Below are 71,941 nucleotides of genomic sequence, written 5' to 3'. Positions count from 1 at the left end.
AGGCACTCAAGAGGTTTTGCTGGTTTGGTTAGGGTAACGTTAGTCTCCACCATTAATTTCCTTTTTTTATTTTTCTATTTATGATTTTTGGAGTGTGTTTGAACTACAACAGTGATTTAAATTTTTCCAAAAATTCTGTAAAAATTACAGTGGGTTACTATTGGTCACTGTAGTTTGTCCTATAAATTTGGGATTCAGAATAATTAAAATAATCCCTCGACAAAAATACAAAAGTTAGGGCAAAAGGGGTCACTTTGTACTACAACTCTTATCTAGGGGTGGGTTCTGTTCTAAAAGTCATTTTTACTGGTATTTATAGGTAATAACATGCTTCTGTGCCAAAAATCATAGAGGGCTACTTAGTGGTTATTTAGTTATGATTTTCTAAAGTTTAATGCTAAAAAGACACTTACAACTAACTTGTTATTTGAATAATATCAAACAACAAAACTCATAATTTTTCTATGTTCACCATAACAAAACATTAGTTATCCCAAGGTTTGGGGGTGATGTCTTCTCAGGGTTATTTTTCTAGGGTTTTTCTAAGTTTCCCTTATTTTCCTAAAATAAAAGGTAGCTCTTTATTTTTATACTAAACAAAGGTCAAACAAAATTTTCTAGTGAACCATACTAAATAAGTAAGTAAACAAAAATGTGGGTGCTCCCTGGTTTTCATTTTACACTACCTATTATATTTTCTTTAACTTTAAGCTGAAAATGATTTAAATAGCAAACTCTACCTTAAATGGGTGTACAAAAAGGTTTAGTATTTTTAAACAGGTTAGGAAGTGATTAAGTACTTATCTGAATTTTCTTAACCCCAGTCTAATAGTGTAGCTATTTTTCCCTATTTCATTTAGCTTTTGACCAGATAATCAATTAAATCATAACTGTGAAGTCTTCTGCAATACTTGGGGGTTTTATATTTTTCCAAAGTAGTTTACATTATTTAGGATCTGGCAAAATTGGTTTGACCCGATTTGGGTAAACAAAGCTGAAGTTATGAATTTTTCAAGTTATGTTTGGATTTAAATCAGAATATTTAAAAAGGTTTCCTGGAAAACCACTTTGCATCGAAGGCGATGGGTTCTTTCTAAATCAATCCCTTTAGTTATACCCCTGCACCACTATTCTCTTGAGTCGCTGATAGCGCACAAAACCCCCTGGCCTTTTCTCCTTCTTCCCCGAGGTCCCTCCCCTAACTTAAATAGTACCCGCGGGAGTAAAAAGGGCGGCGCGGCTTACCGGCGGCGAGAGAGGTCCGGTGAGGGGTGGGGTTGGCTTCGGGAGGTCCTAGCGGTCACAGCGAGGTACGGCTCGATGGCGGTGGTGGCCGGAATCGGCCGATCCACGTGTGCAGGCGGGTGAACTCGTCGACGGCGAGAGCTTCGGCCTAACCACGGCAACATAGGTCAATCCAAGGGCACGGGGAGCTTCACGAGGTGTTGATGAGTCGACACGTGCAAGGAATTGGAGAACAACTCACCGTGGAGCTCGGTCTACGTTCACCGACGGTCGTGTGAAGTCTGGCGACCGTGGACTGGCTTCTCCGGCGAGGCAATGTTCGATTCCTTGCTCAGGGAGCTTCATTGAGGCATGCATGGTCTACTCCGAGGGTCGGATGCGGCTGGGAGAGGCTCTGCTGGCCGGTCTACGGTGGCGGGTGCTCGGATGGCCGCGGGCACGCCGTGCGTGGGGCAATGCCGGTGAGCTGGTGCTCCGGTGAGGTTGAGCGCGCGCGAGTGAGTACGGTTGAAGTCCCTGGTGGCTTTTATAGGCACAGGCACGGGCAACGGCGCTGGCCTGGCTTGGCGCGACACGGGGGCACGCGGGGGCGGGTGTCGGGCGTGCTCTGGCGAGCTCAGAGCGCGTCGAACACGTGGCTCTTTGCTTCTTCCCTTGTTCTTCCCTCTGATGAGTGGCCAAAACGTGCGTATCTTGCCCTAAGACCTGTGAGAGATCTCTTCCCTGCACCTAGAGCTATCTAGTTCATGTGAGTTCCGAGGGTAGATATGGTCGGGTTTGAGAGATATGGGGGTGGGAAGTTGTCTCTGTCCTAGCTGTCCTAACCGAGACAAAACTTGTGCCAAGTCATGTCAAACTACTTAGGGTTGGGTTCAAACTTTTCCAGGGTGTTCTAGAGGTATTTTGGCGCCACTTTGTCAATTGGGCCAAGTGGTTTTGAGTTTGGGATCAAGGTGAACATGTTTGATCTTTGTAAGAGGGTTGGTTTTGGACTTAGAAAAATTTTGATTTTCCTTTTATGCTCAACCCTTTGGTGAACCTTTTGGGGTTTTTCTGAAACCTTTTTGGGGTCACTTTCTTACTATTATTTGTAGGGTATCAAGTGTATTACAACTTTTATAATTGGCCCAAGTCATGATCATGTGGTTTTCATAACCTTTTGGTCATACTTACTTCTAGGGCTCCAATTGTCCAAAGGGGTTTCAATTAGGGTTTGGGCAAATCTCCCCCTTATATGTGCATGATAAGTCAAGGCATGACATCTAAGATGGGTTGCACTTATTTAGGACCTTGATTTCTAAGTTTGAAGTCCTTCACTCAAGTTAAGTCACATGTGATGATGGGCTTTCCTTGTGTAGTCTTTAGTGAAAATCCTAAGTAACACCTAGGGTGTTACAACCATAGGGCATTCCGGCTACTGGGGGAGACCCTGATCGAGACGACGACAATGCCGGTGGTAGTTTGAGCCACAACATAGAGCTCTCAAAAGAGCAGGAGCCAGAAAGATGGATCGCTAGACCCATCACTCGTGACGCCGCACGCGAGTGTCACTTTCACGACGCTCTCGACACCTTGCTGCGTCGGCCCTTTGATCAACACACTTGGTCTATTGAGTACTGTTGTGTAGTCTACCAGCATTGTCGCGGGTTATACGCGAACCAGTGGGAGGCTACTTGCTTGGTGCGCCGTCCGGATGATGATCTCCGGGGGTACAGAGGCCTTCTCAGAGCATTATTCTATCACTGAGAGGGATACTGTCGAGGCAGCCATGCAAGATGCAGCACGACATGCACTTTCACATTATTGCTCGTTGTTTAGCGGGGTAGTTGATGGCCTCGACCTAAAGTACTACCCTCGCCATTCGACCGACAGTGATGGAGGTGTGATTGTCTCTCCCATTGGTGAGGGCAATCCAAGGCTGAACAGCATGGTTAACCTGGTCGCTATGCTCAACACCGAGCTAGACCAATCCCTTGACAAGTTGGGTAAGGTTTGGGCAGAGGTTGTGGAATTGCGTGCTGAGCGCACAGCGCGCCACTATCAGGATGGTGGTTCTCCCGCTCCTATTGGGATTCAGCACCCTTACCGCTCGTCGCCCCGCGGTCGCTTTGATTACGGCACCCCTGACTACAGGACCCAGATAGATTTGGAGCCATAGATCGACAAAGTCAGAGTTTGTAATAATGCTTAATTCAGTGTCTTAGTCTTAGTCAGTCTTAGTTAGAGTTAGTTTGCTTATCATATGTTTTGATGCTTGTCATGATGAACTTGTAATGAAGTTGGATCTTTGTAATGATTGTCATCAAGGTGTGGGCATCCCCTGCAACTTGGTGTAGTTATTAATAAAGTCAGTTGTTTAGTTGGGCAACCTATTTATTCCCACTTTCCTCTTTATTTGAGAAGTTGTGTTGGTTGTGTTGAGAGTCAGTGAAGATGATCAATTATTCAGTACTATGAAGATTTCCATCTATCTTTTCTTATGCTGAAAGACTGCGGAGTCAGATTTGATATGTGTGTGCTTTCTACAGATGTCTAAGAATAGGCGCAGAGGTGGAGGGCATGCTCAGCAAGAGTAGCAGGCACCCCAAGAGGAGGCAGCTCAGCAGCAGTTGCCACCCCACCCCCGATGACTATTGAGCAGATGTTCTTGATGCAAACTCAAGCAGTCCAAGCGATTGGTCAGACTTAGAATTGAGTTAATTAGGTGATGGATTAATTATTTATTTTGTCAAAACAATATGAGTCATAGAATGTTGCATCATGCTGAGCTTAAAATATTCTTTGAATTGTTGTGCATGTTTGATTTAGTTTGAATTTGAAACTTGGTTTGAATTTGAATTGAAAACCCTAGGGAAAATAAAATAGAAAAGCCATTAGAAATTCTAGAGAAAAAGAAAAGGTCAATTCAGCCCAGCCAGGCCGCGCGCGCCCCCGTCGCCTGACAGGTGGACCCCACCTACCAACGAGCGCCCGCGTCCGTGGACGCGCGCCCTTTCTCCTTCTCTCCCTCCCACTGCCTGGTGGGCCAGGCCTGTCGACGTCAAACTCATCCACACGCACGTTCTTTCTCTCGCTGTCCCGTGGGACCTCCCTGTCAGCCGTTGACCGCCCGTTGTTGTGCGCCCTCGCTGGTCCGCGGACCCCGCCTGTAAGCCACACCCCTCGTCCCTAACCTCCCGCCCACGCACTCCGCCATGGACGTGCCCACGTCGCACGTTTCCCGGCCACCTCCGCACGCACCCGACCTTCTTTTAGTGCCCGCACCCCACTCACTCACTCCCCTCGCTCAGTTGCGCCCTCAGTCGAACACTCTCGCCTCCTCTCTCGCTCTGCACGCGCCTAGAGAAGTCCGCCGCCGCCCAGAGAGGTCTGCCGCCCGTTCTATGGTCGTCGTCGAGCCTTCGCCGCGCCCGTTGCCTTGGTGAGTTCCGCCTTACCGTCAGCAACTCAGGACACCCCTCAGTTCTCCCCTAGCCCCTCTGGTTCGCCCGATCCACGCTCATCGGAGTCTTCCCCGTGCAGCCTAAGTCTGCCACCGTCGACCCAAGGCTTCCCCGTGTCCCACCGTCGCCCAGGCACCCCTAAGTCTGCACTCGAGGTGAGCAACCTTCCCATGCCCTTATTTTGCCTGTTACTGCCCTAGTGTCCATGCAATTCCTCACCGGAGTTGATCCACGCCGCCGTTAGGCCACCTCGTCGCGTTCTGCACCCTCTGGTGCCCCCACGCCGGCATTGCGCCCATGGCTGAGTTCGCCATGTTGCCTTGAACGCGCCCGAGCCTTTCCCCAAACCCCTAGAGCCCTGCCCTGGCTGTTCCCCTTGTCTCCGATGACCTTGCCGCCCTGGAGGAGGTAACGCTGGTCACCGAGTTGTAAAGCTCAGCGCGCCCCATCGCGACCGTCCGTCCGCAATCCAATGGCTCAGATTTGTGGATAACGGTTACCGCCCACACGCTCTGCCCTGGGCCTTGCCAGTTAGCGCCTGCGCCCCCTGGCGTTGGGCCCAATTGGTCAGCCCGCCTTCCCCTCAAGTCGCTGACACCCACCCGGATTTTAGGGGTCCAAAACCCGGGCGCGAAGTAGTCACCAGGTGTGCTGGGACCAAGTCTCACACATATGATGAATCATGGCACAGGATCGAATGTCACATCTTTACTATGTAATAGGAGTTCTGTACAAAATAAATAAATAATTACATTATAAGGAGACAATGGTCCAGCAATCCAAAGTTGACTAGGAGACGACGGCCTAGACCTCTCACGCACACATCACAGCATCCTCCATGCGCCTCATCCTGTGGTACCTGCTCTTGACCTATGGGGGGTGTGAGATAGCAAGAGTGAGCTCACATACGTTCATAGCTCAACAAGTTGTGGGGAATAATGTGTATGAACTTGCCAATGTTGGGAGCTCATGTGTAGTGTAAGGCTTACCAAAGAGGATGGTTGAAGCTGAGCATTGCTTTTAAAGTTGGTCAAAATTTTATTAGCAGTTACTAAATATAAGTAAATACTAACCCATTTAAGTAGTAGAACAAAAGTAATAACAACACCCTCAATGCAATGCTTATGACAAATTGAATTTAGTTTCATAAATTAATCATGTGAGGGTCCGAGCTGCTCATGACCGTGAGCACGACCAGTATACCAGTTTTACACTCTACAGAGGTTGCACATCTTTACCCACAAGCCATGTTACCCATTTGCCAAGGGATCGTGACTTCCCATACACCTCTACCGAGGAGGCGAGGCAGGGTAACACTACGAGGCCTTTACAAAGTTCCACTAGCTTCAGAAAACCCGCTACAGTTTATAGGAAGCTCCAATGCAGGGATCCCTTGCCTGACCGCCATCACAGCAAAATCAACCCAAGGACCTCCCTACACTGACCACTCCCCTACTGCCTTTGCCCCTTTCGGGTAAGGTAGTCATCCACTAGCTTTCCTAATTAATCAGCCAAGAGGTCCCACTCCTCCCTTGTGGTAGCACTGTTTTCCCGGGTGGGCGCTCCATGTTCCAATTAACATAATGATCTTAACATGAACAGTAAATAACAACTGATAATAAAAGTATGATCATGAAAAATGTGTATCTCTATACCCAAAACCACATAAAAGCAATAGCAGGTACTACCCAAAATTCAGGTGAACAAGGTATAAAGATAGTCAAACTAGGGTAACCTATTGGGTCCCATCAAAATTAACCTATGCAGATCATTATGATTAATTAGAACGTGACTGGGTAAAAAGAAGTGATCAAGGGCACAACTTGCCTGGGACTTGAGATTCCAGGTACCAACTTGCTCTTCAGATGACACGTGTCCTCACTGCTAAACGTAGCAATACAGACAAACATGAATAGGCAAAATTAACATCACACCAAACATAAGGACAAAATACATATTAATAATCTACATGTTGTAACGAGATCGTGGGAACAAGAATCACTAAATTTGGAGCTACGATTATTAAATTATGGATTTCCGAAGTTATTAAGCACCTAGAATAGATTAATTCAAATGAACAATTTTAATTCAAGTTTCATGGTTAAACAATGTTACTAGTTGATAGATAATATTAAAACAAAATTATTGCAACTGGAATGAATCCATTTGGAGCCAAAATGAATTAAATATGGATTTCACAAATTTCTAGTATTGTTTTTGTATTAAAAATCATTTTCTAAAATAAATTATGAATTTCCTCAGGCTTCTGGACTGCGGACACTATTTTCCAGAAGCCCAGGGGGCTCTGCATAAATTCTAGGACTAAACGGTAATGGTCTTAACACTGACTTGGACGGCGGGTTAGTTTAGGAAAAGTCGAGGGGCCTTTTTGCAACATCGCACGGCCGAAAGGGTACGGGCCAACTGGGGCCGCCCGATGAAGGATCAAGGGCTCGGATTAGATTCTGAACTTTAAGCGAACCGGTAAGCGCTGGTGGCCGCCCGATCCGAGATCTATGGATCGGATTTAAAATACCCAAGGTGGCTTCGAATGCGCCCGATCCCCATCCAACGGTCTGGATCTTGTTGAAGAGCGCTCTAACCCTAACCACTAGATCCTGATCGGAGGGCATATATTACACGAGAGGGCGCTGCACTCAGGGTCTAATCTGGCCGTCCACTAGCCGATCAATGGCCCACACAATTCTCCCCTATCCCTTCCTAGCTAGACAGCGGCGCCACCAACCTCCGTGGAGCTCGTCGGCAAAAATGTCAAGGCGCCCAGGCCGGCAATCCCCAAATCGAGTAGGTGCCACGCAACGCCGAGTGATTCCAAGAATAGGGACGGGCATCATACCAGTGGTTCGACCACACAGAAGCCTGCTTCCAATGGCGCGACGGATCTCGTTAGACAGGGAGAAGACGCGCAGTCTGGAGCTCGGTGGTGCTACACAACTTGCGGGGAGGGTCCATGGTGATGCGATTCAGGTTATATAGCCCACCATGGGCAAGGTCCGAGTGAAAGAAGCGACGCAGGGTAGTTGGAGATCCATCCGCGCGATTTGTTGTGATACGGCGCGGAGCGAGATGGTGAGCATGCGGGATCCACAGCGGAAGCGATCCGTGATTCTTGGCGCTAACCGGTGAGGCTCTCGCGGCGAGCCGCACGGTGCAGGACTCAATTCCTTGAATCAGGTGACAACAACCCACCCAAAACACCGAGCCGGCATCATCGTAGTTTTTGTTGGCGCAGGCTTCAGCGGGTTCGTTGCGAGGCTCTCCAATTCAACACGGCCGTGGTGAAGGACCTTGGATGTCCGGTGAGCTCTGCTAAATCGGGGCCAGGAAAACCGCTATACGTTAGCGCTAGAAACGGAGAAGAGATAGGTTGAGAGAATCGCGAGGTTGCGGTGGTCACTGGCATGGAGTCCGCAGCGTTCGCTGCTTCGGTCGGGGAAAGAGATGTAGCTTCCTGCACGAAGGGGATGGTGCTGCCATGGGTGGTCCACGAGTCAGCGGCTTCATGTGTATAAGCGTGGGCGGCGGGAGGCCCGCCCAGGGGGACCCACGCGTAAATGTCACCGGTAAAAGGAAAAGAAAGAAGACCGCGTGGGCCGAGCAGGGTGTGTATTTGGCCCAACAAGCCAGGGCAAAGGGCAAGGTTGGGCCGAGAAGCTTGGGAATCGGCCTAGGGAAGTTTTCCTTTATTTTTATTTTCCCTCTTTCAATTCCTTTTTCAATCCTAAGTTTGATTCTGAATTTTAAGCATATATTAGATGCATCAAACAGAAATCTCAACATGACAATGTAGGTATAATTTATATATTTATTTATATTGATTCCTTTGTCCATGCCACAAAACTTATAATTCAATAAAGTATGAGTTATGTAAAATATCTCACCATATATATGCTTTAATGAAATAACTTCTATTGCATAAATTTATTAATAGTTAATTTAACCTAATCATTTTTAGATAATATCTCTAAACATTTTATCCAAAACAATCATTAAATCTTTTATTATTAACTATATTTATTTTAGAAGATGTGACTTAAAAGGTGAAATGGTTCATATTATTTTATTAGAATTCCATAATAATATTTTCGGGTGCTATAAATTCTTCTTTTCAAACTTAAACTTGTCTCCTATATTTGAATGCAACATACAAGAAAACTTTGGCATGAGATGCATATTTCTATATTTATTTATTTGTTATTTGACTGCTTTATTTCTCTTAAGTGAGTATGCACAAAGAAAAGGGAAAACACATAATTCCCAAAACGCTTTTATGTAAAACCATGTATTTATTGATTTTATTATTTTTTACCTTATACAAATTTTAGGGCTTTACACCGTCCCCGCTTGTCAGCCGCGCTCGCCCGTCCGCGCCAGCACACTCGTCCACGGGATCTGATCTCAACCGTTCGTTTGAGATCGTGCAGTCGAGGTTGCCCGATACCCCTTCGCATGTAAATTTGCTTAAGAGACCCTTGGGTTTCCAGAATCAACCCGCCGTCCTGTAGTTTGGCGCGCAGTCCCCTGAACTCTTATAAACAGACCCCTGGCCTTTTAAATAATCACAAAATTGGACCTAGTTTTGTATTTCAAACTTCAAAACTTGTTTATTTCATATCTTTTTCATATGAACTCCAAATTTAGTGGTTTAAATTGCAAAATGCTCATAGGAATATTCTCTGTTCAAATAAATTATGTTCATCCACAGTCTGTGTGCTTTAATTTCATGTCTAAGCTATAGGTTAGTGTATGTAATAATTAATTTATGAAATAAGAAAATAAAAAGGAAAACCCTAATGATACTTAGGTGTTTAATTTTGTGAGATTAGTATTATGTCATGTATGAAGTTATCCATGTTATAATTTTGTCTCACTAAAATTAGTAGAACTAAACTATGTAATTCTTAGTGTCTAGGGAATCACTAATCTCCAAACAAATTAGTCTCTAGCATTTAAGTCTATCTCTTATATTCATAATGTCCTGTCAAACTTGTGTTCACTTGATTGTACATGTTTGGTGTGCTGTTCATTTGTACTTTTCCAAATGTATTGAATGTATGATCGCTTTATCTAGACAACGAGTGGCCCGTGGTTCCTGAGTGTGTTGCCAAAGATCCCCCTGAGCAACAACCTGGTGAAGGCAAGTGTCCTCTGACCCATTATGTCCTACATACTTTTTAATTCACTGTCCCGCATTACATTATTGAAACCTAAGGATTGTCTAGTCTATATTTACTTATCCTTGTTTACCTTTTGGGTTATCATGGTTAACTTTATGCTATTGGTTTAATTTAATCAATGAACATGATGTGAATATTTATGATACAATAATGTTATCTCGATGTTGATCTTGTGATACTTTAGGGGGTTCAGGCCATTTTCCTGAGTACCTCTCCGTAAGGACCTATTTGGGGAGTGACAACCCGGGATAACAGTGCAACCATGAGGGTGGAATGGGACACCCTTAGCTGATTAATTAGAGGAACCAGAGGTGTAGTTGGCTTCAACGTAGGGCCGTCAATGGGGTCCAGGCACAGTACTTGCTCTGCCAAGGCTAGTTGCAGGGGTTCTTGATTTGGTTTTGTTAGTCACCCTTCCTTTAGGGAGAGGTACTGTATTTATCAAACTGGAGAAACCTAACGGGCGGCTATGACCTCTGGGAAATCTTTGTAGAGGCTACGTAGTGATACCCTGCCAGGCCACCTAGGTAGTGGTCAATGGAGATTGGCTCTCTCCGGGCAGAATGGGAATCACGACTTGTGGGTAAAGTGTGCGACCTCTGCAAAGTGTTAGAAACTGGTATAGCAGTCGTGCTCACAGTTAAGAGCGGCTTTGGGATCCTCTTTGATTAGAAGAACTTTGGTTACTTTTATGATGATGATTAATAATGATGGTTATAATTATGATCTCTGGTACTTCCTCTTGGAGGGAGTACATTTGGGTAATAACTGAGTTTATTACTAAAACTTGGCTCTACTAATGGTAATAAATACTTGACCAACTAAAAGCAACTACTTAACCTTAACTCCACATACAACTAGTCCACTTTAGCCAAACGGGACATTTGCTGAGTACGTTGATGTGTACTCACCCTTGCTTTACAAACCACCCCACCCTAGGTTGTCCCCATTATACTCAGTGCTTAGGAGGAGATGATGGCAACATGGAGGACTTTGAGGAGTTTCAGGATTACGACGAGTTCTAGTTTTTCTTAGTGGCAAACCCCCAGTCAGCTGCCTGTGAAGGTCCTATCTTCTATGTTTCGTATTCCGCACTTTGATAATGTTAACGACTATGTTATAGACTCTATGGATGTCTTGGACATCTTGATGTAATAAAGTACTTTTCCTATTTACTTTGAGCAATGTGTGATGATGTCCAATTATGTAATCGTTGTGTACGTAAGTTTTTTATCCTGGCATGTACATGGTTCGCATTTGGTTTACCTTCCAAAACCGGGTGTGACATAAGTGGTATCAAAGCCTTGCTGATTGTAGGACCGCTAACCTAGACTAGAATGGTCGTCCTAAGGACTATAGACCTCTACCCTTACCTTGACCTTTAATGTCATTTCAAAAGTTGGTCATCTTGACCAATTCTATGTTATTACTCATCCTACAAAATTTTGTCTCACTTTTCTTTCTGTTTACTTGCTGGTCTTATAGTTCTACTCTCACTCTTGTGCTTACGATGTCTTTTGTAGATGGCTCGTATTAGATGCACTGCATGTAAGTCAGTTATCCCCTTTTTGCCCTCTCTCCTGGCGGAGCGCCCACTGTGCTGCACGGTGACAGGTCAGTCTAGCCACTTGGAGAGACTACATCATCGCCTGCATGAGAAGCAAGAGCGCCGACGCTAGGAGTAGGAGCAGGAGCAGCAGGACTCTTCCCCCTCGCCTCGGCAGGAGGTGGAGTTTGGGAGGCAGCCTTCCCCTGCACCTCAGCCAAAGTTGCCCCCTGCACCACCACAGGGCATCCCGGCTGCTAGAGGAGACCCTGACGGAGACGACGACGACGACACTGGTGGCAGTTCGAGCCACAACATGGAGCTCTCGGAGGAGCAGGAGCCGAAGGGATGGATCGCTAGGCCCATCACACGCGACGTCGCTCGCGGGTGTCACTTCCACGACGCTCTCGACACCTTGCTGTGTTGGGCCTTCGACCGACACACTTGGTCTATCGAGTACTGTTGTGTAGTCTACCAGCATCATCGCGGGTTATACCCGGACCAGTGGGAGGCTACTTGCTTGGTGCGCCGTCCGGACGATGATCTCTAGGGTGTAGAGGCCTTCTTAGAGCATTATTCTATTACTGAGAGGGATACTGTCGAGGCAGCCATGCAAGATGCAGCACGACGTACACTTTCGTAGTGTTGCTCATTGAGCGGGGTAGTTGATGGCCTTGACCTGAAGTACTACCCTCGCTGTTCGACCGACAGTGCTGGAGGTGTGATTGTCTCGCCCATTGGTGAGGGCAATCCCAAGCTGAACAACATTGTCAACTTGGTCGCCGTGCTCAATTGCGTGTTGAGCGCACAGCGTGTCACCATTTGGATGGTGGTTCTCCCGCCCCTGTCGGGATTCAGCACCCTTACCGTTTACCTCCCCATGGTCGCTTTGATTATGGTACCCCTGACTATAGGACCCAGATAGATTTGGAGCCATAGATTGACATAGTCGGAGTCTGTAATAATGCTTAATTCAGTGTCTTAGTCTTAGTCAGTTTTAGTTAGAGTTAGTTTGCTTATCATATGGTTTAATGCTTGTCGTGATGAACTTGTAATCAAGTTGGATCTTTGTAATGATTGTCATCAAGGTGTGGGCATCCCCTGCAACTTGGTGTAGTTATTAATAAAGTCAGTTGTTTAGTGGGACAACCTATTTATTCCCACTTTCCTCTTTATCTAAGAAGCTGTGTTGGCTATGTTGAGAGTCAGTGAAGGTGATCAATTGTTCAGTGCTATGAAGATTTCCATATATCTTTTCTTATGCTGAAAGACTGCAGAGTCAGATCTGATATGTGTGTGCTTTCTATAGATGTCTGAGAACAGATGCCGAGGTACAAGGTGTGCTCAGCAGGAGCAGCAGGCACCCCAGGAGGAGGCAGCTCAGCAGCAGTTGCCACCGCCACCCCCGATGACCATTGAGCAGATGTTCCTAATGCAGACCCAAGCAGTCCAAGCGATTGGTCAGACCTTAGCAGCAATGCAGCAGGTGTAACAGCAGTCACCCCCACCTCAACCCCAAGTGCAAGTTCATATGCCACAGGTGCCCAGAGACAAGCAGGCAGAATTCATGAGGGGCCACCCCCTGTCTTTGCCCATTCTGTTGATCCCATGGACGCCGAAGATTGGCTGCGTACCGTGGAGCGTGAGTTGCACACTGCTCAGTGCAACGATCGTGAGAAGGTTCTGTATGGTCCTCGTCTGCTAAGGGGAGCAACACAATCTTGGTGGGAGTCTTACCTCGCCACCCATGCCGACCCTGAAGCCATCACCTGGGAGGAGTTCAGGGACAACTTCTGTCGTTACCATGTGTCCGAAGGACTGATGATAGTAAGGAAAGAGAAGTTTCTAGCTTTGAAGCAAGGCCCCCTGTCTATAAGTGATTACAGGGACAAGTTCCTACAACTGTCACGTTATGCACCAGAAGATGTTAATACAGATGCTAAAAGGCAGTATCATTTTCTGAGAGGTTTTGACCCCCTTCACTACCAGCTAATGAACCACACTTTCCCTACCTTCTAGCATTTGATCGACAGAGAAATCATGACTGAAAGGAAGCACCGGGAAATGGAGGATAGGAAACACAAGATTGGTGGATCTCAGGCCAGGAGTAGCAGTCGTTCCCGCTACTCAGATAACTCACCCCAGTAATTCAAGGAAGGATACCCTCAAAGCCACCAACATCAGTGTCAGCACCACCAGCAGTACTAGAGGTAGTTTCCTCAGCAGCAGCAGCAGTACTGTCAGAGCAACCAGCAGGGAGGAAATCAGTACTAGCGTCAGAACAACTAGGCAGCTCGCCTTCCTGCCCCAGCAACTAACCAGAACAACCAAGCAGCTCCAGCACAAGTAAGAGGCCGCACATGCTTCTATTGTGGGGAACAAAACCACTGGGCGAAGCACTGCCCAAAGAAGGAAACTCAGCAGTCGCTAGCAGTCAACCCTTCAGCAAGACAAGGAGCACCACAACATCCACTAGGAGGCCATGGTCAGGCCTACAACCGTGGAAAGGTGAACCACCTGGAGGCCGAAGCAATTCAGGATGCTCAGGATGTGGCAGTAGGTATGTTTCTAGTCGAATCCCATCCAGCGAAAGTATTATTTGATACTGGTGCCACACATTCTTTTGTTTCTACATCATGGGTAGAAGCACATAACATCCCCATAGAACCAATGATTCCACCTTTAAGAGTTAATTCAATTGAGGGAAAAGTTCAGTCCGATAGGATGTGTCTGAATCTAAGGATTGAAATAAGGGGGATAGACTTCCCCGCTAACCTAGTAGTAATGGGTACTCAAGGGTTAGATGTCATCCTAGGGATGAATTGGCTACATAGAAACAAAGCCACCATCAGTTGTGATAAGAGGACAGTCAAGTTGGTGTCCCCATCCAGAAAGGAAGTAGTAACTGAACTGTACTTGCCTGAACTAGAAGAAGGAGCATGTCACTATTTGTTGATAGATGACAAGGAGGCCACCCTAATTGAGGATATTAGAACTGTGTCGGAATTCCTCGACGTGTTTGCTGAGGAGTTCCCAGGCATGCCACCTGAAAGGATAGTTGAATTTGTCATAGAGCTTATCCTAGGCACTGCCCCTATTTTCAAGAGGGCCTATCGAGTGTCCAGACAAGAATTGGTGGAACTCAAGAGGTAGATTGATGAGTTGTTAGAGAAAGGCTACATCAGACCAAGTACCTTGCCTTGGGCAGCCCTAGTGTTATTTGTGGAGAAGAAGGATGGTTCAAAGAGGATGTGCATTGATTACAGATCCTTGAATGAAGTCACTGTTAAGAACAAGTACCCCCTGCCAAGAATTGAAGATCTATTCGATCAGTTGAGAGTAGCCAGTGTGTTCTCGAAGATAGATTTGAGGTTAGGTTACCATCAACTCAAAATCCGACTTTCGGATATACCGAAGACAACATTTATCACCAAGTATGGGTTGTATGAGTTCACTGTCATGTCATTCGGTCTGACGAATGCGCCAACTTATTTCATGTACTTGATGAACAGTGTGTTCTTGGATTACCTCGACCAGTTCGTAGTGGTGTTCATTGATGATATCCTTGTATATTCCCAGAATGAGCAAGAGCATGAAGAGCACTTGAGGAAAGTACTACAAAGGCTATGAGATTGTCAGTTGTATGCCAAGCTTAGCAAGTGCGAGTTCTGGATCAGCGAATTTCTGTTCTTCGGTCATATTATAAACCGAGATGGACTAGCTGTGGATCCAAAGAAGGTAGCAGCGATTCTGGACTGGAAAGCACCGAAAGATGTCCGAGGAATCAAGAGTTTCAATGGAATGGCCGGTTACTATTGACGTTTCATTAAGGGTTTCTCCAAGATTGCTAGGCCAATGACAGCCTTGCTGGCAAAGAAGGTTGAGTTCAAGTGGACCCCAGTGTGCCAAGAATCCTTTGAGATGTTGAAGAAGAAGTTGACAACAGCGCCGGTATTGATTCTGCCAGATGTTCACAAGCCATTCTCAATATATTGTGATGCTTCGTACATCGGTCTGGGATGTGTATTGATGGAGGAAGGGCAAGTAGTGGCATACTCGTCTCGCTAGTTCATCAGGTTAGTTTATTGGTAATAATTAATTACAACGAAGCCCTAGACTTTGCAGAACCAACCTTATGTTATCCGAAAATAGTGTCCGCGGTCCATCAGGTTAGTTTATTGGTATTAATTAATTCAAAAATGATTTCTTATATAATAATAATAATTCTAAAACCTTGTTTAATTCATAAGTAATTCATTTTAATTCCTTTTTGATCCATTCTAGTTGCATTAATTTTGTATTAATATTGTTTATCACTTGGTAACTCTGTTTTATCATGAAACCTAGACTAAAATTATACAGTTAGTTTATTCTATATCAAACCCATAGAAACTTCGAAAAATCAGAACTCACTAACCATAACTCCGAATTTAGTGGTTCTCGAGCCTACGGTCTCATTGCGATGTGTAAAATATTATTATGCAGTATGTTCTCATGTTTGGTGTCATGTTGATTTCTCCTGTACCATGTTTGTTTGTATTATTGCGAGTAAACGGGCAAGTGACTGAGGACCCAGAGGCTCAGCAGGTGGAAAATACTGAGCAGGAGCTCATTGAAGGCAAGTTGTGCCCTTGATCACTTCTATTTACCTAACAATGTTCATGTTAATCATTATGATCTGCATAGGTTAATTTTGATGGGACCCAATAGGTCACCCCAGTTTGGCTATCTTTATACCTTGTTTACCATTGAACTTTTGGGTAGTATTTGCTATTACTTTACGTGGTTTTGGTTGTTAAGATACACATTATTCATGATCATGCTTTTATTATCAATTTGTTATTTACTGTCCATGACAAGATCATTATGTTAATTGGAACATGGAGTGACCACCCAGGAAAACAGCGCTACCACAAGGGTGGTATGTGATGCCCTTGGCTGACTAATTAGAAAAGCTAGTGGAGGACTACCTTACCCGAAAGGGGCAATGGCAGTAGGAGAGTGGTCGGTATAGGGAGGTTCTCGGATTGATTTTGTTGCAATGGCTTTTTAGACGGGGGATTCCTATGTTGCGCTCCTTAGAAACTGTAGCAGGTTTTCTGAAGCTAGTGGAACTTTGTAAATGCCTCGTAGTGTTACCCTGTCTCGCTTCCTTGGTAGAGGTGTATGGGATTCATGACCCCGTGGCAGATGTGTAACATGACTTGTGGGTAAAGATGCGCAACATCTGCAGAGTGTAAAACTGGTATATCAGCCGTGCTCACGGTCATGAGCGGCTCGGACCCTCACATGAGTAACTTATGGAATTAAATTTAACTGATCATTTGTATCGCATTGTGGTTTATTATTAATTTTGATATATTATTACTCTGGTTTGGTGTATACTTACATTTAGTAACTGCTAATAAAATTTGACCAACTTATTAAAAGCAATGCTCAGCTTTAGCCATTTTTTGTTGATCAGCCTTACAATTCACATGAACTCCCACCTTTGGTGAGTTCATGCACATTATTCCCTATAACTTATTGAGCTATGATCTTTTGTGAGCTCACCCTTGCGATATATAACCCCTCATAGGTGAAGAGCAGGTAGTTCAGAAGTAGGTCTACAACGAGGAGTACGAGTTGATCTAGGTGGCGTCTCCCAGTCAGCTTGATAGCGCCAAGGAATAATTATTAGTTTGTTTTATTGTTATCATTTATTTTTTGTAATATACTTCCGCTATGTAATAATATTTGTAACATTTATTTCTATACACTTGGTCATTATATGTGTTGTTCTTCCTTGACGCACATATGAGACGCACCCGGCTTTACCCCTTAAATCCGGGTGTGACATGACATCAACATATGTGTGTAAAATAGATCTTGGCACACATATGCTATGCATTCGGTTTTGCCCCTAAAATCGGGTGTGACACTTTGCCGAGTGCAACGCTCGACAAAGAGGTACTTTGCCGAGTGTCAAGGTCATAGCACTCGGCAAAGAAGGCACACATAGACACTGGTAAAGCCTCTTTACTGAGTGATGTGGCCTTGGCACTCGGCAAAGAAGCAAGTCCTAGTGCACTCGATAAAGGAACTGACAAAAGGGACTCGTGGGTGATCCCTTTGCCGAGTGCTAGTTAGTCTGGCACTCGGCAAAGAGGTAGCCTTTGTCGAGTGCCACCTAATACGCTCGACAACGAAACTGGTAAAGAGCCCACGAGGAGCTTCTTTGTCGAGTGTCAGTATAACAGACACTCAGCAAAGAGGGAGCCTTTGACGACTGTCACTCGGTGGGCACTCAGCACAGGCTCCGTCGTCGTCACCTGATGCCATGACGACGACTTTTTTTGCCGAGTACCGAATGACATTCGGCAAAGTCTTTGTCGAGTACTCGATAAAAAATACTCGACAAATAAGCTGTTGCCGATATACAATTTGCTGATCCTTGTCTTTGTCGACTGTTTTTAGGCTATACCGAATCGATAAAGAAGCAGTTTTCGATAGTGACTGTTTGCTTGCATCCATCCTTCCCTCGAGAACTGATAAAAGAATAGAATATAGTAGGAGGTGAACACAGCAGCAACATGGGAATTGGGAAGAGCAGCGGGCAGGCCAGTACAGCCTGTCCATGTCCATGTCCCTCCGCTACCGTCCAACCTAGCGTTCAATAAAAAACAGGTCACAGGTCTCTGGCTGCAAAGCCCCTGTCCCCCACGACATAACATAATTGCGCTTACGACAAAGGATTATTAGCAAGGGGCACCACTACTAGTGATTAATTAATCTATTGTGAATAACGAGACTTTTTTTTGTGTTTAACCATCGGCGCGAGAGAGACCCCATCCCCATCTGACCGCCGGCCGGCCAGCCGAATGAAGTAGACGAGCAGCGTGCGTACACTGCAGGTGCTGGGTGGTGGCAGTGCAGGGAAAGGCGAGCGCTCCATTGGCACGGCCTCTGATGGATCTCTGAGCTCAGCTGCTGAGCTAGCGCTCTCTCTCTCTCTTCTCTGTGTCTTTTCTCCTCCTCCATCAGACTTCAGGCATCACTCGCAGGTGCCGTGCCGTTGGTTTTGATGGCGGCTCAGCTTTTCTTCAGGCCATGATGGTGGGGTAGGGCCACCCTTTTCACACTTTGGTGGCTGTCAGTCATCACTACTATAGTACGTGATGTGCATTTCCATCAGCCGCCGTCTTTCTTTCCCGCCCGTGGCTCGTGGCGTGGCTGAGAGTGAGACTGCTTATCTCCTCTGAGATGGAGTACTGTACGTACGTCCGGTATGGCCGTTTCTTCCGTTCCCTGGGCTGAACCGCTGCGCTGTCATCCCTCGCTCATCGATCTCTCTCTTCTGGAGTTCTGGTAAACGCAGCTCCATAATCCGTGGTGCCCCATGGATGTTTGCCTTGCCACCGTTAGCCAGCGAGCGCATCACTTTGGCCATTGCAAACCCCCAGCGCCCGACGCACTGGAGTGGAATTCCACCCCGTTTTCCATGATCCATGGAGGACCATGGCCGGTGATGCATGCTCCATCGTGCTCCTGCAGTCCTACACTGTACAGATAGATCTGCTCATCTGTGGCGTGCCGTGCCATCAATGTGCTGCACTGCTTCGTCGACCTACGCCCATGAACGAGCGACGCACAGCTGCACCACACTACCACGCCACAGTGCCACACTCATGGCACCCTCTGCGCCCGGAGGAGGAGCCCCCCCCCCCCCCCCCCCCCCCCCCCCCCCCCGGTGGCCCGGTCCATGCATGCAATGCACGCACGCTCTGATGAGCTCTCATTAATACGCTGCAACTGCTGCACCTGCACGCAGGGAAGGAGACGACGAGAGAACCGCCGGGCTGGGCCGGGCCGGGACCGGACCGTCAGCTCAGCAAGCGGCCAACGGTAGTATCGGATCAGGATCAGTTCCACGCGCCAACAAAGTGCAAGACGCTGGCAGTGGCAGGCGGTGCAGCGCTGTGGGGGGTGAAAAGCTGCGCGCCGTGTCACAGACTCACAGTCAGGCCGCAGTGCCGCGCCCCGGCGTCGGCGTGGGGCGTGGCGTCCACATGTGCCGCGCCGCGCCCCGCAGCTTGCTGAGGGGTCCCCGCGGCGCGGCTCGACGCACGCCGGCACCGCGACGAGCAGGTGACATGGGACGCCCGCCCACGCCGGCCGTGGCGGCAACGATCGCGGTGAGTGACGCCTGTGCCTTTGCCCTTTGCCGTGAGTAAAAAAAAGCTGGACACCATCACCATGCCGCCTGGCCGCTGCGCGAATATTTAGAGGCGAGCACATGCGGCACAGAGCCCGGATCCAGAGCAGAGCAGAGCAGAGCAGTGAGCAGATCAAGCCGGAGCGCCGCGGGTTGGGGGACCGGTCTGACCAGACCGCCCGCCCCGGTTTGGTTTTGGTTTTTCATTGCGCATTTGCATGCCACTGCCCGGGCTCTGCCCTATCCCATGAATGAACCGGCACCCACTGCCCCAGAAATGATGCCATCGTTTTGTTTTGTTTGCATCGCTTTGCAGTTGCATCCTGTTCAAACTTCGATCCAGGAAATGGAACAGTAGCCGATCTGAACAAATTCCCGTTACGCCAAGTTCAGACCATAGTAGTACATAACACTAGCTTAGATCTGTAACATGCAAGCAGGTCGCACTGTTTCAGAAGATTTACCACCATTTTCAATTCGCATTCAACCAAATCAGAAGAGCGGTAGTAGTACAAAACTCGAATTTACAGTCGAGTGAAAATGAAGCAGAAAAAAAAAGAAAAAAACAGTCAATCGATTAGACAACCACCCCATCGCCGCCGTCGTCTCCAAAGAAAGAAACAAAATCAGTTAAACCAACGAGCAGCCAAAGCTATCCTCTCATCATGATTCATGACGGTCGATGGCAACAGCCGTTCTGCATGCAAACGAGACAAACACGAGGTCGCGGGCTGCCCGGTCAAGTCAAACGGGGTCGTCAAATCAGCCGGAGGATCTCGCCAGCTCGCCACTCCACCCTTGCGCCGCCTTCCGCCCCAGCGACGACCTGCACCTCGCGGCCAACGCCGCCGAGGCGGCGTCCTTGGCCGCGCCGGAGTCCTTCTTGTCCTTGAAGAAGCCGAACACGGGGCCCGAGCACACGGGCACGTTCAGCACCACGGGCGCCACGCGGACGCCGGACGAGTAGGAACGGTCCACCGTCCGGGACCGCGACTTGGACGCCGCGTGGAAGCTGCAGGGTGAGCTGGAGCTGCGTTCCAGCCCCTGGAACACGATCTTGCCCGACGAGTTCATGCGCGGGGAGTCCACGGAGAGGCAGCGCGGCGGCGGCGGCGGCGAGGGCCGGCGTCGCGCGGGGCTGCGCCCGGCGCGGGTGGAGGACGAGGTGGGGTGGCGGTGGTGGGAGTTGGAGTGGGAGGAGCGGACCAGGCGGATGCGAGGCGGGTGGGGGTCGGCGGCGGAGTCGAGCGAGAGGCGGGGCACGTCGTCGTGGTCGTGCCCGGAGGAGGACGACGACGAGGAAAGCGAGAAGCGGGAGGACGCCAGCGACAGCGACCCCTCCGAGTCGGAGCTGTCGCGGAGGAGCGGCGCCGACGCGTGGTCCGACGCCGCGGCGCCCGATGCGCGCCCGGCGTTCCGCTGGAGTAGGAGCTTGAGCGACCTTGCCGCCGCGGAGTTCGTCGCCCTCGCCGCGGATGCCGGGGTCTTGGCCGCCGCGGGCGACGCCGACGCCGAGGCCTTGGTGCTCGGGCTCCGCGCGGCCGACGCTCTCCTGAGCCCGAGCAGCTCGCGCCAGCGGCTGGAGCAGCTGGGCGCCTTGGGCGAGAACGCGTAGGGGTCTGTGCCGTCAGCCGCCGCGGCGCGGAGAGGCTTGATCGGCTCCGTGCTGGTCGCCGGCATTGCCTCCTCTGGCTGCGCCGGGGGTGGCGCGGCGGCCTCCGGATCCGGCAGAGTCGCCGCCTTTCTCAGCGGTAGCAGCTTGCCGTCGGCGAACAGCTCGTCGGCGGGGAGCATGGTGGCGGAGCTGCCGAGGCTGAACTCGAAGTCAATGAAGTCCTTGGAGATCGCGGGCTCCGGCGTGGCCACTGCCATGGCGACGGGATCCACCAGGTCGGCGGGCGCGTCGCGGCTGATTGACACGCGCGGGCTGAGCCTCCCGTAAGGCACCGGCACGGCGGCTGGCGTGGCGACGGGGAGGTTACTGGCGACGGCGGAGGCCATGGACCGTGGCGGGTACGCGCATCAAAGTCGGAGCCTTGCGCACTACGCAGTGTGACGTGTGTGTGAGTGGCACTCTTGCTGGAGCTGCCGGTACGGGCGGTAGCTAATCCAGTGGCGGGCGGTGGGCGGGGAGCCGGGAGCGATGTGAGACGGGGTAACGGTGGTAAAGCCGCGTATATATAAGCGGGTAAGGATAAAATGCAAAATGCTTTTCGGGGCTGTTCTGGCTGGAATGGACGGTCGGTTCGCGGAAGCAGAGGCGGCCTTTGAGCTGGGCGACGCGTGAAAGGGGCGCTCCGGGTGCGCGCAGAGGCAGCGGCAGCGGGGACCTCGTCGGTTTCCGGGTTATATTTTTGTAACGCCACCGGCCACGGGGCTACAGCTACGGCCAGGGGAGATACAGAGGGGACTGGCCGCGAAACATGGCGATGTCCTGTTTCTTTTTCCTGCGTTTGCAGTCTTCTTGCGGCTGATCCGATTACGAGTGGGCAGCGGCTAATCTCTACTACTACTATACTGTAGGAGTTCACGGTACACATTTATGCCCCTTCCCCACGCACCTCGCGCTAAGGGCAAGGACGCCGATTTGGCAAAGTTCACTAAAGTTTCCAAGACGAGCGCCAAATCTGAGGCTGCCATCGCGGCTAGGAAGGCAAAGAAACCGCCGGCGCCCAATTCGACCGCGGATGCCGGTGCCAAACCGACCAAATCAGGCAAGAAGGCGTCGGTGCTTGCCGACGCCAAGGCAAAAGCCAACGCGACCGTCGACAGTAAGGAGGAGTTGGCGGCGGAGGTGGAGGTTGAGGAGGATGTGTTGTTGACCAAGCAGGTAGAGGAAGGTACCGACGACCTCATCTCCGAGTTCCGGGACCTGCCCAGTCGGCTGCAGGAGACGCTAATGCCAGACCTGGCGCGCCTCTCGCACCACTCCAAGGCGTACCTGTCCGCGGCGAACGCCGGGATCGCCGACGGCGTGCACCCGATCCTCGGCGGCCGGTGGGCAGCGGTGGCCGCCTCCGCGGCATCAGTGGCGGTGTTGCTGCTGCTGCTCTTCATGCTTGAAAGGGAATTAGGCTTACACCTATTTTCTATTTGATTTTGGTGGTTGAATTGGCTAACACAAATAATTGGACTAACTAGTTTGCTCTAGTCTATAAGTAATACAGGTGCCAAAGGTTCACCAAAAGCCAATAAAAATACCAAGAAAAGGGTTCAACACAAAGAGCAAGGGATAACCGAAGCGTGCCCTGGTCTGGCGCACCGGACTGTCCCGTGTGCCACCGGACAGTGTCCGGTGCACCAGGGGGCCTCAAGCTCAACTCAACACCTTCGGGAATTCTCAGAGGCGCTTCGCTATAATTCACCGGACTGTCCGGTGCCTCACCGGACAGTGTCCGGTGCTCCAGGGAAGAGCGACTCTGAACTCGCCAGCTTTGAGAATCCGCTCCGTTAAAATTCACCGGACTGTCCGGTTTAACGGCGGAGCAACGGCTACTTCAAGCGCAACGGTCGTCTGCAACGCATTAAATGCGCGTCAGCGCGCGCAGAGGAGCAGAGCACGCGTGGGTGGTACACCGGACAGTCTACAGGACCTGTCCGGTGCGCCACCGGACAGCTAGGCGGGCCCACAAGACAGAGCTCCAACGGTCGAACCCTAACGGCCGGGTGACGTGGCTGGCGCACCGGACACTGTCCGGTGGCCTGTCGACTGCAGCCTTCACCAAATGGCTAGTTTGGTGGTTGAGGTTATAAATACCCCCAACCACCCCACATTCAAGTCATCCAAGTTTTCCACCTTCCAACTACTTACAAGAGCTCTAGCATTCAATTCTAGACACACCCAAGTGATCGAATCCTCTCCAAATTCCACACAAGCTTTAGTGATTAGTGAGAGAGATTTGTTGTGTTCTTTTGAGCTCTTGCGCTTGGATTGCTTTCTTTCTCATTCTTTCTTGAGATCAAACTCACTTGTAATTGATGCAAGAGACACTAATCGTGTGGTGGTCCTTGTGGGAACTTTGTGTTCCAATTGATTGAGAAGAAAAGCTCACTCGGTCCGAGGGATCGTTTGAGAGAGGGAAAGGGTTGAAAGAGACCCGGTCTTTGTGACCACCTCAACGGGGAGTAGGTTTGCAAGAACCGAACCTCGGTAAAACAAATCCGCGTGTCACACTCTTTATTCGCTTGCGATTTGTTTTGCGCCCTCTCTCTCGGACTCGATTATATTTCTAACGCTAACCCGGCTTGTAGTTGTGATTAACTTTGTAAATTTCAGTTTCGCCCTATTCACCCCCCCCTCTAGGCGACTTTCAATTGGTATCAGAGCCCGGTGCTTCATTAGAGCCTAACCGCTCGAAGTGATGTCGGGAGATCACGCCAAGAGGGAGATGGAGACCAGCGACAAGCCCACCGGCGACAAGCCCACTACAAGCCACGGGAGTCCCACAACAAGGGGAAAGGGAAGGAGAAGAAATCCTCTTCCCACAAGTCGCATCGGAGTGGCGACAAGAAAAAGAAGATGAGGAAGGTGGTCTACTACGAGACCGATACTTCATCGCCTTCCACCTCCGGCTCCGATGCGCCGTCCATTACTTCTAAGCGCCATGAGCGCAAGAAGTTTAGTAAGATTCCCCTACGCTATCCTCGCATTCCTAAACATACGCCTTTACTTTCCGTCCCATTAGGCAAACCACCAACATTTGATGGTGAAGATTATGCTAGGTGGAGTGATATGATGCGATATCACCTAACCTCACTCCACAAAAGTATATGGGATATTGTTGAGTTTGGTGTACAGGTACCATCCGTAGGGGATGAAGATTATGATGAGGACGAAGTGGCCCAAATCCTACACTTCAACTCCCAAGCCACAACTATACTCCTCGCCTCCCTAAGTCGAGAGGAGTATAACAAGGTGCAAGGGTTGAAAAGTTCTAAGGAGATTTGGGACACGCTAAAGACCGTGCACGAAGGGGACGAGGTGACCAAGATCACCAAGCGGGAGACGATCGAGGGGGAGCTCGGTCGCTTCCGACTTCGCCAAGGAGAGGAGCCACAAGACATGTACAACCGGCTCAAAACCTTGGTGAACCAAGTGCGCAACCTCGGGAGCAAAAAATGGGATGACCACAAAATGGTTAAGGTTATTTTAAGATCACTTGTTTTCCTTAACCCTACTCAAGTTCAATTAATTCGTGGCAATCCTAGATATACACTAATGACTCCCGAGGAAGTAATCGGGAATTTTGTGAGCTTTGAATTGATGATCAAAGGCTCAAAGAAGATCAACGAGCTCGATGGCCCCTCCACGCCCGAAGCACAACCGGTTGCATTCAAGGCAACGGAGGAGAAGAAGGAGGAGTCTACATCAAGTAGACAACCAATCGATGCCTCCAAGCTCGACAATGAGGAGATGGCTTTAATCATCAAAAGCTTTCGCCAAATCCTCAAGCAACGAAAGGGGAAGGACTACAAATCCCGTTCCAAGAAGGTTTGCTACAAGTGTGGTAAGCCCGGTCACTTTATAGCTAAATGTCCATTATCAAGTGATAGTGATAGGGACAACGACACGAAGGGGAGAAGAAAGGAGAAGAAGAGATACTACAAGAAGAAGGGCGGCGATGCCTATGTTTGCCGGGAGTGGGACTCCGACGAGAGCTCCACCGACGAGGACGCCGCCAACATCGCCGTCACTAAGGGACTCCTCTTCCCCAACGTCGGCCACAAGTGCCTCATGGCAAAGGACGGCAAAAAGAAGAAGGTTAAATCCAAATCCTCCACTAGATATGAGTCTTCTAGCGATGATAATGCTAGTGATGAGGAAGATAATTTGCGTACTCTTTTTGCCAACCTAAACATGCAACAAAAAGAGAAATTAAATGAATTAATTAGTGCTATTCATGAGAAGGATGATCTTTTGGACACCCAAGAGGACTTCCTTATTAAAGAAAATAAGAAGCATGTTAAGGTTAAAAATGCTTATGCTCTAGAAGTAGAAAAATGTGAAAAACTATCTAGTGAGCTAAGTACTTGCCATGAGACTATTGACAACCTTAGAAATGAAAATGCTAATTTGTTAGCTAAGGTTGATTCAAATATGTGTGATGTTTCAATTCCAAATCTTAGAAATGATAATGTTGATTTGCTCGCTAAGACTGAAGAATTGAACATTTCTCTTGCTAGCCTTAGGAATGAAAATGAAAAATTGCTTGCTAAGGCTAAAGAATTAGATGTTTGCAATGCTTCTATTTCTAACCTTAGAAGTGAAAATGATATATTACATGCTAAGGTTGTAGAATTAAAATCTTGCAAACCCTCTACATCTACCGTTGAGCATGTTTCTATTTGCACTAGATGTAGAGATGTTGATATTGATGCTATTCATGATCATATGGTCTTAATTAAGCAACAAAATGATCATATAGCAAAATTAGATGTTAAAATTGCCGAGCATGACTTAGAAAACGAAAAATTCAAATTTGCTAGAAGCATGCTCTATAGTGGGAGACGCCCTGGCATCAAGGATGGCATTGGCTTCCAAAAGGGAGACAATGTCAAACTTAATGCCCCTCCTAAAAGATTGTCTAACTTTGTTAAGGGCAAGGCTCCCATGCCTCAGGATAACGAGGGTTACATTTTGTACCCTGCCGGTTATCCTGAGAGCAAAATTAGAAGAATTCATTCTAGGAAGTCTCACTCTGGCCCTAACCATGCTTTTATGTATAAGGGTGAGGCATCTAGTTCTAGGCAACCAACCCGTGCTAAGTTGCCTAAGAAGAAAACTCCTAGTGCATCAAATGACCATAACATTTCATTTAAAACTTTTGATGCATCCTATGTGTTAACTAATAAATCCTGCAAGGTAGTTGCCAAATATGTTGGGGGCAAGCACAAGGGGTCAAAGACTTGTGTTTGGGTACCCAAAGTTCTTGTGTCTAATGCCAAAGGACCCAAAACCATTTGGGTACCTAAAGTCAAGAACTAAACTTGTTTTGTAGGTTTATGCATACGGGGGCTCAAGTTGGATCATCGACAGCGGGTGCACAAACCATATGATAGGGGAGAAGAAGATGTTCTCCTCCTTCGAGAAAAACCAAGATCCCCAAAGAGCGATCACATTCGGGGATGGAAACCAAGGTTTGGTCAAAGGTTTGGGTAAAATTGCTATATCACCTGACCATTCCATTTCTAATGTTTTTCTTGTAGACTCTTTAGATTACAATTTGCTTTCCGTTTCACAGTTATGTCAAATGGGCTACAACTGTCTTTTTACTGATGTAGGTGTCACTGTCTTTAGAAGAAGTGATGATTCAATAGCATTTAAGGGAGTGTTAGAGGGTCAGCTATACTTGGTAGATTTTGATAGAGCTGAACTCGACACTTGCTTAATTGCTAAGACTAACATGGGTTGGCTCTGGCACCGCCGACTAGCTCACGTTGGAATGAAGAATCTTCATAAGCTTCTAAAGGGAGAGCACATTTTAGGATTAACAAATGTTCATTTTGAGAAAGACAAGATTTGTAGCGCATGCCAAGAAGGGAAGCAAGTTGGTGCTCATCATCCACACAAGAACATCATGATGACTGACAGGCCACTTGAGCTCCTACACATGGATCTATTCGGCCCGATCGCTTACATAAGCATCGACGGGAGTAAGTACTGTCTAGTTATTGTGGATGATTATTCTCGCTTCACTTGGGTATTCTTTTTGTAGGAAAAATCTCATACCCAAGAAACCTTACAGGGATTCTTGAGACGGGCTCAAAACGAGTTCGGCTTAAGGATCAAGAAAATTAGAAGCGACAACGGGACGAAGTTCAAGAACTCACAAATCGAAGGCTTCCTTGAGGAGGAGGGCATCAAGCATGAGTTCTCTTCTCCCTACACCCCACAACAAAATGGTGTAGTGGAGAGTGTAAGGAAAATGGACCCCGGGCCTTTTGGCTAATTGAGTTTTGGTGTTTGATGAACAACACAATCCGTGAACTAATAAGTTTTCTAGTGTTTGTGTTTGTAGTTCACAGGATGCGAAGAGAATTGGACCAAGGCAATGAGGATGCAACACCTCAAAAGAAGACATAAAAAGATGCATAGGAGTCCAATACTCAAGAACAAAGAAGCCCGAAGAAATCAGCGAAGAAATCCAAGATAAGGGCTGTCAGCCAGCGCCCGGTGGCGCACCGGACATTGGTGTCCGGTGTGCATCGGACTGTCCGGTGAGGCACCGGACAGTCTGCGCAGAGAGGCCGCAGACAGGCGCTCTCTGGCTGTAGCACCGGACTGTCCGGTGTGCACCGGACTGTCCGGTGTGCCAACGGGCAGACGGCAACGGTCGGATCCAACGGTCGACTACTACAGGCGCCAACGGTCGGCTGACGTGGCGTGCACCGGACATCTACTGTGCAGTGTCCGGTGGTGCACCGGACTGTCCGGTGCACCCGACGACAGAAAGCTGCTGCTTTCTGTCCAACGGCTAGTTGGGGGTGTGGAGGCTATAAATACCACCCCAACCGGCCATTCTCAAGTGTGGGAGCCCAAGCAACATACCAAGGCATATAGTGCACATTTCCAAGAGCTCATACACCCAAGTGCTTAATAGAATCACTCGGTGATTAGCGTAGGTGCTTTGCGAAGTGCTTAGGTTAGTTAGACCGCTTTAGCGCTTGCTCTAGGTGAACCCTAGTTAGTTGAGTGAGTTTTGTAAAACCACACAACCCCTCGGCTCTTGCGTGAGTCGTTGTAATTGTACCGAGTGGGGCGAGAGTCTTGCGAGACCGTGACAACCGCGGTTGTGTCACGGCCGCCACCGTGTACCGGAGGGAACGAGGCCCGCGGCGTTTCGGCCGGAAGCTCGATAGTGGAGACGGCGGGGAGCGTCCGAGAGGAGCCGGAAGCGGAGCACCACTTGCGCGTGGAGAAGGCCCGCGGCTCTCTACGGAGTTACTCGACCGAGGTGCTTGGCCCTCGCGTGGGCTTCCCTTTGCGTAGGGGCACCAACGAGGATTAGTCGGAACCTTGCGTGGTTCCGGATACCTCGGTAAAAATACCGGCGTCATCTACGAGAGTTTGCTTCTCTACTTAGCTCTTTACATTCCGCATTTATATTAAGCATTTAAGTTTCAATCTTATTGTCATACTTATTTAGTGTAGATTGAAACTTAGCCTTTGCGGTAGAGATAGCAACACTTAGACAAAATTGAGTTTGCACATTCTAGTTTTGATTATTTGCATAGGTTTTGCTCTAGGGATTTAATTGTGGCCTAGTTTAGTAAAAGTTTTGGAAGTCCTAATTCACCCCCCTCTTAGGCGTCACCCGTTTCCTACAAGTGGTATCAGAGCCCGGTTTGGCTCATTTGAAACGCTTTAGCTTCACCGCTAAAAAGAGCCGACGCTTCTTAGAGGAAGGGATGGATACCCATAGGCCACCACACTTCGACGGCACTAACTTCCCATATTATAGTGCTAGAATGGCTTGTTACCTAGAGGCCGTTGATCTAGGTGTTTGGAGAGTCACTCGTAACGGGATGAAACCTCTCAAGAATCCCGAGAAACCCACCACGAGTGAGGAAAAAGAAATTCATTTAAATGCTAGAGCCAAAAATTGCTTGTATGAATCTCTTAGCATGGATATTTTTAATCAAGTATTTACCTTGAGAACTTCTAATGAGATTTGGCTAAAATTGCATGAGCTCCATGATGGCACATCCAATGTCCATGAGCAAAAACATTGCCTAGTCTTGAATGAGTATAATTCTTTTGCTATGAAAGATGATGAGCTTGTTAGAGACATGTATTCTCGTTTGAATCTAATTATCAATGAGCTCAATTCTATTGGCATTAATAAGCTAGGTGATGCGGACATTGTGAGGAAGATTATCTCCCTGCTACCACAACAAAGATATGGGAGCATCATCACCATCCTTCACAACATGGAGGATTTGAGCAACATGACCCCGACCATTGTGATTGGGAAAATCGCGGCCTTTGAGATGTCGCGAAAAATGAGTCGGGGAGAGGAACCAACTTCCTCAAGGCCATATGCTTTTGCATGTGATGAAAGGAAGGGCAAAAAGAAGGCTCCCACTCCAAGTTCCTCAAGTGAAAAAGAGGAAGAAGAAGAAAGTGATGATGATGAAGATAATCAACCATGCACATCATCCTCCGAGGACGAAGAAACAATCCGACGTGTCGGAAAGGTAATGAGGATGATCCGCAAGATTAATCTAATGGGTGTGCCCCTGCAGGTCGAGGATCTTCTCTTTAACATTGACAGGAAAAAGCAAAGGAAGAGAGGATGCTTCGCATGTGGTGAGAAGGGCCACTTCAGGGACAACTGTCCAAATATGGCCAAGCCCAAAAAGGAGAGGAGCAAAGGCAAGGCGCTAACAAGTGTTAGAACTTGGGATGATTCTTCAAGTGAAGATGAACCTCCAAGGACGCGCAGCCACCGGTCCTCGTCACGATCATCACGGTCATCACACAAATGCCTTATGGCAAGAGGTAACAAAAGCATTCCATCCTCTAGTGATGAAAGTAGTAGTGATGATGAAGGTGAGGGAAAGCCCTCTCTAGATGAGCTTGCGGAAGCCGTAGAATTTTTCCAGGATGTTTGCACTAAGCAAAAAGCTCAACTTAAAACTTTGAAAAATAAGTTGGTTAGCTCTCAAAATGATTACAAAGGTTTGCTAGAAAAATTTGAAACTTTTGCAAACTTAAATAGTGAGCTATCAACTAAAATTGAGCTATTAGAATCTAGTGCTCCATCCACTGCTACCGATGATAGCCTTATTAAAAAGAATGAAAAACTTAAGGCTAAGTTAGCTAGCTCCCAAGAAGCTATTGAAAATTTGCTAGAGAAAATGGAAATTCTTAGCATACACAACAATGAGCTAACTACTAAGCTAGAAAACATTGGTAGCATCCCAGCAGCATCTTTAGTTGAAATACCTGAAATAATTAAGAAAGATGCTTCTACTTCCTGCTTTGATTTAATTAATGATTCTAACCCCTGCAACCAAGTCGTTGTTGAGAATATTGTTGTAGAGACATGTACGGATGAGGTTGCAAAGGAAAATGAACAATTAAAGCAAGAAGTGGCTCGCCTTGGCAAGGCCTTGTATGACAAGAAAGGCAAAGCCAAACAAATCCAACCTCCACAGGATAACACCACTGCGGGAGTGAACAAGCCTATGGAGGGAGAAACTGTGATTTGTAGGCTATGCCACAAGGAAGGCCACAAGTCTTTCCAATGCAAGGCGATGACCGGGGATAAACAAAGACAAAAGCTCAAGCAAAAGCCATCAAGCAAAATCCCAAACACCTACATCAAAAAGGTGAACAAAAAGGATGCTACACCATATTTGATCAAGAAGAAAAAGAACGGAAAGGTGATAGCAATCAAGGCCAACAAGCAAGCCAACAAAGGAAAGGGGGCCAAACGCATCTGGGTGCCAAAGGAGATAATTTCAACCATGAAAAGCACCAAGAAGGTTTGGATCCCGAAAGGGAAGTGAGTGGACCGAAGGTCCTCGGGAAATTTGGAGACTTGGCTAAATTGGGATGTATATCATGGGATACATCATATTGGATCAAGTTTATTGCCAAGTAGGTTAGTGAAAATTTTGGACCCAAATTTCCCACCCATGACTAAGGTAACTAGTTTTATTGTATTTCTCGTTTTTAGATATGTGTATCTGTTTATCTTTTATCTAGTTTACCTTTCTTGCCTAGTATTACATTTGTTATGTACTTTTGTTCAAAATCATGCATACTAGGTAAATCATATGGTAGGATTGCTAGTTTTTAAATTCATATTCTTAAGCAAACCTACATGACTTAAAATGTTTATTTAAGCACGGCACATAGCTTCTATATCACTCCATAGTAAATGATGCATCAATTGAAAATTTTGATTTCTACAAAGTGTATCATTTAACTTATATGTGCCAAAGTTTGGATTATGGATAATTTGCCCCTCTTGATATCAAATCAAAGTGCATGTCTCCTACAAGTATTCAAAACTTGTATGCACACCTTTAGGGGGAGGTTACTCTATAATCTAACACTTTGAGACTAACACATTTTCAAGTCTATTTCATGTGATAGTCTTATTGTAAGGAAAATAAGGTCCCCGGAGAAAGACAACAATCTTCCACTGCAAAATCTCCAAGAACTCTCATGTCTCTCAAGCTCGCCATTGATCTTCAATTGGTATCTTTTGAGACTACATTCAGTATCATTTACATGTCTTCTCCAATATTTGATTAGACTATATTTCATATCATATGCTTCCATGTTGCTAAAAATGCATAAGTAGTTAACTCATATTCTGTTACCTATGCATAAGGGAAGTTAGTCTTTTCAAACCATGTCTTGCACCTCTAATTTTTCACATGCTTTTTCCTAAGTAGAGGATCTCTGTCAAGGGGAGTATTTCTTCATCTCTAAAGGGGGAGAAAAACTCTTTCTAAAGGAGACAACTCATTTAGGGGGAGTAATCTTTTGAGGACTCCTTCAAGTGGTATCATTCACATAGTTTAATTTAATATCCTTCTAGTGATATCATTTGATACAATTCTGGTGAGGGCAAGCTTTTATTTACTTCCTACTTGCTTTTAATGTCTTCCTTTTCGATGGTTGATGCCAAAGGGGGAGAAGTTTAGGGACCAAAGCAATGAAAACTATATCAAACACCAAACACCACCAATTTAAAATTTTATATCTCCAAATGACTTTCTCAAGTGGTTTTGGTTATTTGGTCCAAAAATAGGAAGTGAATTATGGAGTTAGGGGGAGGCTTAAGTCCATAATATCACGATGTGGGGACAGTCATGCATCTTAGCAAGTAGATTGCATAGTTTCACTCAAATACTTGTATTATTTGCTTGCTTTGGTTGTGTTGTCATCAATCACCAAAAAGGGGGAGATTGTAAGGAAAATGGACCCCGGGCCTTTTGGCTAATTGAGTTTTGGTGTTTGATGAACAACACAATCCGTGAACTAATAAGTTTTCTAGTGTTTGTGTTTGTAGTTCACAGGATGTGAAGAGAATTGGACCAAGTCAATGAGGATGCAACACCTCAAAAGAAGACATAAAAAGATGCATAGGAGTCCAATACTCAAGAACAAAGAAGCCCGAAGAAATCAGCGAAGAAATCCAAGATAAGGGCTGTCAGCCAGAGCCTGGTGGCGCACCGGACATTGGTGTCCGGTGTGCACCGGACTGTCCGGTGAGGCACCGGGCAGTCTGCGCAGAGAGGCCGCAGACAGGCGCTCTCTGGCTGTAGCACCGGACTGTCCGGTGTGCACCGGACTGTCCGGTGTGCCAACGGGCAGACGGCAACGGTCGGATCCAACGGTCGACTACTACAGGCGCCAACGGCCGGCTGACGTGGCGTGCACCGGACATCTACTGTGCAGTGTCCGGTGGTGCACCGGACTGTCCGGTGCACCCGACGACAGAAAGCTGCTGCTTTCTGTCCAACGGCTAGTTGGGGGTGTGGAGGCTATAAATACCACCCCAACCGGCCATTCTCAAGTGTGGGAGCCCAAGCAACATACCAAGGCATATAGTGCACATTTCCAAGAGCTCATACACCCAAGTGCTTAATAGAATCACTCGGTGATTAGCGTAGGTGCTTTGCGAAGTGCTTAGGTTAGTTAGACCGCTTTAGCGCTTGCTCTAGGTGAACCCTAGTTAGTTGAGTGAGTTTTGTAAAACCACACAACCCCTCGGCTCTTGCGTGAGTCGTTGTAATTGTACCGAGTGGGGCGAGAGTCTTGCGAGACCGTGACAACGGCGGTTGTGTCACGGCCGCCACCGTGTACCGGAGGGAACGAGGCCCGCGGCGTTTCGGCCGGAAGCTCGATAGTGGAGACGGCGGGGAGCGTCCGAGAGGAGCCGGAAGCGGAGCACCACTTGCGCGTGGAGAAGGCCCGCGGCTCTCTACGGAGTTACTCGACCGAGGTGCTTGGCCCTCGCGTGGGCTTCCCTTTGCGTAGGGGCACCAACGAGGATTAGTCGGAACCTTGCGTGGTTCCGGATACCTCGGTAAAAATACCGGCGTCATCTACGAGAGTTTGCTTCTCTACTTAGCTCTTTACATTCCGCATTTATATTAAGCATTTAAGTTTCAATCTTATTGTCATACTTATTTAGTGTAGATTGAAACTTAGCCTTTGCGGTAGAGATAGCAACACTTAGACAAAACCGAGTTTGCACATTCTAGTTTTGATTATTTGCATAGGTTTTGCTCTAGGGATTTAATTGTGGCCTAGTTTAGTAAAAGTTTTGGAAGTCCTAATTCACCCCCCCTCTTAGGCGTCACCCGTTTCCTACAGAGAGGAAGAATAGAACTCTATTAGACATGCAAGAACCATGCTTGATGAGTACAAGACTTCGGATCGGTTTTGGGCCGAGGCGGTCAACATGGCTTGCTACGCCATCAACCGGTTGTATCTACACCGAATCCTCAAGAAGACATCATACGAACTCCTAACCGGTAAAAAGCCCAATATTTCATATTTTAGAGTCTTTGGTAGCAAATGCTTTATTCTTGTTAAAAGAGGTAGAAAATCTAAATTTGCTCCTAAGACTGTAGAAGGCTTTTTACTAGGATATGACTCGAACACAAGGGCATATAGAGTCTTTAACAAGTCCTCGGGACTAGTTGAAGTTTCTTGTGACGTTGTGTTTGATGAGACTAACGGCTCTCAAGTAGAGCAAGTTGATCTTGATGAGATAGGTGATGAAGAGGCCCCGTGAATCGCGCTAAGGAACATGTCCATTGGGGATGTGTGTCCTAAGGAATCCGAAGAGCCTCCAAATGCACAAGATCAACCATCCTTCTCCACGCAAGCATCTCCACCAACTCAAAATGAGGATGAGGCTCAAGTTGAAGAAGGAGAAGATCAAAGAGATGAGCCACCTCAAGATGACGACAATGATCAAGGGGGAGATGCAAATGATCAAGACAAGGAGGATGAAGAACCAAGGCCGCCACACCCAAGAGTCCACCAAGCAATCCAACGAGATCACCCTGTCGACACCATCCTCGGCGACATTCATAAGGGGCTAACCACTAGATCTCGTGTTGCACATTTTTGTGAGCATTACTCTTTTGTTTCCTCTATTGAGCCACACAGGGTAGAGGAAGCACTACAAGATTCGGATTGGGTGGTGGCGATGCAAGAGGAGCTCAACAACTTCACTAGGAATGAGGTATGGCATTTAGTTCCACGTCCTAATCAAAATGTTGTAGGAACCAAATGGGTCTTCCGCAACAAGCAAGATGAGCATGGTGTGGTGACAAGGAACAAAGCTCGACTTGTGGCCAAGGGATACTCCCAAGTCGAAGGTTTGGATTTTGGTGAAACCTATGCACCCGTAGCTAGGCTTGAATCAATTCGTATATTACTTGCCTATGCTACTTACCATGGCTTTAAGCTTTATCAAATGGACGTGAAAAGTGCCTTCCTCAATGGACCAATCAAGGAAGAGGTCTATGTTGAGCAACCTCCCGGCTTTGAAGACAGTGAGTATCCTAACCATGTCTATAGGCTCTCTAAGGCGCTTTATGGGCTCAAGCAAGCCCCAAGAGCATGGTATGAATGCCTAAGAGATTTCCTTATTACTAATGGCTTCAAAGTCAGAAAAGCCGATCCTACTTTATTTACTAAAACTCTTGACAATGATTTGTTTGTATGCCAAATTTATGTTGATGATATTATATTTGGGTCTACTAACGAATCTACATGTGAGGAATTTAGTGGGATCATGACACAAAAATTCGAGATGACTATGATGGGGGAGTTGAAGTACTTCTTGGGATTTCAAGTAAAGCAACTCCAAGAGGGCACCTTCCTAAGCCAAACAAAATATACTCAAGATATTCTAAGCAAGTTTGGGATGAAGGATGCCAAACCCATCAAGACATCCATGGGAACCAATGGACATCTCGACCTCGACACGAAAAGTAAATCCGTCGATCAAAAGGTATACCGGTCGATGATAGGCTCTCTACTCTATTTATGCGCATCTCGACCGGATATTATGCTTTCCGTATGCATGTGTGCAAGATTCCAAGCCGACCCTAAGGAAGCTCACCTTACGGCCGTAAAACGAATCTTGAGATATTTAGCTTATACTCCTAAATTTGGGCTTCGGTATCCTAGGGGATCCACTTTTGATTTAACTGGTTATTCGGATGCCGATTGGGCGGGGTGTAAGATTAATAGAAAGAGCACATCGGGGACTTGCCAGTTCTTGGGAAGATCCTTGGTGTCTTGGGCTTCAAAGAAGCAAAATTCAGTAGCTCTTTCTACCGCCGAAGCCGAGTATATTGCCGCAGGCCATTGTTGCGCGCAACTACTTTGGATGAGGCAAACCCTTAGGGACTACGGTTACAAATTAACCAAAGTTCCCCTTCTATGTGATAATGAGAGTGCAATCCGCATGGCGGATAATCCCGTTGAGCATAGCCGCACTAAACACATAGCCATTCGGTATCATTTTCTAAGGGATCACCAACAAAAGGGAGATATCGACATTGCATATATTAACACTAAGGATCAATTAGCCGATATCTTTACCAAGCCACTTGATGAACAAACTTTTAACAAACTTAGGCATGAGCTAAATATTCTTGATTCTAGGAATTTTTTTTAATGCCTTGCACACATAGCTCATAAACATACCTTTGATCATGTCTCTTTTATATGCTATGACTAATGTGTTTTCAAGTATATTTCAAACCAAGTCATAGGTGTATTGAAAGGGAATTGGAGTCTTCGGCGAAGACAAAGGCTTCCACTCCACTCCATAACTCATCCTTCACCGTCGCTCCAAACAACTCTTCGTCTTTGGTATAATCTTCACGCATATGTTTTATTTTCCAAAGGGGAGAAAGTAGTTAGAAGGGGCTTATATTTCACTCAAAGTGTCCTTTTTGGTGATTCATGCCAAAGGGGGAGAAAGTATTAGCCCAAAGCAAAAGGACCGCACCACCACCTAATTTTAAAACTAATGATTTTCAATTGGTAAATTTCAAATTGGTATCTTATTGTGTTCAAAAGGGGGAGAAAGTAGTATTTTCAAAATTGATATCTTAAAACCCTCTTGAACACTAAGAGGAGATTTCATTGAGAGGGAGTTTTTGTTTAGTCAAAGGAAAAGCATTTGAAATAGGGGGAGAAAATTTAAAATCTTGAAAATGCTTTGCAAAATCTTATTCATTTACCTTTGACCATTTGCAAAAAGACTTTGAAAAGGGTTTACAAAAGAATTTGCAAAAACAAAACATGTGGTGCAAGCGTGGTCCAAAATGTTAAAAATAAAAATAATCCATGCATATCTTATGAGTAGTTATATTGGCTCAATTCTAAGTAACCTTTGCACTTACATCATGCAAGCTAGTTCAATTATGCACTTCTATACTTGCTTTGTTTTGTGTTGGCATCAATCACCAAAAGGGGGAGATTGAAAGGGAATTAGGCTTACACCTATTTCCTATTTGATTTTGGTGGTTGAATTGCCCAACACAAATAATTGGACTAACTAGTTTGCTCTAGTCTATAAGTAATACAGGTGCCAAAGGTTCACAAAAAGCCAATAAAAATACCAAGAAAAGGGTTCAACACAAAGAGCAAGGGATAACCGAAGCGTGCCCTGGTCTGGCGCACCGGACTGTCCCGTGTGCCACCGGACAGTGTCCGGTGCATCAGGGGCCTCAAGCTCAACTCAACACCTTCGGGAATTCTCAGAGGCGCTTCGCTATAATTCACCGGACTTTCCGGTGCTCCAGGGAAGAGCGACTCTGAACTCACCAGCTTCGGGAATCCGCTCCGCTAAAATTCACCGGACTATCCGGTGAGTCACCGGACAGTGTCCGGTGCACACCGGACTGTCCGGTGTAACGGCGGAGCAACGGCTACTTCAAGCGCAACGGTCGTCTGCAACGCATTAAATGCGCGCCAGCGCACGTTGAGGAGCACAGCTCGCGCGGGTGGCACACCGGACAGTCTACAGGACCTGTCTGGTGCGCCACCAGACAACCAGGCGGGCCCACAAGACAGAGCTCCAACGGTCGAACCCTAACGGCCGGGTGACGTGGCTGGCGCACCGGACACTGTCCGGTGGCGCACCGGACTGTCCGGTGCGCCCGTCGACTGCAGCCTTCACCAAACGGCTAGTTTGGTGGTTGGGGTTATAAATACCCCCAACCACCCCACATTCAAGTCATCCAAGTTTTCCACCTTCCAACTACTTACAAGAGCTCTAGCATTCAATTCTAGACACACCCAAGTGATCGAATCCTCTCCAAATTTCACACAAGCTTTAGTGATTAGTGAGAGAGATTTGTTGTGTTCTTTTGAGCTCTTGCGCTTGGATTGCTTTCTTTCTCATTCTTTTTTGAGATCAAACTCACTTGTAATTGAGGCAAGAGACACCAATCGTGTGGTGGTCCTTGTGGGAACTTTGTGTTCCAATTGATTGAGAAGAAAAGCTCACTCGGTCCGAGGGACCGTTTGAGAGGGGGAAAGGGTTGAAAGAGACCCGGTATTTGTGACCACCTCAACGGGGAGTAGGTTTGCAAGAACCGAACCTCGGTAAAACAAATCCGCGTGTCACACTCTTTATTCGCTTGCGATTTGTTTTGCGCCCTCTCTCTCGGACTCGATTATATTTCTAACGCTAACTCGGCTTGTAGTTGTGATTAACTTTGTAAATTTCAGTTTCGCCCTATTCACCCCCCTCTAGGCGACTTTCAATGCTCATCGCACTGGTGCGCTGCATGGGCCCGTACGTGCCGCTCCTCCACCGCGCGCTGCTGCTGGCGCAAGCGTACCTCGCCATCTACTTCGTGAATCTCGCGCTCACCGCGGCCGCCAAGTGGCTGGAGCCGCTGCGCTTCGTCCACGCGGCCTCCCCCGCCGCCTACGCCTGGACGCAGGTCGTGTAGTCACTCGGCTTAATGGCCTACCTCATGCTCCAGATGGTGGACCTCGTCGCCGTCTTCTCGAGCACCGCCTCCCCCGAGGACGACTGCAACGGGGATGCCGCCAAGGCCCTCGGGCTCGCGCAGATGGTGGTCGGCCTCGCCGCCGGCGTGCACTACTACGTCATCGTCTTCCACCGCGCCGTGGCAGGGGCCGCGCCCCACGCCAACTAGCGTGTGTACGTCGTGTACGCGGCCTGCTTCACAATTGTGTGCGCCTGCGCGCGCGTCGAGAGGAGGAAGAAGGCCTACCTTACAGGCACAGACCGTGCCGCCGAGGAGTGGAAGAAGAGCTGAGCTGATCGCGTCGGGAACAGAGAGAGGGAACTTCTCTGGGAGAAAAAATCCCAATACTGTGGTCGGTGGAAGCCCAACTGCCCATGTGTGTGAACGTAACCCAGAATTTAGGAAGAAAAAGGAGGGTATAAAAGTAAAAGAATACGGGAGCAAGTTGTGATTTTTCTTTTTTATTCCCTTTTCTACATTTATTATTTATATAACATGTTCCCCTTAAATGCATCAATAGGGTGTTTGGCCGAGGAAAGAGGTTGTCCATCATTTTCTTACTCCTCATCTTGCTCATCAACCATGATTGTTCTTTTTTCCTACTTTTCTCGCTCGCGCAGTTCGACTACCTCATCCCACCGACGGGGATGCACAAATGCAGCGTGAATGGCAAGTGTAGCGCGAATAGCGTGGACATCGACAACGTACGCAAGGCGGCCATGGTGATGAACGGGTTGCCCATCAGTGTGTACGCATCGGAGACGTTGGGGTGTGCGGCGGCCATGTCCACAGACGATTGATGAGCAAGATGCTCGGGCGCATTTGGGATTCACCGCTGATCAGGTTCGGCACATACACATGCGGCGCGTGCGCCGTGTCGGGAACGCTCAAGTGGGACATGGCCACTGTCATGGAGTACAAGGGCCTACCCCTGCAGTAGGTCATCGACTACTATGTCAGGGGCACGATGCAGAATATCCAAAGATAACTATAATCAATAATTAGCCAATATAAACTATTTACAAATCTTTACTAATGTTTACAAAATAGCATATCTCTATATCATTGTTTTTAGGAAAAAAATGCCGTATTAGTATTGACACATCGTGTATCCATAAAAAATCTCGTAATTGATTAATAACATCCCGTTGACCACATGTGTAGCTATTAGACAATATATGGATTTGATATATGAACATGTATGGTGTTTAGTTGCTTCTTCTACTTTGTTCTAATTGATGAATAAAAAATGAATGGGTCTTTCCTCCTTTTCTTCCCGTCGAGAGAGCACATCTCATGAAGTGATCCAAAATTAATTACTACTAATGCTTTTATCAGCGGTGTTTGTGTACCGTCGCAACGCACGGGCAACTAACTAGTTATATCGTAAGCCTGTATTATGCATGACAGGTGTCGGTACCCTAAATCAGGGATACCCCTTACTACAGTATGAAGACAAGGTGCCCGTTCGGCGGTCTCTAGCCGCACGGAGGACAGCGCCCGACCCCACCACGTGGACGGCCCAAGGGGCACCACGTGGCGAGAAAAGATGATACATCCCATGATGTATCAGTTGGACCGGACCTCCGCGAGGAAGCACCGGACCCCTGTACGCGCAACCCAGACCCCCGATTACGGTCCGAGACTCCCAAGTAAGTATGCCGGGTCCCTTGGATAGGGTCCAGATCCCTCCGAGTAAGGTCCGAGCCACAACGAGGACCCGGGACAGGGGATACCCTGGCATAAGCAAGGGTCCGGTACTGACACATGTCGGGCCTTATCATGTGCGCTTGCGCTCCCCGCTCGGGCGGAGACCCGCTGCTGCCGCGTGGCTTGTTGCCCGTGACATAAGCCAGCGGGCGGAGCCTGACGTAAGGCCTCTGGGCCGCGCAGTCTCTGCATTTATTGCGGAGAGGACGCGCCGCCTGTCCACCCTGCTGACAGGCGATGTGTCCCCTCAGCATTTAATGCGTCCTGTCCACTCTGCTGGCAGGTGGCGCCAGGGCCATCCTACAGACGGCGCGCCTGTCCAGTCCGTTGTCAAACAGTGCGCCCGTGCTGTGCGGCGCACTGTGTCCATCATCCCTTATACGAGAAGCTTCCCCTGCATGCCGATACTACGCAGATCTTGGATGTCAGGGCGTAAGAAGATGGCTCCAGCAACGAACATTGGTAGCTCCAAGTACTACATCTGTTATGTTCCTGGGTCCACATGTCGGGGCTCAGTACCCTTGTACGTGCCCCCCTTAGTTATAAAAGGGGAGGCATGCAACGTTACAGAGGAGGCCACACTGGGACGACCCAACTTAGACTCTCAGCTCTCAAGCTTCCACATCAATCCAACACATACTGGAGTAGGGTATTACGCTCCGGCGGCCCGAACCACTCTAAATTCTCGCGTGTTCATGTGCTCGGTGATCGCTTAGCAAGACAGGCAAAACGCTAAAGCCCCTTCCTCATCTTAGTATTTAGGGCGGGTGCGTTCTGCCACCCGGCCGAAGAATTCCCTCTCCGACAACAGGGTAACATGTATTTTATGAAAGCAGCCAAAGAACAATAAAGGATCCATCAAAATCACAAGATACTATTTATCACTAGATTCCCTTATATGAATTAAGGCATATTTTTATCATTTAATTTGAGTTAACATAGAATGAATATATGTGTTTACTATAATTTTGTAACTACGTAACGATTGGGGTTGTTCGCTTCAAATTAAAACCGACTGTTTGGACTGCTGCAACTGTAATCTAAAGATATAAAAACACTGTAGAAGTAGTACAAGCTAGTACGATTAAAACCAAGCGAACAGGTAACACCCGAAAACTAAAGTAATAAAGCAAAAAAGGGCAAAGGTAAAAGAACTAAGAGTAACTCTAAGAGTCTTTCTAAATTTCACTCTTTAAATTATCATTTGGAGAATCGTTTGCATAAAAATCACTTTCTATATCTTTTTAATCTTCAATAGCTTTTTTTAATATCTTGTTTGCACTCTAGAGAGAGTCAAATTCACGTTTTCTATATTTGGCTAGCGACAAACCAGGAATAAAAGATGTCTATATTTAGATAGCCATTTAGATAAGTTGTCGGAAGGTACTTTTTACAAATTATTTTATTTACATCAGTTAGAAAGAATATAGAAAACCTTTTAGAGTTGCTCTTACACATGCAAAAGGGACAGTTATTTTAAGTTTAAACAATAAGAAGTCATGATAAAAAAATAGTCAAGCTGCACATCACAAAAAGCAACATATGGTGGTTGAATTTAGTTCCTCCATGTCAGGAATAATATTATTTTATTGCATTATTATGTTTTAGTATCTTAAGTTAGTATCAGTAGTTATGATACCAAATACTATTGAATTTATTATAAAATGTATTTTTATAATAAATTGGTTTGAAGCTATAAATTTGTATGCTAATCACCATAAATTTGATCAAATATGACCTATTTTAATTAGCATGCAACTCATAGTTGATTCTTTTCAAGCTAGAGTTAGTATCTAACAAACTTCATTGAAATTTTTTGCTGATAGATATGTTGCCCTAGTTGTACTTTTACCTTTTAACATGCATGTTTTTCGGACTAATTTGTAATCTCAGACACCAAAAACGGTTTGTGTCGTCCCTACGCAAGGCAACTTAGGGCGATACTCCAACGCCACCATCAAAGAGACCATCCTCAACGTGTTCCTTAGCCACTATCACTACTCTCCAACTAGTGGGGGCAGTGACGATGGCGCCCAAAAGGCCACCGTCCGTAGCCGAACCCTCATCCTCTCTTCGCTTCTTCAGTTGGCGAGTGGCTTGCAGCGTGGTCCGAGCTCGCATCTGGTGACACCATCCCTGATCTACAAACTCTAAAACTTCACCGTGGATTAAATCTAGAAGCTTGTCATGTTTTCTATCGTGGATTCACCTAAGGTGGGCGCCAATGTTGGTCACTTATTTCTGGTTCCTAAATGAAACAAAAAACAAGGCAACACAAATGAATAGACTTTCTCTTCTCCCTTTAATTAACTTTCCTCGAATGTGTTAATTAAGGGAAGAAAATAGAAGATTAATAGATAATAGTCAAAATGTGGATGAAGAGATTATAACACAAAATGTTTTTGAGTTACTCATCTAGAAAGTTTTAATCTCCTTCATCCCTTCATAAAACAACAATTACAATCGTACCTTCGGCTTTCCAAGAAACAACACAAAGATAATAAAAGACAGAAACAAGTTCTGTAGATAGAGCAATGCAATTCTCTCCCTCTAGAACATGTGCCCGTTTACACGGTATTGTACCCATATTTATAGTGGTGAAATATAGCTTCGTAGAAATTACATACATGTCCTCAGTCCTATACACATGAACTACAAAACTAAGCAAGGGCATTATAGTCACTTCCTTCGTGGTCGTGTTGAGCAAGCTTTGGGGACCTCGTCCTTTGTCACTGCTAACACATTTTTATCGTGGAGCCAAAGGTTGTTGCTTCATCCCTATACATGTATGTTGGTTTCACGTTGTTCCTGGACGAAGGTGGTCTTTGTCGACTGTTGTGTTACACCTAAAACAAACTTAGAATCGATTGAGAAATTAATGTTTTGAGGACCTTTGGCCGAGGAAGGGTCCCAACGGTAGCTCCTCACAGAATTAGTTTGTTTTCCATAACGAACTCAGACCGCATAGAACAATAGAGGCCTTATGCCGAAGGTCCAAAAATACCTTCCTTGAGCACGTCATTGAAAATGAAACAAGTAACTACAAAACGGTCCACAAGGCAACAAGTGAAAGGATCATGATGCCCAAGAGGGGGGTGAATTGGGCTTCTCTAAAAATTCTTGCAAAATATTAAACCCTAAATAAGAGACCTACTTCACCCAACTACTTAGCTAAATCACAAAAGCTAGGAAACAGTAAGCAACCCTAAGTCATCATGGAAAATACTAGGAATGCAAATACATAAAGTAAATTGCTCAAAGTAAATGAAGAATGTAAAGTAGGGACAAGAAGACTCCTCCAAGTTTTTCTCGAGGTATCGGAGAGTCGACATGTTGGTCACTTGTTTTCAATTGCTGTATGGAATCAAAAACAAGGCAACATGATGTTAAAAAGTAAAGACCTTCATCCTTGAAGTGTTATCCCTTTGGGGTAACGATTCAATGATGAAGGTAGAGTGTAATTGAATGGAATACATGAAGTTTGACATAGATATGAGGACTCATCTCATGTGCCTTAGCATCTCATTTCTCTCATACAAAACAAGTTTACAATCATACCTTCGGCTTCTTGATGCAAGGTAGCACGAAGGTGTTTCAGAGATTGAGTTATGCGAAGCTGTAGCACTTGGCTAAATGTATTTTATGTAGGGTACTGTTAATCTATTTATAGGGGAGATGAACCAACTTAATATGGATTTACAACAATGCCCATCCATTTTTACGTAAGTCATTTACAAACGATATCGGGGCAGTATTGTACTTTTCTTTGTCCTTGACTTCACGAGTTCCAACCTTTGTCCCGCAGTTGCTTCTTCCTTTCGGCTTATGGCCGAAGCCGCTATCTTCGGCCATTGTCTCCACCGCTTGCATATATACAAAGTGTTTTTGTATGTCATTTTCTATCGAAGCTTAGCTTCGTATTCCTGTAAGTACATTCCTGAAATGCACTTGTTAATCGCCAAAGCCAGATGTTAGATAAATAACCTTCGAGATTCAAGTGACCTTTGGCAAAACCTTGCGCCCTTAAGGCAATTTCATGACAAAATAAAACAAAGGACTTTCAGCAATATAGGCCCCCAACAGTAGTCCCTTGTGGGATGAGTTCATTATTTCATAACACGCTTAGATCACAATAATTTGTAATTGGGAGGCCTTGTGCCGAAGGTCCGAAAAATACCTTCCTGAAGCTCATTATGAAATTGGTTGACACGCAATGGGACCCAATGGTGAGACAGTTAAAGTGAGATGACCACACGTATAAAAGGGGGTGGTGCCCAATGTTATAGGGTACGACTTTTATTGCTTGTGCTCACTACTGCTAGTGCTTGCTCTTCCTTCGAAGATAATTTCCCACATTGTCTATTTGCTCCCAAACTAGCCTTAGCTAGTTTCAGAGTTCACTTGCTTTTTTCGCTTAGAGTGCTGCTCAAGATGTCAATGGCACCTCCGAAGAATGTGCTAGAGGCCCAAGCTGAAGAAATTGTTCCAACGATGGGAGCCACTGCTCCCTAGGCCGAAGCTGGCTCGTTAAACCAGTCCGAAGATAGTGTGAAAATGGATTTGAAGAGGACAACACGGTTATTTGCCCTACAAAGCCCAGTCATGTGGACTTTGGGAAGTCCAAAATCCAAGAAGGGCACATCGAGGTACTTAACCTTTTCGGCTATATTCACTGGGTGCGGTTAGGGGATGATGAGTTAGTATGAAGTCCGAGGGCTAGGACGAAGTTGTTTTGTTTCGGTGTTTTTTGAAGGCTGGTCTTAGATTTCCCTTGCATAAGACGGTAGTTGTTGTGCTGAAGCAATTTAATATCTATCTCCATCAGCTTACCCCAGACGCTATATTGCGTTTAGGAATTTTTATCTAGGCTGTTCGAAGCTAGGGAATATAATTTGATGCCGAAGCTTTCTGCGAGGCCTTCAGTAATACTCATGAACTGCATTTCCAGATGAAGGCAACAAGAGGTCTCCATAATAACTTTGGTTGTTATAACTTCGCATACCGAAGGGGTTCAATGTTCCCGACCTTGGCCTATCAAAGCAAGTGGCCAAATGAGTGGGCAAAAGAATGGTTTTACATGAAGAATGACTTGATTGCGTGGGCTGACATATCAAGAATCATTCAATCTCCTTTTGCCACAAATTTTGGATTTAATAAACCAACGTGTTATGTTAACTTCGAAGCCCAAGCTGTCGTAGTCGCTTTCAATGCGGTTAGCACTTACATTGGTACGAGGTACCTTGTTCAAGAGTATCTAGATTTTAAAATGTGGTCTTTGGGAGCAGAGTGGGATATGTCGAAGGTGTCTGTATGGGATGCTTCGGATGCCGAGCTTAGGCTAATTAGGCTTCGATATAAGTATAGGTTTGAAGATGAGTTTGGAGAGCCTAGCGAGAGTTGGCTAGATTATGTTGAAGCAAAATGCAATGAAATTCTTGATAATTTTAGCAAGCTAGAAGTCGAGGCTTTGTTGTTGGCCTTCGGGGCCCAAAAGAGGCGCCGGTTAAATCGTGTTTTTGACACCATCAGATTCTTCTATCTTGACTATGTTGTCATGGCTCAGGACTTGAAGAAGAGGAAGAAGAAAGTGACCACAAGACCAAGCAAGGTTCTGAATATCCATGTCGGATCAACTCCTCAGGCTTCGGAGGAAATCCTAGAAAATAAGCTTTTCTTTGATTTTGGGTATGACTATTGTGGATTTTGTTTTATTAATTTTGTGTTATTGAAAATTTTCAGGCTGCACCCAAAGCCAGGGTTGAAGTTGAAATCGAAGTGCTCCCTTCTATGGGGGCCGAAGAAGCAAAGATTGAAGAGGCTATTGACTTGATAGGACAGAGGGTTAAGCCCTTGGAGGGGCTTCTAGAAAGTGATGAAGAAGAGGACGACGAGGAGCGAATAACTCCAATAATGAGTTCATTTTTTGATATTTTCGAAGAACCTGAGAAGGATACCGCCGGCACAGGACTGCTACCGAAGACCCCCATGCCCTTGTTGTAGAAGAGACTAGCCCGATTGTGGCAAAATTTGGATAGACTGCTGCAGTGGAAACTTCTTCGGTGGCCATAGAAGCCAAAGACATGGGTTCCTCCAAGCCTACACTGGGGGATAAACGGAAAGTGCCTGCAGAAATTGAGAAAGCTAAAAAGGCTATTGAAGATGACACACCACTTAGCGAAGGGCCCTTCGACCAAATCCTTGGAGGCCGAAGGTACCGAGTTCACCACGCTGCAGTGAAGGTGATGGGGGCGAAGCAGCTGGTCAAAGCTATTGGCTTCACGGAACATTTGGGGTACCCTTCGGGGTCCACGACTTTTGGGGACGACCAAGATGATTATCTATATTGCCCGAACAATAGGGAAATAGATGTATGTCGCTACATGGCTGATAACATTGGCTTTCTGAAGCTGGAAGCAATGTTGTCGACCATGTCTGACGAAGACTTTTTCTGACTATTTGGCATATACCCACCTCAAGGTAATTTTGTTGTCCTTCACTTTATAACTTTGGGTTGGTGTTGACAAAAAACTCATCCTTTATATCTTCATAGGACTTGTTCCTAAGCAAAGCCTTAAAAACAAGAAAAAGTTGAGAACAAAGTCGAGCAGAAAGAAATTCTAAAGCTTAGATCAAAAGTATCTGGGCTTCGGTTCGACTATCCTAAAAAAGAAAAATCTTTCAAGATACTAGAGAAGACTTTATTGAAAGCTAGACCGAAGTCCAGAGGCTCGAAACATCAAATGTTGAGCAGAAAAATCGCATCACAATGCTCGAAGCTGAAATGGAGCGGATGAAGAAGGAACATGAATTTGAAATGACGAAGCTTATGCAGTCGTCTGCCGAAGTGGCTATCAACCTTAGCAGTGCTCAAGTGAAGATAGAGGACTTGAAGGCCGAAATAAACCATACAAGAAACCTGAATGAAAATTATTGGATCCTAGTGGCCAACTGTCATACTCTAAGCAACAGGTGCTATAGGGAAATGTTGAAGACCTTCTCTGCTGCCAGAGCTTTATCGAATTAAAGGAAATTTTCCAATTTTTATTTAGAAGGTTTGATGCGATGGGTACTCAGTGAGACCCAGGTGTTCAAAGGCGTCCTTTCTACTTGAGAAGACTACTACGCTTGGATAGGCGCCCGAAGCACTGATTTGGTTCTGCTAAAGTCAGGGTGCAAACACGTGAAAACCTTCACATACTCCGATTTCAATGTCTCCGCTGACGATGTCCGAAGGTCAACTGTCAAGGCTTCAGAATGGACAATCAAATTTCTATCTGAGATCTAGAAAAGGGGTGGAAAAGAGCTAAGCATCGAAGAATTCATAAAGAACAAGAAAAAGGTACATGCTTCATCACCTCTGTATTCTACTTTCGCGTGTTATGCTTATGTTAACTGCTAAAAAATTGTTATAGGCAAGGCAAGCAGCTGAAATGATGTGGATATTAGAAAAAAGCTTTAGGGAAAGAAAACCGAAGGTATTTAAATTCCTGTCTTCTAAATTTTAATAAACTTTGTTGATATCGGGTAACTGCATTACTAACCTTTGTTGAAAAGTTTCTACTTCCCAGGTTGTGATTGAGGTGAAGCATACCGAAGCTGAAGCTAAGGATGCTGCTGCCGAAGTTGAAGCCATTTCTGCCATAGCCATAAAGAAAGTCGCAGATGTTGAAATCTTGAAGATATGTGAACAAATTTACGAAGAAGCCATGTGAAGTGATCCATGGAATTAATATCTTGTAAAGAATAATGTTGTTTTATTGTGGTAGTTCGATAAACTCCTGTCGAAGCTTCTTCGGCTTGTTTTGTAATATATTCACGTTTACATTTCACTTTTTGTTCCTTTTTCTTTTGAGATGTGTGAAACTTTTAATCAAGCGTTTTGAGCCAAAGGCGAAAAACACCTTCCCTTCTTTTCACATATTTCAAAAGAAAACATGTGTATGTATCTTTTGAATGTAACAACTTTGTACCACCTTAGTGGTGTCATACTTTAGTCTTGCCATTGCTCTACCTGGTTTTTGAGATTAATATTATATCTGGATTATTATCATGCTTTATCATTATTGTTGGATTATCTATTGTTCATGATAAGATCATTTTGTTAATTGGAACATGGAGCTTAACCTGAGATAATAGTGCTACCACAAGGGTGGTATGGGACACCCTTGGCTGACTAATTAGGTGGACTACCTTACTCGAAAGGGGCAACTGTGGTGTGAGGAAGTGCCTCTATAGGGTGGTTGTTGGGTCGATCATGCTGTGATGGCTTTTCGAACGAGGGATCTCTTCTCGCAGAAACCGTAGCGTGTTTTCTGAAGCTAGTGGAAGTTTATAAAGGCCTCGTAGTGGGACTCTGCCTTGTCTCCTCGGTAGAGATAAATGGGAAGTCGTGATCCCTTAGCAAATGGGTAACATTACTTGTGGGTAAAGGGTACAACCTCTGCAGAGTGTAAAACTGGTATATCAGTCGTGCTTAGGGGTGGTAATGGATCACGATCCAAATGTCCCTTTACAAAAAGTTAGGGCCCTTAAATAATTCTAGTTCAAAAATGAATAGGAATAGGGCCCGATCCTAATTGGATTCGATCCTTAAAGTTTGTAGTGTAAAATCTTGATCCCATTACCACCCCTAGCCGTGCTCACGGTCAAGAGCGACTCATGACTCTCGTATGATTAATTTATGGAATTAAATTTAATCTGTCATTTGCATTGCATTGTGGGATTTATTATTAATTGTGATCAATTGTTTAATTAGATCGATATTCACTTATACCTAGTAATTGCTAATAAATTTTGACTAACTATTTAAAAGCAATGCTTAGCCTTAACCATTCTCCTTGGTAAGCCATACACTACACTTTTTCCCACACTTGCTGAGTGGTGAATGTATGCGAGGTCACTCTTGCTAAACTCACACCAGGTCAAGAATAGGCACCGCAAGATGAGGAGCATGAAGGATGCTATGATAAGTTCGTAAGAGGTCTATGACGTTTCTGTCCTCGACCTGACGCTTGGAGGCTAAAGGATCCTGAGGTTGTGTATCTGAGGCACGAGCACTTGTGTGAGCCTCATCCTCAGGTGTGGGGCGGTAGAAACCAAACACAAGTCGGGTAGAAGCAAGAGCATCCTGTTACTAAGGAGGTTGGATCAGCCGCGTGAAGATGTGATAGAGGTAGTGAGCATACGGCAGCTGACGACGAGCATGAAGCCCGTCCAACATAGTGTATTTATCTCATAGATAAGGAAGTCCATAATATCAGACACTGAGTGGGAGAACAAGACACCTAGAAGCCAAAGTTGGATATGAGTGTGGCCTCTCTATATCCCATCTGTGGTAAAAGTGTATGTCTCATCAACTCATACAAAAACTTTACAATTGTGGTGAAGTCTGTAGGAGAGCGCCTCAAGCCATCTTTGAACGGTGGTCTGAAGAGAGCGAAGACATGAGCTATGCCTAGAGCAACTCTGTCGTGAGGATGACGAGGTGGGTTTGAGGAACCATAGTAGAGACTGTGAAACCTCATTAACGACTTTGGAAATTCAAACAACTCTCTGATCTAAGCAGTGTGTAGAGTGACATCCTCACGCTCAAAAGGAAACCACATCCACCTATGGTCGGGGTCAATCCATACTATAGTGTAGAACACTCAGACCCACTCCTCAACATAGTGACCACCAAAATTCAAAAGCGAGTACATGCCTCATAGGTAAGTGATGTGGACCTGAACCCCAGAACCGACTGTTGTACGAACTGCTACCATATCCAAACGTTGGTGAGCCCTCAAGGCTATCTAAACATCAACTGAGCTCTATAAAAGGACTCTTGTGTCCGAGTTCTTGACATAGGAGGTGAACATCTTCTTCTCCTCCGTCATGTGGTTCGTGCATCTGCTATCGATAATCCAACTTGTGCCCCCGGATGCATAAACCTGCAATGTGATTTAAGCTTGGGATTTAGGTACCCAAATCTTGTTGGGTCCTACAAAGTTAGTCACATAAGACTTTGGAACCCAAATGCAAGTCTTTCCTCTCTTGCACTTAGGCCCTAAATTTCTAGCAACTACTTTATCATTTTTATAAATTAGTACATATGAGGCATCATAAGTACAATAAAGCATAGTTGGGCCATTAGATGCATTCCTAGGTGCATGAGAAACAACATGATGAACATGGCGGCTAGGTATACTCTTACCATGTGTCGGCGTTTCGAGACCGGGGGGTCCATAAGCCGACGAGTGAATGTCGCCGCGTGCCCCAGCCCAGATGGGTCGGCGCGAGGCCGAGCGCGAAGGGGGGAAGTGAGGTGGCCGGAGATGGGCGTGAGAGAGGTGGAAATCCCGCGGCCTTCGTGTTCGTCCCGCGCCCAGGTCGGGTGCGCTTGCAGTAGGGGGTTACAAGCGTCCACGCAGGAGAGGAAGCGAGCGGCCTCCCGCGAGCGCCTGTCTCCTCCTCGTCCCCGCGTGGCCAACCCTCTCTAAGAGGGCCTTGGTCCTTCCTTTTATAGGTGCAAGGAGAGGATCTAGGTGTACAATGGGGGGTATAGCAGAGTGCTACGTGTCTAGCGGAGGAGAGCTAGCGCCCTAAGTACACGCCGTCGTGGCAGCCGGAGAGATTTTGGCACCCAGCTGGTGTGATGTCGTGGCCGTCGGAGGAGTGCTGGAGCCTGGCGGAGGGACAGCTGTCGGAGCTGTTGAGTCCTTGCTGACGTCCTCTTGCTTCTGTAAGGGGGCTGAGAGCCGCCGTCGTCACAGAGTATGCGGGGCGCCATCATTGCCTATCTGGCGGAGCGAGCCAGATGGGACGCCGGTCATGTCCCCCGTGGCCCGAGCCAGCTCGGGGTAGGGTGATGATGGCGCCTCCTGTTGTCGTGGCTGGTGTGCGCCCTAGGTTGGGCGACGTGGAAGCTCCTCCGAAGACGAGGTCGAGTCTGTCTTCCGTGGCCAAGGTCGAGTCCGAGCCCCTGGTTCGGGCGAGGCGGAGACCGTCGGCTGAGTCCAGGGCGGAGTCCGAGCCCTGGGGTCGGGCGAAGCGGGGTTCGTCGTCTTCCGGGGCTGAGCCCGAGTCCGAGCCCTGGGTCGGGCGGAGCGGAGTTCGTCGTCTTCTGGGGCTGAGCCCGAGTCCGAGCCCTGGGTCGGGCGGAGCGGAGTTCGTCGTCTTCTGGGGCTGAGCCCGAGTCCGAGCCCTGGGTCGGGCGGAGCGGAGTTCGTCGTCTTCCGGGGCTTAGCCCGAGTCCGAGCCCTGGGTCGGGCGGAGCGGAGTTTGCCGTCTTCCGGGGCTTAGCCCGAGTCCGAGCCCTGGGTCGGGCGGAGCGGAGTTCGCCGTCTTCCGGGGCTTAGCCCGAGTCCGAGCCCTAGGTCGGGCGGAGCGGAGTTCCCTATGGTGCCTGCGGCCGGGCCTGACTGCCTGTCAGCCTCACTCTGTCAAGTGGCACCGCAGTCGGAGCGGCGCGGGCGGCGCTGTCTTTCTGCCAGGCCGGTCAGTGGAGCGGCGAAGTGACGGCGGTCACTTCGGCTCTGTCGGCTGGGGGACGCGCGTCAGGATAAAGGTGTCAGGCCACCTTTGCATTAAATGCTCCTGCGATTTGGTCGGTCGGTGCGGCGATTTGGTCAGGGTTGCTTCTTGGCGAAGACAGGGCCTCGGGCGAGCCGGAAATATGTTTGCCGCTGGAGGGGGGCCTCGGGCGAGACGGAGATCCTCCGGGGTTGGCTGCCCTTGTCCGAGGCTAGGCTCGGGCGAGGTGTGATCGAGTCCCTCGAATGGACTGATCCCTGACTTAATCGCACCCATCAGGCCTTTGCAGCTTTATGCTGATGGGGGTTACCAGCTGAGAATTAGGAGCCTTGAGGGTACCCCTAATTATGGTCCCCGACAGTAGTCCCCGAGCCTCGAAGGGAGTGTTTGCACTCGCTTGGAGGCTTTCGTCGCACTTTTTTGCAAGGGGACCAGCCTTTCTCGGTTGTGTTTTGTTCCGGTGGGTGCGCGCGAGTGCACCCGCCGGGTGTAGCCCCCGAGGCCTCGGAGGAGTGGTTTGACTCCTCCGAGGTCTTAATGCCTCGCGTAATGCTTCGGCTGGTCTGGTTGTTCCCTCATGCGAGCTGGCCGTAGCCCGGGTGTACGGTCGGGTCCCAAGTTCTCGGGCTGGTATGTTGACGCTGTCAACGGTTCAGCCGAAGCCGGGTTTGCGAGAGCAGCCCCCGAGCCTCTGCACAGGGCGAGAGGACGATCAGGGACAGACTCGACTTTTTTACATACGCCCCTGCGTCGCCTTTACGCAAGGAGGAGGGGGGGAAAGCGCCATGTCGTCCTCGATGGGCGCCGAACATGGTGTCTCCGGTGAGCTGCAGGCGGGTAATCCAAGTGGGCGTCCGTGCCCCATTCGTTAGGGGTCGGCTAGGGGCCCAGAGGCACGCCCAAAAGTACCTGCGGGTGATCTGCCGGACCCGGTCCCCTGGCGACGGGGTCCGAGGGCTCGATGCCTCCCTCTGATGAGATTCCGTTACAAGATCGTTCCCGCTGGTCTCGGAAATGTCCTATGGTACCTCGGGAGCGCAGCCCGAGCCTCGATTATGTATCGAACGTACCCATGGTCATCCCTCGCTCTGTGTCTGAGGCGGCTGTGAACCCTTCGGGGGCCAGCCTTCGAACCCCTGATCAGTAGTGGGCGCGGAGCCCGAGTAGCCTGAGGCGGCCGTTGAACCCTTCCGAGGGGCTGGCCTTCGAACCTCTGACCAGTAGTGGGTGTGGAGCCCACGCGATCTGAGGCGGCTGTTGAACCCTTCCGAGGGGCCAGCCTTCGAACCTCTGATCAGTAGGGAGGCTCGGAGACTAGTTCCTTCACGGGGAAGGATCCTTTTCGGGGTATCCCCCTTTCCTGGTCCCTGTTGCAAGAGAGAGAAAGAGGAAAAAAGGAAAAGGATACGAAATCGAATGACGTGGCGTACCTTTTTTGACGCGGTCATTATGGCAAAGGCGAAGCGTCGCCCGCTTCTCCTGCCAAAGGCGCCGCCTGTCCCGCCGCGGAGTTAATGTGACGGGGTGAGTGGTTGGCGGGGCGGCCGTTGCGCGTGCGCGAGCCGTTCGAGGAACGGAACACGGGCGCGTTTTCTTCACGCCGTGAGAGAGGGCTCTCTCGCTGCCCCCGGATGGGACGTGAGCTTGGCTGACGATGTGGCCACTGCTCCTGCCCGCCTGCCACCGCCATTACTGCCGGCCCATCTTTGGCCGTATTGACCGTTGCGCCAGGCTGGCGCTGCTGGGTCGTGCGCTGGGTCGCCTCGAGTCGCGGTACTGGTTCCGTAGTCGAGGAGGCGCGGTAGTGGCGCGAGTGGCGGTGCAGTTGCATGCACGAAGCATTCGACGCGCCGGTTGCATGACGCGTGGGCCTGGGCCCCCATGCCGGGCGTGTTGGGAGTCGGAGAAGTGCGCCCACTTGGTGCGGTTGCATGCCGCCTGCATGGCTGCCCGCCCTTTCACCCGCTGGTCTGGGCAAAAGTGGAGAGTCGCTTGTAACCGCTGGGCGGTTGTACGCACCGCGCACGGCGGTTTGGCTTCTTCCGCTCTGAGCCGGCTTGCATGAGGTGTGGGACCCAGCCCCCGCGCCGTAGGAGGAGGGCCTTGGAGCGTGTTGGAGAAGACTCAGCCCGCGACGGCTGGGGACGCAAGTGAGGAGAGTCGCCTTTAAAAGGAGGGTGACCCCCTTAGAAGGCGACCATGTCTTTGCGCTTCCTTATGCATCGTGTCTTTCCACCTTCCAAGCCCCCGGATGGGGGATACCCGCCGTCTTTCCGCCTTGTCGTCGGGGGAACGCAACTCCGCGGGAGTTGGTACCTTTTGGCCATCATTCGGCTTCAAGGATTTTCATCAGCCAGCCCGGCTGCTCCCCCTCGCCGGGGGTCACCCGAGACGGTGACCACCAGCCCCTGGGTGGGGAGAAGCAAGCCGGGCTGCGATCTTGGTCCCACCCTCAGCTTCAAGGATGTTCATCATCCTCGCTGGGGTGGAGGCCGGGCTGAGCCGGAGCTCTACCTCCCGCGCGGGTCCGTGGGTCGGCCTCTCCTGCGGCGTTCGAGGGAGAGGGCGCTCACGGGCCCTGCGGGCGAGTCGGACTTCGACAACGCGGGGCTGGTCGACGGCGGGCGTCGTCAGCCTCAGCGCGTCGGGCTCGTCGGCTTGGCTCCCGATGCCCCCTCCTGCCGGAAGGCGGCTGCCGCGCCGTGTGCACGGGAGGACCGCCCAAGTTGTCGCGCGCTGCTAGGGCGGCGTTCGTGTTCTGGGGCGGTCCTGCTTTGCACCGGTACGGCGCCTTCGCGCGGAGGTCGGTGCCCCGCTCGTCCGGGAGGATCCGAGTGGGGATCTGCCGGCGGGCTGATGGCCCCTGTCGTCGGTGCCGAGGCGGAGGCGACTCGAGAAGTCCCCATCGCCGACGGGATCACCGCCACCATCCGCGCTTCGGGCCTCCGGCTCTTTGTACTTGTCCTCGCCCCTCGAGCGTCGGCGTGGGCGAGGGCAGGGTTGCAGCGGCGTTCGCCCTGAGGCCATCGCTGCTGCAGTTCGGCCACCCGTAGAGGGGGTCGTTGTCGCTGCTGCTGGAGCGGGCGACGGTGAGCCGTCCGTTGGTCTTCTGTTGCTCCGCAGGCCCCCCCATCGAGTGGGGTTGTTCGTACCTGCGGAGGTGGAACCGGAGTTCCGTTTGTAATGGCATCTTGAATGCCGGTGTTTTGTTCATTGCGGCTTTCGGGGCCTGAACATGTATGTATTTTCGGCACGGAGCCGTGTTTTTTCCTCATTTTCGAGCACTAAGACTCGCCTGTTGGTTGTCTGAACCGCTTCACCAAGCGTGAGTCGCCCCGTGCAAAGGTGACGAGTGAGGTATCCGTATCCTGGAGGCGTAGGAGTCCCTCGGCTCGGTCAGCCTCGTTGCCCGAGGCTTCTCTTGCTCAGTTAAAGGAACCCCTCGGCCGCTCTTCGATGAGCCGAGGCCAGGGGTAGCGGTGTCAGCGCGAACAGAGGCAGAGTCGGCTTGGTGAGAAGACCTGGTCGGCCGGAGCCTGGCCGGGTCGTCCGTTAGTGGGACCGACGCCGGGATTGACCTGCCGAGGCCTCGGGTCGGGCTGACGTCCTCGGGGGCCGGCTGGCCGAGGCCTCGGGGGTGGCCAGCCGAGCCGCCTGCCCGAGCCGGATTCTCGGAGAAGACCCTGGCGGCGACGGCCCGGGCGTGGTGATGACGCCGTCCTTTAGAGTGGAGATCTTCGGACCGCTTCACCGTCCGAGGCTAGGTCGAACCTCGCCGAAGGGGTTGTCGACGCCGAGTGGTGCTGCTGTTCCCTTCAAGCGCCAAGATCCGAGCCTGCAGGATCGGATTGTCTTGTAGCGTGTGTTTCCTGCGGCCGCCGAGGCCAAAACACACCCTTGCAGTGTTGTAAAGTTGCGTCTCTTTTCCTCTTGTTTCAAGTATCTGGACTTTTTTGTCGGTAACGGAATCGCTTGTGCGAGCGAGAGTTGCTTCTCACGGAAGGTGATGAGTGAGGTATCCGTATCCCGGAGGCGTAGGAGTCCCTCGGCTCGGTCGGCCTTGCCGCTTACGCGCGCTCTTACCCGTCCTTGGGGTTCTGTTACCGACGCAGTCGAGAAGGCTCGAAGAATCGCTTCGGCAGAAGAGCTTCCGAACGTGAAGACTTGTTCGGTCCGCGGAATCGCTTATCCGAACATGAGTTACTTATCGCAGAAGGTGATGAGTGAGGTATCCATATCCCGGAGGCGTAGGAGTCCCTCGGCTCGGTCAGCCTTGGCTGCTTACGTGTACTCCATCGTTTTCAGGATCCACTTTTCGAAGTAGTCAAAAATCACGAAAGACATTCTGGCAGAAGGGATCTTTTTTCGAGGAAAAAATTTGACGCAGAGGGGGTTCCCCCCTTTTAGACCCCGAGGGAGGGTCGGGCTTTGCCGAGGCAAGGCTGACCCTTCCTTGATGACTAAACTTTGCGTGGGAGCGAGGTATATGAACAACTTGAAAACATCTTAAGGGTAGAAGTGACGTAGCTGTTGGATGTTCCAAGCATTGCTGTAGACCTCGCCTTGACTGTTGGCCAGCTTGTACGTTCCGGGCTTCAGAACTTTGGCGATGACGAACGGCCCCTCCCAGGGGGGCATGAGCTTGTGCCGCCCTCGGGCGTCTTGTCGCAGCCAAAGCACCAGGTAGCCCACCTGGAGGTCTCGGGGCCGGACCCCTCAGGCGTGGTAGCGTCGCATGGTCTGCTGGTACCGCGTCGAGTGCAGTAAGGCCCTGTCCCGAGCCTCTTCCAGTTGGTCCAGCGAGTCTTCTCGACTAGCTTGGTTGCTCTGGTCGGCATAGGCCCTTGTCCTCGGGGAGCCGTATTCCAGGTTGTGGGTAGGACGACCTCGGCCCCGTAGACTAAAAAGAACGGCGTGAAGCCCGTGGCTCGGCTCGGTGTTGTCCTCAGGCTCCAGACCACCGAGGGGAGTTCCTTCATCCATCGCTTGCCGAACTTGTTGAGGTCGTTGTAGATCCGAGGCTTGAGCCCTTGTAGGATCATGCCGTTGGCACACTCTACTTGCCCATTCGACATGGGGTGAGCTACGGCGGCCCAGTCCACCCGGATGTGGTGCTCCTCGCAGAAGTCTAGGAACTTTCTGCCGGTGAACTGAGTGCCATTGTCGGTGATGATGGAGTTCGGGACCCCGAAGCGATGGATGATGTTGGTGAAGAACGCCACCGCCTGCTCGGACCTGATGCTGTTTAGGGGGCGGACCTCGATCCACTTGGAGAATTTTTCGATGGCGACCAACAGGTGCGTGTAGCCCCCGGGTGCCTTTTGCAAGGGGCCGACGAGGTCCAGACCCCACACAGCAAAAGGCCAGGTGATGGGTATCGTCTGCAGAGCCTGAGCGGGCAGGTGGGTCTGCCTTGCGTAGAACTGACACCCTTCGCAGGTGCGGACAATTCTAGTGGCGTCGGCCACCGTCGTCGGCCAGTAGAAGCCTTGTCGGAAAGCATTCCCGACAAGGGCCCGAGGCGCCGCGTGATGGCCGCAAGCCCCTGAGTGTATCTCTCGTAGGAGTTTCTGACCTTCGGCGACGGAGATGCATCGCTGGAGGATGCCAGAGGGGCTGCGGTGGTAGAGCTCCTTCTCATCTCCCAGCAAGACGAACGACTTGGCGCGCCGTGCCACCCGCCGAGCTTCGGCTCGGTCGGAGGGTAGCTCTCCTCGTTGGAGATATTGCAGGTACGGGGTCTGCCAGTTTTGATCAGGCGTGACCCCGCTTTGCTCCCCCTCAACGCGCAGCGCCTCGCCCTCGGGGGCCGAGGGTACCTCGGGCCGAACCGAGGGTGCCTCGGGCCGAGCCGAGGGTGCCTCGGACTGTGCCGAGGGTACCTCGGGCTGGGCCGAGGGTGCCTCAGGCTCGGGCGTGTCGTCGATCTTGACGGAGGGTTGATGCAGGTCTCGGGAGAAGACGTCCAGGGGAACCGTTGTTCGCCCCGAGGCTATTTTAGCCAGCTCATCCGCGGTCTCGTTGTAGCGCCGGGCGATGTGGTTGAGCTCGAGTCCGTAGAACTTGTCTTCCAGGCGCCGAACCTCATCGCAGTAGGCCTCCATCTTCGGGTCGCGGCAGTGGGAGTTCTTCATGACTTGGTTGATGACGAGCTGCGAGTCACCGCGAGCGTCGAGGCGTCGGACCCCTAGCTCGATGGCGATCCGCAACCCGTTGACCAGAGCCTCGTACTCGGCCACATTGTTGGACGCTGGGAAATGGAGGCGTAGCACATAGCGTAGGTGCTTCCCGAGGGGCGAGATGAAGAGTAGGCCTGCGTCGGCTCCTGTCTTCATCAGCGACCCGCCGAAGAACATGGTCCAGAGCTCCGGCTGGATCGGAGCTGTTGGGAGCTGAGTGTCGACCCATTCAGCTACGAAGTCCGCCAAGACCTGGGACTTGATGGCCTTCCGAGGAGCGAACGAGATTGTCTCGCCCATGATTTCCACCGCCCACTTTGCAATCCTACCCGAGGCCTCCCGGCACTGGATGATCTCCCCTAGGGGGAAGGATGACACCACAGTTACCGGATGAGACTCGAAGTAGTGTCGCAGCTTCCGCCGCGTTAGGATCACCGCGTACAGCAGCTTCTGAACTTGTGGGTAGCGGATCTTGGTTTCGGACAGTACCTCGCTGACGAAGTAGACTGGCCTCTGAACGGGCAATGTATGCCCCTCTTCTTGCCTCTCGACCACAATCGCGGCGCTAACCACTTGAGTGGTCGCGGCGACGTAGACCAAGAGGGCTTCTCCGGCAGTCGGGGGCACCAAGATAGGCGCCTTCGTGAGGAGCGCCTTCAGGTTCCCGAGGGCTTCCTCGGCCTCAGGGGTCCAAGTGAAGCACTCGGCCTTCCTCAAGAGGCGGTACAGAGGTAAACCTCTTTCGCCGAGGCGTGAGATGAAACGGCTCAGAGCCGCGAGACATCCCATGACCCTCTGTACGCCTTTCAAGTCCTTGATGGGCCCCATGCCGGTGATGGCTGCGATCTTCTCCGGGTTGGCTTCGATACCCCGCTCGGAGACGATGAACCCCAAGAGCATGCCTCGGGGCACCCCGAAGACACACTTTTCGGGATTGAGCTTGACGCCCTTCGCCTTGAGACATCGGAATGTCACTTCAAGGTCGGAAAGGAGGTCGGAGGCTTTCCTCGTCTTGACTACGATGTCATCGACGTAGGCCTCGACCGTGCGGCCAATGTGTTCGCCGAACACATGGTTCATGCATCGCTGGTACGTTGCGCCCGCATTCCTCAAGCCGAACGGCATGGTGACATAGCAGTATATGCCAAAGGGTGTGATGAAAGAAGTCGCGAGCTGGTCGGACTCTTTCATCCTGATTTGGTGATACCCTGAGTAGGCATCGAGGAAAGACAGGGTTTCGCACCCAGCAGTGGAATCCACAATTTGATCGATGCGAGGCAGAGGGTAGGGAACCTTCGGACATGCCTTGTTTAGACCAGTGTAGTCTACACACATCCGCCATTTCCCCCCTTTCTTTCTCACAAGCACAGGGTTGGCAAGCCATTTGGGATGGAATACCTCTTTGATGAACCCTGTTGCCATTAGCTTGTGGATCTCCTCGCCTATGGCTCTGCGCTTCTGCTTGTCGAATCGGCGCAGAGGCTGCTTGACGGGTCGGGCTCCGGCTCGGATGTCCAGCGAGTGCTCGGCGACATCGCTCGGTATGCCGGGCATGTCCGAGGGACTCCACGCGAAGACGTCGGCGTTCGCGCGAAGAAAGTCGACGAGCACTGCTTCCTATTTGGGGTCATGCTCGGAGCCGATCCGGATCTGCTTGGAGGCGACGCTGCTGGGGTCGAGGGGGACGGCCTTAACCGTCTCCGCTGGCTCAAAGTTGCCGGCATGACGCTTCACGTTTGGCACCTCCTTAGAGAGGCTCTCCAGGTCGGCGATGAGGGCCTCGGATTCGGCGAGGGCCTCGGCGTACTCCACACACTCCACGTCGCATTCGAACGCGTGTTTGTACGTGGGGCCGACGGTGATGACCCCGTTGGGGCCCGGCATCTTGAGCTTCAGGTAGGTGTAGTTGGGGACGGCCATGAACTTCGCGTAGCATGGCCTCCCCAATACCGTGTGGTAGGTTCCTCGGAACCCGACCACCTCGAACGTCAGGGTCTCCCTTCGGAAGTTGGAGGGTGTTCCGAAGCAGACGGGAAGGTCGAGTTGTCCGAGGGGCTGGACGCGCTTCCCGGGGATGATCCCATGGAAAGGCGCAGCACCTGCCCGGACCGAGGACAGATCGACACGCAGGAGCTCGAGGGTCTTGGCGTAGATGATGTTGAGGCTGCTGCCTCCGTCCATGAGGACCTTGGTGAGCCTGACGTCGCCGATGATGGGGTCGACGACGAGCAGGTATTTCCCCAGGCTCGGCACATGGTCGGGGTGGTCGGCTTGGTCGAAGGTGATGGGCTTGTCGGACCAGTCTAGGTAGACTGGCACCGCCACCTTCACCGAACAGACCTCCCGGCGCTCTTGTTTGCGGTGCTGAGCCGAGGCGTTCGCCACTTGCCCACCGTAGATCATGAAACAGTCGCGGACCTCGGGGAACTCTCCTGCCTGGTGATCTTCCTTCTTGTCGTCGTCGCGGGCCCTGCCACCCTCCGCGGGTGGCCTGGCCCTGTGGAAGTGGCACCGAAGCATGACGCACTCCTCAAGGGTGTGCTTGACGGGGCCCTGGTGATAGGGGCACGGCTCCTTGAGCATCTTGTCGAAAAGGTTGGCACCTCCGGGGGGCTTCTGAGGGTTCTTGTACTCGGCGGCGGCGACAAGGTCCGCGTCGGCGGCGTCGCGTTTCGCTTGCGACTTCTTCTTGCCCTTCTTCTTGGCGCCGCGCTGAGTTGACGCCTCGGGGGCATCTTCCGATGGGCGGCCCTGGGGCTGCTTGTCCTTTCGGAAGATAGCCTCGACCACCTCCTGGCCGGAGGCGAACTTGGTGGCGATGTCCATCAGCTCGCTCGCCCTGGTGGGGGTCTTGCGACCCAGCTTGCTCACCAGGTCGCGGCAGGTGGTGCCAGCGAGGAACGCGCCGATGACATCCGAGTCGGTGATGTTGGGCAGCTCGGTGCGCTGCTTCGAGAATCGCCGGATGTAGTCCCGGAGAGACTCTCCCGGCTGCTGTCGGCAGCTTCGGAGGTCCCAGGAATTTCCGGGGCGCACGTACGTGCCCTGGAAATTGTCGGCGAAAGCTTGGACTAGGTCGTCCCAGTTGGAGATCTGCCCCGTAGGCAGGTGCTCTAACCAGGCGCGATCGGTGTCGGAGAGGAACAGGGGGAGGTTGCGGATGATGAGGTTGTCATCGTCCGTTCCACCCAGTTGGCAGGCCAGACGGTAGTCCGTGAGCCACAGTTCCGGTCTCGTCTCCCCCGAGTACTTCGTGATAGTAGTCGAGGGTCGGAACCGGGTCGGGAACGACGCCCGTCATATGGCCCGGCTGAAGGCCTGCGGACCGGGTGGCTCGGGCAAGGGACTCCGATCCTCCCCGCTGTCGTAGCGTCCCCCACGCCTGGGGTGGTAGCCTCGGTGCACCCTCTCGTCGAGGTGGGCCCGACGGTCGCGGTGATGGCACTCGTTGCCGAGGCGACCCGGGGCCGCAGGCGCTGTGTTGCGCGTGCGCCCGGTGCAGACCGAGGCTTCCCGCATGAATCGGGAAGTCGCGGCATGAGGTTCCGAGGGGTACCCCTGCCTTCGGGAGGCGGAGCTCTCGGCCCGTCGGACCGCGGCGCCTTCCAGAAGATTCTTGAGCTCTCCCTAGATTCGCCGCCCCTCGGTGGTCGATGGCTCCGGCATTGTGCGGAGAAGCATTGCTGCTGCCGCCAGGTTCTGGCCGACCCCACTAGATGCGGGTGGCGGCCTGACCCTGACGTCGCCGGCGATGCGGTGCTGGAAGCCCTGGGGTAGATGACGTATTTCTCCGGCCGGAGGTTGGCCCGCCCATGCCTGCCCGACGTCCCGGTGGATCGGCTCAAGCGCTCCTGTTCCCTCGTCGAGCCTGGCCTGCACCCCGCGGATTTGCTCGAGCTGTGGGTCATGGCCCCCCGCCTGAACGGGGACCACAACTAGCTCCCGTGGGATGTCAACGCGAGGCACCGGCCTAGGGAGATCACCGTCCTCCGGCATGCCGAGATGGTTGCCTTCGGAGGGACCCCCTAGATCGACGTGGAAGCATTCGCGACTTGGGCCGCAACCCTCGTCGCCGAGGCTACGGCTACCGTCGGAACAGTCGGAAAGGCAGTAGTCGCATGCGGTCATGAAGTCCCGCATGGCGCTGGGGTTGCCAAGTCCAGAGAAATCCCAACAGAGGCTGGGCTCGTCGTCTTCCTCGGACCCGGAGGGCCCGTAGGTCGAGACGTCCGTCAGCCGGTCCCAAGGTGACCGCATACGAAACCCCAGAGGGTTTGGACTCGCCTCTACGAGAGCGCCCGCCATAGCGAAACCGCTAGGCGGGTCGAGGCTTAATCCGAAAGACGTGGGATGGGAATCAGTCGGTACCTCTTGGTTGACGGGCGGTGATGAAGTCACGTCGGGGACTGACTGCACCGTCGTCTTAGGTACGAGGGTGACACCCAGCAAGCCTTCCGTGAGCGTGCTGGCGTCGCCCGTTCGCTCGAGGTTGGCGTGTCGCGGGGAGATAGCGTTTGTCTTCGTCTCAAGCGCGAGGTCGATGCCCAGCACACCCCCCGTTGAGGTGCTGGCGCTATCGACTCGCTCGACAGCCGACGAGGCGCTGCCTCCTGCTTGGTCTTGGTTGCCCCGCCTTCTCCTCCGTCGGTGGGGGAGGGGACGGGGCGAGCTCGAATGTTGCTCTTCCACCACGCGGGGAAGAGGTCGTCAATTCCGCCGCTGGCGGGCGGGCTGTCGACCGCCATTGTCGCTGTCGCACGGCGGTGGAAGGAGTATCATGTCGTAGCTACCGTCGAGAGACATGAACTCAAGACTCCCGAAACGGAGCACCGCCCCGGGTTGGAGAGGTTGCTGGAGACTGCCCATCTGGAGCTTGACGGGAAGCTGTTCGTCAACACGCAGCAGGCCCCTACCTGGCGCGCCAACTGTCGGCGTTTCGAGACCGGGGGGTCCCTAAGCCGACGAGTGAATGTCGCCGCGTGCCCCAGCCCAGATGGGTCGGCGCGAGGCCGAGCGCGAAGGGGGGAAGTGAGGTGGCCGGAGATGGGCGTGAGAGAGGTGGAAATCCCGCGGCCTTCGTGTTCGTCCCGCGCCCAGGTCGGGTGCGCTTGCAGTAGGGGGTTACAAGCGTTCACGCAGGAGAGGGAGCGAGCGGCCTCCCACGAGCGCCTGTCTCCTCCTCGTCCCCGCACGGCCAACCCTCTCTAAGAGGGCCCTAGTCCTTCCTTTTATAGGCGCAAGGAGAGGATCCAGGTGTACAATGGGGGGTATAGCAGAGTGCTACGTGTCTAGCGGAGGAGAGCTAGCGCCCTAAGTACACGTCGTCGTGGCAGCCGGAGAGATTTTGGCACCCAGCTGGTGTGATGTCGTGGCCGTCGGAGGAGTGCTGGAGCCTGGCGGAGGGACAGCTGTCGGAGCTGTTGAGTCCTTGCTGACGTCCTCTTGCTTCCGTAAGGGGGCTGAGAGCCGCCGTCGTCACAGAGTATGCGGGGCGCCATCATTGCCTATGTGGCGGAGCGAGCCAGATGGGACGCCGGTCTTGTCCCCCGTGGCCCGAGCCAGCTTGGGGTAGGGTGATGATGGCGCCTCCTGTTGTCGTGGCTGGTCTGCGCCCTAGGTTGGGCGACGTGGAAGCTCCTCCGAAGCCGAGGTCGAGTCTGTCTTCCGTGGCCAAGGTCGAGTCCGAGCCCCTGGTTCGGGCGAGGCGGAGACCGTCGGCTAAGGCCAGGGCGGAGTCCGAGCCCTGGGGTCGGGCGAAGCGGGGTTCGTCGTCTTCCGGGGCTAAGCCCGAGTCCGAGCCCTGGGTAGGGCGGAGCGGAGTTCGTCGTCTTCTGGGGCTGAGCCCGAGTCCGAGCCCTGGGTCGGGCGGAGCGGAGTTCGTCGTCTTCTGGGGCTGAGCCCAAGTCCGAGCCCTGGGTTGGGCGGAGCAGAGTTCGTCGTCTTCCGGGGCTTAGCCCGAGTCCGAGCCCTGGGTCGGACGGAGCGGAGTTCCCTATGGTGCCTACGGCCGGGCCTGACTGCCTGTCAGCCTCACTCTGTCAAGTGGCATCGCAGTGGGAGCGGCGCGGGCGGCGCTGTCTTTCTGCTAGGCCGGTCAGTGGAGCGGCGAAGTGACGACGGTCACTTCGGCTCTGTCGGCTGGGGGACGCGCGTCAGGATAAAGGTGTCAGGCCACCTTTGCATTAAATGCTCCTGCGATTTGGTCGGTCGGCGCGGCGATTTGGTCAGGGTTGCTTCTTGGCGAAGACAGGGCCTCGGGCGAGCCGGAAATATGTTTGCCGCTGGAGGGGGGGGCTCGGGCGAGACGGAGATCCTCCGGGGTCGGCTGCCCTTGTCCGAGGCTAGGCTCGGGTGAGGTGTGATCGAGTCCCTCGAATGGACTGATCCCTGACTTAATCGCACCCATCAGGCCTTTGCAGCTTTATGCTGATGGGGGTTACCAGCTGAGAATTAGGAGCCTTGAGGGTACCCCTAATTATGGTCCCCGACACCATGAACATACAAAGAGCTAGAGGATGCGAACAAGGCATGAGAATTAAAGGCTGCATCATGACATACAAGTAAAACATCATGGTCATAACAGCCATCATGATGAGCAATATTAGGGGAATTCTTAACATGAGCATACAAATAGACATGGTTCTTCTTGTCATGAAAGGAATGCAGACTACTAGCCATATGTGCCTTCCCTTTCTCCTTGATGAGATTGGAGGCCCTTTGGCTTGTTAAGTTCTTGTTCCCTTTTGGAAACCAAGTCCATCCTTAATGGAGGAATGTCTACCAATGGTGTAGGCATCCCTTGCAAACTTTATTTTTTCACACTCAATTTTGCAAGTTTTAAGTTTAGCATTAAGGTTTGCAATTTCATCATTCAACTTAGAGATAGTGGAAACATGATTACTGCAAGCATCAAAATCTTTACATCTATTCCAAATAGAAACATGTTCCACAGATGAACTAGCAATATCTAATTTTACTATTCTAGCACTTAATCAGCATTTGATCTCTTAAGACTAGAAATAGACTCATGGCAAGAAGACAATTCAAAATACAATATTTCATTTTCTTAGTCTCTAAAGCAAGAGATTTTTCAACATTAACAAGTTTATCATGTTCTTCATAAAGAATATCTTCTTGGTTTTCTAACAATCTATCCTTTTCATTAAGGGCATCAATTAAGTCATTGATTTTATCTACTTTGGATCTATCTAAACCCTTAAAGAGATCACTGTTGAATTGAGGGCACCAGATCTGAGAATTTATGCAGAATTGATCCATGAATCCTATAGTAAACTTGAAGACTGTTGTTTGGTGAACAATTTTTATTAATGAAGATCCCCCTGTTCTTAACAAGAATTAAGAGAAAGAGAGGGTGAAAGGAGGTCGATTCAGTGAAACGATGAAGATTAGAACACAGGAAATATATGAAGAACGAAGAAAAGATCAGTGATACTGTGGATTTGGATGGGATCGGATGAATTGGAGATAGGAACAACTGCGACGTGGTAACTTTGAGCCGTGTCATGATTCCGCAAACTTGGCCGAGGTCAGGCCGGAGATATTTCACCGGCGGTCGCCGTGGCTCGGTCTTTTCGTCGCCGTGTCAGTCGCGCCCCATTTCTACCTCACTGTGCTCCTTCCTTACATGTTTGCCATGCGTTAACGATGTATTTCGTGGCCGCTGATCGTTAGTCGGACCGCCGTGCCTATAAATAACACCATGAACCATGGCGAGGTATTCACAATTTCACTAGTGAGCTCGGTTGAAGCTAAAATTCGTGGGATCCTCTCCACCTCTCCCCAAATTAGTTGTGCACGGTGAATCGGTAGCCCTTTGCGATCGTATAGCCCCAACGTGACCCCCTAATTCCACCAGAGATCGTCGCGACACCATTTTCCCCTTTTCAGCCACCGTCGAGCATGAATTCTCCGCGCTCCGTGGCCAGCCGTCTCCTGGTCTGCTCTCGCTCTCCTTGGTCATGTTTTAGCACCCACACATGCTTGTGATACTCATCGGCTCAACCCTTTGTGCTTGACCACACTCAATCGACCGGAACACTTTGATTTGTATTCGGTATTCACCGTCACCGTGGTCAGGTGAATCCAAGGCTGCATTAGTTCAATTAAGGCTTGTTCTAGGTTCGCCTCGGGTCGGTAATGCTTGCCCATTAGTGAATTTGGGCAGCCAACGCCGGTCATGGCCAGTCCGAGCAACAAGGTGGCCGGCGACGAGCGCGGCGTTGCCAGGGTTCGTTTTGGAGAACAAATAGAAAATAGAGGACCTTACTGTAAATGTCACAGGGACGCGTGAATAGTGCGGAGGACTTCTCTTCTGCTTTTTGAACCGGTAGGGGCTCTTCTGCAAAACCAACTGCGCGGTCGCGGGCGCGCCCGGATTCTGCATAGGCCTAGGCTGGTTGGGCCGGTGTCGGCCCAGTACTATTGATGCTTTTCCTTTTTCTTTTTCTGCCAGATTTAAGAAATCCATAGAAAATTATAGAAAAATGAGAAAAATATGAGACTAATTTTGCTGGACTCCTAAAATTCTTTAGTATTTAATAAAAATAGTTCCAAGATTTTTAGCCCCAACCAGGAATTATGTAGTATTTAAGAAGGCCTAAACTTAGTCTTTTTGAATTTTATAAATTATTAGATGGCTCCAAAAATCATAAAACTTTTTGGGTGAACTTATTTTGATACCTAGAACACATGGGTGAAGTTAGACATGATTTGGACAAGGTTTGATCCCCAAACCCAAAACCCTAAGTAGTGTCTGCCCTATGAAATGAAGTACTGACTCCAAAAACCCTAGTTCCCTGAAGTACCGTGAAGGAAAGTTGTATTCAAGATACAACTTGATACATCCATTCTATTATTGCATTTTCATAAGCATTACATGAACATTCATGGTTATATATGGTTATATATAGAAAACGAAGAAGAGGTGGCTGTTGAAGAGGAAGAGACTACTCCATCAACAGAAAATCCACCTGCCGGGAACTGTTTTTACTTTGACATATGTGGAACAGAGCCCGACTCTCCTACAACACAAGGCAAGCCCCGGTGCATTTGTCACCTCCTTGCTGTTTAAAACTCTTTATCACTTGAATGATGCATTAGGTGATAGGAGTTGGGTGTTAAACCAATTGTTGCATTTCCTTCCTTGGAACTGTTTACCATTCCTTGATTACCTATTTTATTCAAAAGGTTTTCCTGATGCTTAGTCCTGCTTTAGAAAAACAAATGTTTTGTTTAAAAAAAGGTGATGCTTCATAGTGGATGGAATGTTTTCAAAAATAAAACTTGATGGTGGATCCATCATGGCCATGATGGGTTCAACATCGGTAAAGATGTACCTCTTCTATGTACCAAACTTTGGGTTTGAAATGATAAAGCTCAGACCAGGCGGGTGACTTGCACGAGAAGAGAGTCTCGGTGTAGTGTCTCCGTCTGAGTCGATTAAGGACCGTCTCGATGTGGGCCTGCTGACCGAGGACCCTTTAACTGGTCACATGCCTCGTCATGGGTAAGCTTTGCCTCGAGCAGACTAATACCAGAAAGGCCAACACGCAATGGGAGTGGAGAGATGGCGAGAGTAGCGTGTACCCTCCGTGGTAAGAGGCTGGATGGTGGTGTATCTGTGCTCTCGGTTGGCGTGAACCCGGTCTGGTCTTAAGAACCCCGGTGGCGAGTTGACATATGCAAGGGTTAAGTCTACATATGTCATGTGATTGGAGATCCTCAGCTGAGTATTAATCGATTCGGATCGTCATTACTTCTCGGACATGAAAACTTGGTCACTGACTTACATGTAGCATTCCAGTGAACAAGAAGAGTTGATAAAAGGATGGCTAGTATAGGCCAAGTGCTTGAACTAGGGTAGAAAGAACTCTAGTGACAGGTCATAACTTAACTTGCTAATAAAACTGGATTTTTAAGGTTCCACTATTAGTAAGCATTTTTGCAAAACAGAGTCTTGATTCTTAATTAGGCCTTACCTTGACTCCCTTAAACCAGCATATCCTTGAGAGTCTTTTATTTTGACGGGTAAGACTTGCGAAAGTACACTTCGTACTCAGGGTTTTCGAAACCATGTTGTTGTAGGTGATGAAACAATAGAATTTTGCTGTTTTTGCACTAAGGTGGTTCCCAAGGATGTGGTGCCCAAGGATGAACCTCAACAGTAACGTGGTTGCAGAAGGACGTGGTCCTTCCTTTTGAAAAACAATATACTTTTATGTGGGAGGGGTTTTTGCCTCCCAAGTTTGTAACAATTATACTCATGCACTCTTATACCATGGGTTGTAATAACTCTAATACTCCTTCTGTATTTTAATGAATGTAAATTAAGTTATTGTAATCCGCTTCTGCTTATTCGTTCCTCTGATGTGTTGTAATATCTACGTGACGGGTCTAACGCTCTTGGGAAAGGTAAAGGATACATATACCGAACTTGTCGAGTGATTATGTGCATCTATAGGGTTGTCTGAGGTCCGTTGGACAAGGACAACTGTAGGTGGGCCTAATAACTTGGGAGGTTTTGTGACAAGACCCACCATCGAGATTATATTGATGAATGGGTTCAGGAGGCCAACCTAAACTACGTCCACGACCAGCCGCACACGAACTATCACTTCCGTGGGTATTTGACTTGGTATGCTGGTGTCACTAGGTGCAAGCTTAAGGGACAGTGGACAGCTACATACTATACGGAGCAAGAGTTGTCAGACGACGAAGACACTTCGTTCGACATAGCTGCTCGGCTAGGGTCTCAAATCGAGGCCGCTCCAAACCTAGACAGAGTGGTACCAAGTTGTTTACTCAATTTAGTTTTGTTAATTAGATGTCTTATGTTTTGTTTTCTGCATCCTAATGTTTTAACTTGTGCATAGGGAAACTCTATGCTAGTATCTGTGGGTGAACATGAGCGTATCTCACGAAGGACTTCAAACACCATGACACTTTCTTTACTATCAGTGAGTATGAATGTTTAGAAGTGAAGTGAATTCGTTTATTTGTATATTCCAACCTATGTGTGTAACTAACCTTTCAATTACAGAGGGTGCCACATCGCCTTCGTCGTGTGTGGCTCGTTGTGGATGCAGGTCCTGTTGGGGGCCTTCGTCCTCCGAAGGTCCTCAAAAACGTAATTTAACAATGTCTTCCAAGCATGGTTTATAGATAGGTACCTTCGGATTTAGGATTAAAGGCATATACGATGAGAAGGGCATGATCGTGACGAAGGTTGCGGTTGCTTCGAAGCTATGCACAAGGGAGCTTCGTCTCAATCACGGGAAAAGGAACCGACTTAAGGGGGAAAAGGCTATCCAATCCTCATAGATTTTTCTAAAGCCAATAGTAAATGTAAAGGACATGACTGTAATTTCTCACAGGCTGTGTCCTGTGCCTATAAATAGGTGAACAGTACCCCCGTACTGTTCACGCTGACCTGTATTTGCTCGTGCGTCACTCTTGTACTTTTACCTTCTGTCAAACCGAAGGTACTTTTGTAATTCCATATCATTTCTATTTTTCCATGATAATAAAGTGGGAATGAGTTGATAATGTTATATAATTGTTCATGTTATCTCTTATATTTCACATGTTTCTCCTTTTATTAACATATGCTGCGATAATGAAGGTATGTTCTTCATGACCTTCGTCTGAAGATCATTATATCCTAAGGGAAATAATGTTTCGAAGGACGAAGGGCATTAACATTTAATATTTCTGTGTTGCCTTGTTCTTAACTCATAGCATTTGAGAACAAGTCTCCAACATTGGCGCCCACGACGGCGAAGTCCTTCGTCATGGCCGTCCGGAATGTAGGCCAAACATGGTATTCCTCTCTTCGGCCAGGGACCATCACGTCATGGCAGAAGCTTAAGTACATGTTGGTTACCAGCTCCCAAGGCTTTCAAACAAAGCCGGTCACAGCTCAGGCTCTGTTCCAATGTATGCAAGACCACGAAGAATACCTTCAGGCATATGTATGAAGGTTCTTGCGACTAAGGGCACAAGCGCCTACAGTGCCCAATGAGATTGTCATTGAGGCCATGATTAAGGGCCTTCGTCCAGGACCTATGGCTCAGTACTTCACAAGGAAGCCCCCGCGAACTCTGGAGAAACTGCTTCAGAAGATGGATGAGTATATCCGAGCTGACAACGACTTCCGCTAAAAAAGGGAGGAAGCTTACAAATTCTCTGAAATGACCAGGGGCTTCGGAGGAAGAGTCCATCCGAGGCACGTCAGGTCAATCCATAACTCCACTCAAAGTGATGACAAAGGAAGTCAGTCTCAGGGGTCACAATATACCTCACAATCTTCCGGGCAACAACAAAGCTCCTTTAGGCCACCAGCTCCAAGGGACAGAGGCGTCAGGGGCTTCGGAGGAAGGTTTGGGGATGAGCCTAGAAAGATTTACTGCTTATTCTGTGGTGAGGGCAAGGGCCATACTACAAGAATGTGCCATGTCACCATTCAGAAACAAAAGGAAATAGCAGAAGCTGAAGCCCGGCAGAACCAGCCGAAGCAGGTCTTACACACTACTCCAGAGTATGTGAACAATCATCCTGCAGCTTCTGTCGCTTCGGCTAGCCATTCACATGCTTCCTGGCCACAACTCCCACCTCCGCCACCACTACAACCGACCTATTCCCGAAGCCAGCAACCAGAAGGGCACCAGCACTCTCAACAGCAACGGGAATTCAGGGAGGAATCCGAAGCTCGCACAGTCAACAGTACTGTGCCAGAATCAAAGCACATATATTGAGAGATATCCTACCCCTAAAACATTTTTACGTTCATTGTCATTTTGTTTTTAATAAGGAACAATCAATGTAAACCTAGTTTTAATTTCTTGTAATAGCCTCGCTCCTGTTAGAATGAAATATATCTTCTTCACAGACTTACGAAGCTCTAAAATTGCTGAAGCTCAAAAGACGTTTCTAAGGGAATGCAGAGCCAAAAATTGTATTGCAAGTTTCACCGAAGCTACAAAAAAGTTGTTCCTAAGGAGCGCAGCGTAAGTTTGCCGAAGCTACAAAAAGTCGTTCCTAAGGGAGTGCAGTGTAAGTTTTCTGCTCAAAAGTCGTTCCAAAGGGAATGCAGAGCCAAATACCGCCGAAATATAAGGCGAAGCGCGAAAAGTCAACACGAAAAATACCACCGAAATAGAAGGCGAAGAAGTTCAAAAGACGTTCCTAAGGGGATGCAGAACTTACACCAAAAAATAAGCGGTGAAGCCGAAAATAAGCGGCAAAGAGATTTTGATCGTTCCTAAGGGGACGCAAAGATTGTGTGTTTTAGCGTGTGTGTGTCTTCGGCATCGGCATCATTCTTTGCATCATATCATCGCATCATATCGCATAGCATCACATCATACATCATATCACACCAATGACACGAATTGAAAACAAAGTCGATCTTCGAAGAAGGCTTTACAAAAATGCAAAGGTGCTAAGGCACAAAGTAAGCTGAGAATTACAGCTTCATCAGCTCTGATGTGGAAGAAGAGATTTATCGCTTATGAAGCTTTGATGATTTTACGAAGCTTGGTTGTTCTTTACGAACTATAGATATTCTCACGAAGCATAAATATTCTTCTTTACGAGGCATGAAAAGAAGGGAAGGTGTTTTTTCGCCGAAGGCTCAAAAACGGTATGTATATAAAAGTTTCATGCATCGCAAAGAAGTAAATTGCAAAAATAGTTTACATATTAGATTCAAAACTATACACATCAAATGTTACATACTTAGTTCAATAAAAGTTACATTAATCACCTAAGAACGTTTTTACAATAACTACTACTCTTCCTTCAGAACCTTCTTCGCAGCTTCGTTAAGCAATTTGTTGACGACTTCGTCAACGATAGATTCGGCTATGTTGATAATTTCTATTGCTTTCTTCATC

General features: G+C 49.2%; 1 protein-coding gene and 1 pseudogene across 1 annotated transcript; one reads left to right on the top strand and one right to left on the bottom strand.

Moving 5' to 3' along the window:
* Positions 1–20,078: 20,078 nt before the first annotated feature.
* LOC100304398 (uncharacterized) lies at positions 20,079–21,737 on the bottom strand. Its single transcript, NM_001165834.1, has one exon. The coding sequence runs from the start codon at positions 21,625–21,627 to the stop codon at positions 20,389–20,391; it is 1,239 nt and encodes a 412-aa protein (NP_001159306.1). The 5' UTR covers positions 21,628–21,737; the 3' UTR covers positions 20,079–20,388.
* Positions 21,738–22,168: 431 nt separating this feature from the next.
* On the top strand, positions 22,169–38,919 carry LOC103628174 (uncharacterized; annotated as a pseudogene).
* Positions 38,920–71,941: the final 33,022 nt, after the last annotated feature.

This window comes from Zea mays, chromosome 5, assembly GCF_902167145.1.
Source record: "Zea mays cultivar B73 chromosome 5, Zm-B73-REFERENCE-NAM-5.0, whole genome shotgun sequence".
In the NCBI taxonomy this organism is placed as follows: domain Eukaryota; kingdom Viridiplantae; phylum Streptophyta; class Magnoliopsida; order Poales; family Poaceae; genus Zea; species Zea mays.
The sequence above is the reverse complement of the archived record's forward strand: the minus strand, read 5'-3'. Positions and strand labels throughout refer to the sequence as shown.

Coding starts and splice junctions, on each gene's coding strand:
- LOC100304398 (NM_001165834.1), bottom strand. CDS start 21,627: ATGGCCTCCGCCGTCGCCAGTAACCTCCCCGTCGCCACGCCAGCCGCC.